Source organism: Myxocyprinus asiaticus, chromosome 10, assembly GCF_019703515.2.
Source record: "Myxocyprinus asiaticus isolate MX2 ecotype Aquarium Trade chromosome 10, UBuf_Myxa_2, whole genome shotgun sequence".
NCBI classification, from domain to species: Eukaryota; Metazoa; Chordata; class Actinopteri; order Cypriniformes; family Catostomidae; genus Myxocyprinus; species Myxocyprinus asiaticus.
Window position 1 is genome coordinate 11,040,834 of NC_059353.1, and position 53,458 is coordinate 11,094,291.

At 36.5% G+C, this 53,458-nt stretch overlaps 2 protein-coding genes across 5 annotated transcripts; one reads left to right on the forward strand and one right to left on the reverse strand.

Annotated features, from left to right (window-relative positions):
* Window positions 1–4,606: 4,606 nt before the first annotated feature.
* LOC127447042 (uncharacterized) lies at window positions 4,607–25,387 on the reverse strand. Of its 3 annotated transcripts, none has more exons than XM_051708523.1 (11): window positions 25,150–25,387; window positions 22,688–22,935; window positions 22,447–22,546; window positions 21,748–21,900; window positions 19,191–19,361; window positions 12,946–13,019; window positions 12,535–12,732; window positions 12,275–12,412; window positions 8,159–8,248; window positions 7,904–8,047; window positions 4,607–7,475 (listed from the first exon to the last, which is right to left on the reverse strand). In XM_051708523.1, exons 2-11 carry the CDS (start codon window positions 22,925–22,927, stop codon window positions 7,347–7,349), a joined length of 1,437 nt encoding a protein of 478 aa, XP_051564483.1. In that variant the 5' UTR covers window positions 22,928–22,935; window positions 25,150–25,387; the 3' UTR covers window positions 4,607–7,346. The 3 variants fall into 3 exon arrangements, with proteins under 3 accessions (XP_051564483.1, XP_051564481.1, XP_051564484.1); XM_051708521.1 differs by having other exon boundaries at window positions 22,432–22,546; XM_051708524.1 differs by lacking the exon at window positions 19,191–19,361 and having other exon boundaries at window positions 22,432–22,546.
* Window positions 25,388–26,610: 1,223 nt separating this feature from the next.
* On the forward strand, window positions 26,611–53,104 carry LOC127447040 (glucose-6-phosphate exchanger SLC37A1-like). Of its 2 annotated transcripts, XM_051708514.1 has the most exons (20): window positions 26,611–26,713; window positions 27,245–27,490; window positions 33,948–34,029; window positions 34,469–34,571; window positions 35,051–35,129; window positions 36,370–36,505; window positions 36,936–37,012; window positions 37,191–37,357; window positions 41,833–41,885; window positions 42,400–42,477; window positions 43,096–43,224; window positions 43,321–43,411; window positions 44,327–44,389; window positions 48,224–48,309; window positions 48,482–48,530; window positions 48,784–48,857; window positions 48,962–49,040; window positions 49,146–49,243; window positions 51,040–51,104; window positions 51,251–53,104. In XM_051708514.1, the coding sequence occupies exons 2-20, from the start codon at window positions 27,435–27,437 to the stop codon at window positions 51,264–51,266; spliced, it is 1,581 nt and encodes a 526-aa protein (XP_051564474.1). In that variant the 5' UTR covers window positions 26,611–26,713; window positions 27,245–27,434; the 3' UTR covers window positions 51,267–53,104. The 2 variants fall into 2 exon arrangements, with proteins under 2 accessions (XP_051564474.1, XP_051564475.1); XM_051708515.1 differs by lacking the exons at window positions 51,040–51,104; window positions 51,251–53,104 and adding an exon at window positions 49,864–51,026.
* Window positions 53,105–53,458: the final 354 nt, after the last annotated feature.

A 53,458-nucleotide genomic window follows, 5' to 3' on the forward strand; every position in this document is an offset into this window, starting at 1 on the left:
ATAGGTGGCACTGTTTGTAAACTGCTCAGTTATCTTCAGAACATAATGTCAATGATGCATACCAAATTTCTTTTAAATCTGACAATGCTTTTAAAAGATATGTTATTTTATAATAAAATTCACTTTGGCTGAGGGACAGTATGGCTGATATGAGAAAATCTGGTATTGTTGAAATCCTCATGATCCACAGAATCCGTAGACACCAACCTCATGATTAGGCCAAACGGTTCAAAAGTTATGGGCAAAAATAGCACTTTTGACCCATAGGTGGCGCTGTCGCCAACCTTTGCATGTACCCCCGGGTCATGGTTGTGATGAAGCATACCAAGTTTCGTTTTAATATGACAAACTGTTGCAGAGATATAGCCTTCAGTGCTTGGCCCCTAATAAAGTCATAATCAGCCGTTATAGTCGTGATTTGTGTGAAAGTGAATTAAACGTACAGTTGTTGTATCACCTCTAGTGTTTCAGCAGGAACCTGCGACGAAACGTAGAATTCAGCACTTAAAAGCCAGTTTGCAAATGTAGTTATAGTAATGTTCATTCTATGAGGCTAGGTTGACCAGAACCGATATCTCTGAGATTGCTCATGCAATGCATGTTGATTCTACATCACTTTTGTATCCTTAGTTAATGTTGAAATCACATTGAAATTTCAACAACAACAAAAAATCAATGTTCAGGCATTGAATCAGTGTTGGAATCTGATGTTGATTCTACATCACTTTTGTTGAATTAACATTTAATTTCAACAAAGATTCAATGTTTATGGAAGTTATTGTATCAGCTTTAGAATTAAGACAATATGCTATCAGTAGTGCCAGCGGGAAAGGTCAACACCTTTGAAAAAAAGTAAAATGAAGAAATATTAATTGCTCTACTATTTCTAGGTGACTTATTAATTTTAAGCAAATTTGTGATATTGACTGTGTTAACTCTTTTGTACATAAGACAGCCAAACATTCAATAACATTACAAGATTCTCTGTCACATTGGATGGGTTTTAGGGCCTCACAATTAATCAAATAAATAATCAAGATACCAACTGCAGCTACTACAGTTACAGCATTCCATCGTTCTACACCTGTTGTGAAAAAAACTGTATTAACATCATTTTTATTATACTGTATACAGTATAATAAAAACTATGTTATTACAGTTTATATATATATATATATATATATATATATATATATATATATATATATATATATATATATATATAATATTAGCAAACTATAGTTTTGGCAAGTCATTTAGGACATCTACTTTGTGCATGACACAAGTAATTTTTCCAACAATTGTTTACAGTCAGATTGTTTCACTTTTAATTGACTATATCACAATTCCAGTGGGTCAGAAGTTTACATACACTACTGTGCCTTTGAGCAGCTTGGAAAATTCCAGAAAATGATGTCAAGCCTTTAGGCAATTAGCCAATTAGCTTCTGATAGCCTAATAGAAGTCAATTGGAGGTGTACCTGTGGATGTATTTTAAGGCCTACCTTCAAACTCAGTACCTCTTTGCTTGACATCATGGGAAAATGAAAAGAAATCAGCCAAGACCTCAGAAAAAAAAATTGTGGACCTCCACAAATCTGGGTCATACTTGGGAGCAATTTCTAAATACCTGAAGGTACCACGTTCATCTGTACAAACAATAGTATGCAAGTATAAACACCATGGGACCACACAGCCATCATACCGTTCAGAAAGGAGACGCATTCTGTCTCCTAAAGATGAATGTAGTTTGGAACGAAAAGTGAAAATCAATCCCAGAACAACAGCAAAAGACCTTTTTAAGATGCTGGAGGAAACAGGTAGACAAGTATCTATATCCACAGTAAAATGAGTCCTATATGGACATAACCTGAAAGGCTGCTCAGCAAGGAAGAAGCCACTGCTCCAAAACCACCATAAAAAAGCCAGACTACAGTTGCAAGTGCACATGGGGACAAAGATCTTACTTTTTGGAGAAATGTCCTCTAGTCTGATGAAAATAAATTGAACTGTTTGGCCATAATGACCATCGTTATGTTTGGAGGAAAAAGGATGAGACTTGCAAGCCGAAGAACACCATCCCAACCGTGAAGAATGGGGGTGGCAGCATCATGTCGTGGGGGTGCTTTGCTGCAGGAGTTACTGGTGCACTTCACAAAAAACTGGCATCATAAGGAAGGAAAATTGTGTAGATATATTGAAGTAACATATCAAGACATCAGCCAGAAAGTTAAAGCTCGGTTGCAAATGGGTCTTCCAAATGGACAATGCCCCCAAGCATACCTCCAAAGTTGTGGCAAAATGGCTTAAGGACAACAAAGTCAAGGTATTGGAGTGGCCATCACAAAGCCCTGACCTCAATCCAACAGAAAATTTGTGGTCAGAACTGAAAAAGCATGTGCGAGAAAGGAGGCCTACAAACCTGACTCAGTTACACCAGTTCTGTCTGGAGGAATGGGCCAAAATCCCAGAAACTTATTGTGAGAAGCTTGTGGAAGGCTATCCAAAACGTTTGACCCAAGTTAAACAATTTAAAGGCAATGCTACCAAATACTAACAAAGTGTATGTAAACTTCTGACCCACTGGGAATAAAAGCTGAAATAAATCATTCTCTCTACTATTATTCTGACATTTCACATTCTTAAAATAAAGTAGTGATCCTAACTGACCTAAGACAGGGAATGTTTTCACAAATTTTTCAGGAATTGTGAAAAACTGAGTTTAAATGTATTTGGCTAAGGTGTATGTAAACTTCTGACTTCAACTATATATATATTTATTTTTTTATCCTCATGCGACCACCCAGCCTCATGTGAGGACTTGCTATTTTGGATTCGCTATACACAACGCATAATTTAAATTAATTTAAACCCATTGCATATTGTTCAGGACACTCTAGGGAGTCATTTAAGGGTTAAACTTCTGATGCATGGAGTCACATGACCAAGCAGCATGGCGTCGATTTCTGTGAACTGCTTCTATGGGTGCAGTGCTAACAAAAGTGCTTCTGGTAAGGAATCTCTTTAAAAAAATTCACTGAAACCTGTTTGTTTGTAAAGAGTAGCATCTCTAGTTTAGTTTGATATGCTGCTTAAAATATTTTGTTCATTTTTTATGCTTTGGCGCACTGATAAACACGAAGTACTTGGATGAATGCTGTAGAGCGGTTTTCTGACAAACGTTCCGAAAACATGTTCGTTATTTTGAATAACTTTTCACAGTAACAAATCTGTGGGCCATTTCGCTTCATTTTAATCTAAATTTAGATTTAATCTTTTATATTTGTGTTTGTTAATACTGTACAATAAGGTGCTATTCATTAACATAAGTAAATGCATTCCTATATATTTACTCTGTATTTTCTCATTGAGAATAAATGTATTCATCCAAAAAGCTGAAAAATATTGCTTTCAGAGGCTTTATATGGAGTTAGGATAAGAATAAGCTGCATTTCAATCTGTTCTGAGACCAGTGCAGACAGGCAGCACACTGGAGGTTAAGTCATTCACTAAATAGGGAGCAAGAGTGCATCCTATATCTCTCCTAAAATCCAATGAAAAGTTAAGTTTCAGGCTGCAGATGATGTTTGGACCACTCAACATGTTTGGCAGGCATGGGACAATGGTAATCAGTACATAGATTCAGAATTTTATTTTTACATGATTGGCAGTGATTTGATGATGTTGGCCATTACTTTGAATCAAAATTATGTATTCATCTTTCTAGAAAATCATATACACATATATACACAGTATATATATTTATTTATTTTTGCAGCAGTAGCAGAGGAGCATTAACCAATCATGTGCATTGCTTGTTTGTTTGTGTGTGTGTGTGTATGTAATTCAAAATTTGAATAACAGATTTGTTTTTCATGCTGCTAAGAGGGCCAATGTGAACTTGAGCATTTAGACACTTTTTTGATTTACTGTTGTATAAAATAACAATAAAGCAATTCAGAAACAGTTCTCAGCTTGTTTTGGATGTGTAGCCTAAAGAATATGACATGCAGATACCCTAGACCCTTAACAGAATTTACATGAATAAATATTTTATTGTAATGTAAAATAATGCAAATTCTATTAATCAAAATGAATCAGAATTACAGTATAAAGGGAAACAATCGACAAGTATGATTTTGGTCATAATCGTGGAGCCCTAATGGTTTTGCACAAACTTGACTTGTGATACTTGTGCCAGCTCAAGTGCATACTGTCATTAAAGCAAAAGAGGGACATACCAAATACTAAGATGCTATGCAATTAAAAGGTTTGTATGAAATTAGAAAAGAATGCAAAATACAAGCAATCTAGTGGCCTTAGTCTTTTGGACCCCTTCATCAAGTGCAGAGTAATATCAGCTGATTACTAGATGTTTGGATCTTAAAAACCCTTATATAATTTAGATATTTATTAGTATTTGAACACACACAAACCAAAAACTTGTGATCCGATTGAGTAAGGTAATGTAAAAACATACAGTGCATATTGAAGCAGCACTGCCTCCCTCTGAATATTATTATATTATAATATATTACACTCACTGTAAGAGATCTGTCATAGTTAATAGACCATTTCAACAAGAATTAGGAGGACACACAATATATCAATTAAATATATACTTTATTTCTTCATATTTTATTATTGCATTACATTATAAAAGACAATGCAATATTGCTTTAGATTTCAGCTATATAAATAAACTCCATGCAATAAAATGAGCCTAGTATTGACATTTGTTAAGGGTAATTGCATTGCATTGATATCCTTCCTGACTGTAAGAGACATGAGGTAACTTTGGGACTTTTTCCAAGGGTGAGATATAATTAAAAACTGTCCCTCAGCTTGCAGATGAAAGATTCAAAGGAAATGATTTCGATGAAGCATTGGGAGGTGTGGTCAAGTGGAGTTTTATGACATTGATCTCATGCAGAGGTGAAAAGGCACTGGCTGAAACAAGAGGTGTTGAACCTCATTTTACTCGTGCATCTCATCCTATAATATCAGCCCTTGCAATACTATGCTATAGTATCACATGAATTACTATTAAATTACTTGCCCATACTGCATCACTGTAAAAATTGACATCTAACAGCATGTGTCTAATAGATACAAAAAACATTTCCAAGCCAGCAAGACAGATGGGGAATTGATTTTCTGAAACTCTCAGTGTGGATCTCATATTCTTCAGAAATATTACGCAAATACTTGTTAACACATGATCAAATCAGGCACTGTATCATGTCATGTGAAACAAGTCTGACAGACAAGAGTTTTATGAGAAACCAGGAATGATTTTTCATCAGCCTGGTACCCTTTGAATAATACACCACATATCATATAATGCATTACAAGAAGTACTCAAAAGTAATGGTACTTGCTGATAACTTCCTGAGCATGAAATGGTCCTGAAACTCCAGTAATTAATTCCTCAAAATCTTCCATCTCCTATGCATTTTTACACAGAAGCATAAAGAAGAAACACAGTATGGGGTGTCCAGACACATTAAACAGTGAACAGCTCTCAAAGTGTGTCGGTGCTGGGGACATAACTCTGGAACACTGGAACAGATTGTGACAGTAATGACTGTAGGATGTTTATGCAGCTGAGTATAACATTCTTTGAAAAGAATACAAATTAAAAAGAAAATGCAAGGATAAACCTGATACCCAAGAAAATGCCTTGTAAATGCAAGTATGGATCTCACAAATCAGACCAAACCATTCCTAGGGCTAGTATAGTATACGTTCTGAATATTACAAAGACTTTAATGGGTTTTTTATTTATGATAATCTAGTTTCCTATGAGTGTATCATTAGAATAATTTTGCAATCCTAACTTGTCTCGGGACTCGTGAGTATGCAAACATTATGACAGATGTTTTCTTTTCTTTAATTTTTTTTATTGTTTTTTTTCTCTCCTCTTTTCTCCCCAATTTGGAATGCCCAATTCCCAATGCGCTCTAAGTCCTCATGGTGGCATAGTGGCTCGCCTCAATCCAGGTGGCGGAGGACGAATCTCAGTTGCCTCCGCGTCTGAGACCGCCAATCCGCGCATCTTATCACATGGCTTGCTCAGCGCGTTACCGCGGAGACATAGCTTGTGTGGAGGCTCACGCTATTCTCCGCGACATCCACACACAACTCACCATGCGCCCCACCGAGAGTGAGAACCACACATTATAGCGACCATGAGGAGGTTACCCCATGTGACTCTACCCTTCCTAGAAACCGGGCCAATTTGGTTGCTTAGGAGACCTGACTGGAGTCACTCAGCACGCCCTGGATTCAAACTCGCGACTCCAGGGGTGGTAGGCAGTGTCAATACTCGCTGAGCTACCCAGGCCCCCATTAAGACAGATGTTTACATATTGTCTCTGATTTGTAGCAAAAACGGCATTTGCATTGGTAAGTTTCAATGAATCAGTTCAAAATTATGCAGCAATTTGTTTGTGTCATCAATCAAAAAGGTTTACATAAGTCTCTGCGTGGAAAGTTTCATATATTAAGATGTTTTGGTAAAATGTAGGTAAATATTGCTGTTGTATTGTTATATTGTGCCTTTAAATGAAAATAATTAAATATCATTGAGCTCATTTAGTGAAAAACCGTGTGCAATTTGGTTGAAATGATGGTTGTTCTGACAAAAAAAAAAAAAAAAAATCACCTTTTAAGCCATTTCAGTGCAAAAACATAAATGTAAGATATATACTGACTATCATCCAAAGGCTTAAATACATACAGTATATATACAGCACATATATATATATATATATATATATATATATATATATATATATATATATATATATATATATTTAGCTATAATGATATAAAGTTTTTCAGCCCTAAACTTTACATAAAAGACATGCTCTTGTGTTTAGGGTAATTAAGCAATATGCACCATAGTTCATCTGTGCAAAATTGTCCCTTTTTTGCTTTTCGTTGTGTTTTAGAAACTCTAAATTAAATACATTTTAAAGATAAATTCACATCGAAGCAGTAAATATAATAATTTAGATAAATTAGTCTATATACATTTATAAAGACATCCTTTGTAGGATAATTTTTAAGACTGTTAGCAGTGCATAATTATCAGTGCAAAACAATTATACAATTTGGGAAATAACAGGTAGAAAATTAAGTTATAATAATTAGGCTACATATTCACAATGCCCTTTGGGAGGTTGCAGAACAAGGAAAGGAGATCTAAATGCATAGTTACAGTAAATTATTTCAGGGAACAATTTTGAATTTCTCTTCCCTGCTGCATGTGTTCAATACAAACACAATGCCCACAATGAGTCGGTGATAGAGTGATAATGTGCATGAGAATATGGTTTAGCTCAGTCTGTGCTGTTTGTAGACCAGTCATATGGCAGATAGCTCACTTTGGTATTTCCTTGCGACATTAGGGCTTGTAGACTCCTCTTCTTTCGTGACGCTCCCATGTGATCAAACACCCAATTCAGCAGCTGCAAAAAAATAAAAAATAAACATTGCTAACTGATCATGTGCAACATTAAAACAAATTCTGACATCATTTACTCACCCACATGTAATTCTTAACCCCTATGACTTTCTCTATTGCATTAAGCACACAAAAAATATCTAAAAGACTGGACAACTTTGATCATCTTTTGATGGTGCTTTTGTATCTATTTTTGGGCCTTCACAACCTCTGCTCCCCATCCACTGTCATTGCATGAAAAAAAGAGAAGCTTGGACATTCTGCCAAATATCTCCTTTTGTGTTCCATGGAAGAAAGAATGTCACACAGGTTTGGAACAGCAGGGTGAGTAAATAACAGAATTCAAGAGCATTTAAACATTGTTAACATAACACAAGAATATCTTCCATGTGCATACATGGAAATTGATATGACTAAATATTTTAGTAATACCTTTTCATCAGTGCCTCCAAAGTCTGCCTTGTACCATTTGAATATCTGGCTGAGTTTCACCTCTCTTCTCCCACTGTCAATCATGCAGCCGTCATCATTCTCCAAGAATGCTTCCGCAGCAGCACACAGCTGACTATCAATGTCCTGATGTGACACATGCATGATGATGTTAGTGTAAAAACATAATTTGCTTCCCATTCTTAGAAAAATGTGTTTGTAGATAGAATTCTAAATGAGAATAATTTTGGCAGTAACCTGTGGTGTGTAAGTCTTGATTGGAGGGCAGCCCTTTGCACCACAGTTCAACGCAAAATGAATGAGAGGCTCAACATCAGGAAGCGCCACCTAATGGATGAGCACACACATAACTGATGTATTTACTAATGGCCTTTACAACTATCCTTTTTCCTGTCTGGAGCAATTTTAAGTTGAAAATAGGTAAAGAACAGAACATCATGTGATATTAAACATGCTAAAAATATAGTAAAGTTGTACCTTTTTTTTTATTTTTATTTTTTATTACAACATTTCTTCCTCCCTGAAGTAAAAACTAAAAAATTATGCACTTGTTTTTTACCTGTAAATTTCACAATTACATCAGTCATTTGCATATGCAAATAAGCACATTTATGTTAACTTCACTTCAGTAAAAACCTACACTTCTATAAGTTGAAACATAAAGAAATTATGAGAATGTGTCATGTATTGAGGGGCAGATTGCTGACGTCTGGTGAAAAGAACATGTCATAACAATAATTGCCAGTAGATGGCTGCAGAGACTGTGTGGTCTGATTACCTGTTATTAACTTCACACTAATCACAAGTTATGCATTTGGATATATATTAAGACAGCATTTTAAACAATTATTTGTCAAAGTTTAGCATTTTTCCTCATTGTTTTGAAATGTGTTTTTTGCAATAATGTGACATTACTGTATGTTTACTGTCAAACCTGACCATGGTGATACAAAGAGAAGACCCAGAGTAAGCATTTTGTTATCAGTTATTTATTTTACATTAAATAACTAAATTAATGTAAATTAGTTTACTTAAGTTTCTTTGTTTCCATAACAGAAAGATGCAGTGTTTTGTCTGGAAGGTGTGGGAGCTTATACAATGGGGTCAGACTCAGCAGAGTCCGAAATTAACTTTTTAGCCCATCAGCCAAGGTGGCTGGTAGATGAAAAAATGTACCAGCCAATCAGATTTTTCACTATCCAATTTTTTAATTTTTTAATTTTTTATTGCATTTTACAAGTGGATTTTACAGACATGAGAGACAAATAAACAATAGTGTAAGCATGTTTAAAAATTAACTTGAAAAAAAACCCGAATTGTATTGTTTTTATTATTTGAGAAATATTTAATAGACAGTCTTATTTTTCAGATTATTCACTTACTACAACGGAAAATCAATTTGTATTTTAAACTACATCACTACTGTCATATGAACGAGTGAGTCTCATTAGCCTTAAGTACACATAACACAGTAAAAGTTCTTGGTTTACTTAGAGTGAGTAAATTTAAATTTAGTTAGCTCCAACTGATTCATATGTCTTTTTGATTCACTAAAAATAATCTGTTCAAAAGAATAATTTGTCATAGCGCTTTATGTCTCATCTCGAGCTGTAGATACAATAGCAATGAGGGTTGCTGCGGTGCTTAATAGTAATACAGGAAACACTAAAAGTATTTTAGTCTGGTTTTCTGCCCGCATTGCCGAAAGAATGAACACTATAGAACCGTTAATGAAACAGAATGTCATGAAAATCAGTCGGTTTGATTCATAATTTGATTCAGAGAACTTGTAATGTGTGGTGGTAGCGGGTAATTAAAACATACTCGCACATCCACTGGAAATCCAAGAATGGTTCCTCCCTTCATCCTGATGGCATGAATGCTCCTACTGCTTTCATCTTGCATCTTGAAATCTACTTAGCCCCGCTCACGATGCCAGAGAGCTGCCGTTGTTGTATCGAATTGTGTTCCCCATCGGAATCTGTTTCCCCCTATCCCTGATAGGGTATGGTGTTATGGTTATGGTTATGGTTAGAGTAGGTAGGGTAGTGTAGAGTTAGGGTAGGTATGGGTACGGTAGGGAAGGGTTAGGCTTTGGTTTGTGCATGGGGGAACGCATTCTGACAGCGGAGAATGTTACCGTCAGATACTGTTCCCCCCATACAGATCTGCTGCGGGGAAACAGATCACAATGGAGAAACAGAGTTCGACACAACACCGTGTATTGTCTATTAGCTTTCAGTACACAAGCAAAGCTATCATCTTAAATATGCATGATTACAGTTGTAAATATGCCAACTTAATTTTCAAATGCCCAAATTATACAAACAGTGTTGATCTTTTAAACTTTTGCTTAAATATAATGATGTGATGAAAGCACTGAATCCACCTTCGTTCATCACGTGCCAGTGGACACACAGCATTGACACTATCGATGAGCAGCGGGACTACTAGCTAATAAGAGCCGTTCTATGTAAACACCTGTGACCTTACAGACTTTAGGCCTGTAGAGCCCCTTGAGGACGAAACTGGAATGTGTAAAATTATTTTACAATCTGATACAGATAGAAAGGTAAAAAGCGCCTGCCAGAGTGGCGTGTGACACTGCGAATTTCACTGGCCGAATAGAAAATTTACCTGCATTTGGCGCTTGGCGGGTCTTAATTTCGGACCTGGAGACTCAGACTTTTTTTTTGTTCTTTGATCTGTTTGACTGCGAACAGCAAAGGTGTTGTTTTTTTGTTTTTTTTAACGACCACTTAAAACTCATCAAATCAAGTCCAATTTTATTTATTTTGTATTAATTTTTTTTATGTTCAGATTGCAAGTCTACGAAAAGTAACAAAGTCTTGTAAAACTCAGATTAAGGAAACCATTTTTATTAAAAAACACATCTGAAATCAGTCAAATATGACCAAAAAGCCCAGGGCTGCGTTTCCGAACGTTCTTAACGGTTAAGAGCGTTTTCTGAGTGATTTTACGAACGTTCGTTATTTTTTACGTGCGTTTCCCAAAACTGCACTTAACGTGAACGTATGAGGACACGCTTTAAGTGTTACTTAAGAAAGTCGCTGTACATGTGACAGTGCTGAAATGTGACTGTATAGTGCTATTCGTCATTGTAACTTCATTATATTTGTGAGTAACTTTACAATAATTTGTAATTTACCTCGCTAAAATTTTTTTACAATTATTTTCTTAAATATTCAACCTAATTAACCACATACATATTTTACAATATTTTTATTTACAATAAATTTGTGTGGAACGATCTTTTTCTTTTACACAATCTGCTTCCATAATCAGGTGTGCATGTGTAATATTTCGTTTTCATAAATTACTCTTGATATAAAAGCTTCCAGGATTAGTGAAGACAGTGGAGGCCTGTTTATGATCCTGCTAATTACAAGCATTCGTTAAATATTACGAGGTACAACATGTTATCATGCAGCGCAAAATAATGAGACGTTTGGAAGATGCAATTAAGGGACATTCATTAATAAAGCGGAGGTCTGCTCTTTACTCCCAAAAGTGATAACGGTGACTAACACTAATTAATCTATTTATCCATTTAGACTATTTATTTTATGCAATTCATTATTATTATTATTATTATTAGACTTGTCTGTTAAAATACAAATAAATAAAACACATATATCATATATCCTGATATTAAAGTCTCAGCATAAAGTGTAGCTATTGGTATATAAATTGTTTGATGTGTAATTTGCGATTATCCTGCAGGTGTCTGCATAAGTCTATGTGCTTACGATGCTCTTAGCGCTGTATGATTACTCTAGAGCACTTGTAAATCTTAAGTTATGATGCTTTTGGGAAACGGTCTGCAAAACTAAGATGAATCGTAAATTGGATTATACGATCGATTAAGGCATATGATGCTTTTGGGAAATGAGGCCCAGAAAGGTTAAGAAATGTACTAAACAAAAACAATACTACTTTTTAGTAACATACTTCTTTTTTATCAAAGTACCATTTAATACAATAAAAAGTTCTCAATGTGTATCTTTAACAACACATTGTCATATGAAATGAAAGTAATAGTTTAGTGGATATGTCAAGAACTACCTCTACCAATTCAGTCAGTGAGTGAGATACTCAAAGCTGTAACTTATGAGTTTGTTTTTTCTTCGTTCAACAAATGCAGGTGTTCAAGAACAATTAACAGAACTGAAGTCATGAAAATCATTCAGTTTTAGTATATTGGAACAGGTTCTTTGTTACCAACCATGAATATAACAACATAAGCCATAAGAATATAAATAAGCATCTATGGTAGAATGAGAATACTGTATATTAAGTGAGAACAAATCACACAGTCTCTGCCTGGAATACCTGCAGTCGAGGGTCGTTCTTTGAAAAGGGCTTCAGGAGTTGTGCCACGCCCTTTCGATTTCCTCTGAGCACTCCATTTTCAATATCCTGCAGTGTGAATACTTCACCACCAATGAGGTAGCTCACATAGTTAAAGAACTGTAAGATCAGAAGCATCAAAAGTATTTGATTTATTTCACTTTCTATTTTTGATCAAAACACCAAAATCAAGTCACAAGAACTTTTTCATCAGTGATCAAGAGCTGGGCGTCTTCTCTTACCCGGTACCTTTGCCATAGGTTTTTGGGAAAGCCCAGGTGCAGGTTGCCGTGGATCACGAGGGAGTTGTAGATGTTGATAAAGAAGGCCAGTTTCTCTTCACGACTCAGGGACAAAAGCTCCACGCGCTGAAGTTTGACGGCTAGCTCACAGTACCGCTCGAAGTACAGGCTCTGAGACATGGCCTTGTAATCAACTGTCTGGTCGAAGGTAAAGACCCAGATGGTCAGGACACGTACCTTTCTTATTTAAAACATAATGTGGTGAAACGCTCCTTGTGTCCTTCACCCACCACAAACATCAATCATTTGATTGCATGTAGCATACTTAATCATGGAAAATTAATTCAACATGGTCTTGCATCTATTTGATATGCAGTAGGTGTGTGAGGAGATGGTGAAATGGTGCATTACCTTGCCATCTTTAGAGAGATGATCAGAGTAGAGTTTCAGGATCTGATTCCTCAGCGCTTCAGAGAGATCACAAGCTGTGTAAGGCAAGTGTCACAAATAATGAGTATAACAAGAACGATTGAAACAACTGAACACAAAGAACCATAGTTGCAGATGGTTCATTGTTAGTCCATTATGTAAGCGAACCAGGTTTACATTTCCTGAAGGAAATTCCAGTGCAACAAAAGAATAGTGTTAAATTTAGTTTAGATTTTAGGATTTGTTATGCGGAAATTGAATGCGGCATCAGAGCCGCTTTGCCATTGACATCTATAGAGCGCAACAGTGCCTGCCCACTTTCTAAGCCATCTGAGATCCAGAAGTATTCTTCCCATTAATTTTTTCCATGAATGAATTGAAGACTGCGTTCCAAATGGGATAAATGAGCCTCTGAAGTGCACTTCTAAGGGAGAACAATCATGATAGTCATGCTGTAAGATCACTTCAAACATAATTTCCATTAAAAATGACTTAAAAGGAGAATTCCAAATAACTTATTTTTGAGCTCCACACCTTTCAGCCCTCCAAAGCTCTCATAGTGGAAAGTTAAGTTCTCAAAGGGAATATGGCATAGGGATGGTCTCTTCTGAATGGATCGCACTCTAAGAACTTACCGTCTTGCATGAGGGCATGAACTACAGTCCCATAAAGCATTGCAAATGATGTAATCAAATTAAAAATGGTGGAAAACTATACATCTATTAATGGATTAATAATACCTATAGAATAAATATATTTTTATTTAATTGCAAATTATCAAGATATTTGTAAAGATACAAGCAGTTTAATGGTGTCATGGATTGTGTCATTCACAGTGCACCATGCATGTGGGTACTTGTTTGGCACACTTTGTTTGCAGTGATTCTCTGATTGGTGGTTAGTTACCCTTTAGGATAATGAATAACGTAGTTCTTTACCAGAAATTCTGCTTTTAAATGTAACTTTTTCTAAATGAAGACAAAATAATGTGGACTAGCTGTTTCAACAGAAGAATATAGCATCGATTAACAACACTGGAGCTCATGGTAGGTCTGTCTTTAATGGTTTGTAAGTTACCACTGAAAATCTATTCCCCTATGGAAAAATTAAGGGGATTTTTACTTCTGAAGGCTGACTGTTGTGCTCTATTGTTTTCAGTCGGCTGTGCACAAGAATCAACACATAATGTGACAGTCTTCATGGTGTTAGGGCATCTATAAATAGTTAAAAAGATGCAAGGAAGACAAGATCCATCACAGTTCTGTATGCAAATATTATGGCCCTTTACTGATGTTGTTCCAAATCTGAATGATCACAGTGCAGTGTGCAGTGATCACAAAAGGAGATGTTAGGCAGAATGTTAGCTTCAGTCACCATTTACTTTCATTGTATGGAAAAAAGATGCAATGGAAGTGAGTGGGGACTGAGGCTAACATTCTGCCTAACATCTCCTTTTGTGTTCCACAGAAAGAAAGTCAAATGAGGTTGGAACAACATGAGCGTGAGTAAATGATGACAGAATTTTTATTTTTAGGTTAACTGTCCTTTAAGTGGTTTGAGCCGAATCAATTGCATAAATTTAGTAATAAGCTTAGAGGTTTAGAACAATCCCTAACCAGAAAGAATACAATGCTGCCTTGCAAACAACAAGCTGTCAATGAAAATGTTTACAATGTCAATTAGATGTTCAAAACATTTCCAGTTACAAGACATAGCTGTATTAATAATTATCCAAATTTACAGTAGATATGATTAAAGAATCAGAAAGCTTCACTCATTAGAGACAGAATGCAGTCGCATGCAGATCACAAACACATGAAGGTCTAGAGGAGCTTAGCTTATATAAGTACAGCAAGGCAACAAAGATAGGGGTTCAAAAGCATTTCAGGGGGAAAATATCTATGGCAGCCCACAGAGCAAATAAGATGCAACCAGATTACACTGTAGACTAGATTACAGACTATAGACCATTTCAAGAATGTAAACAAAAACAAATTAGAACAGTCCAAACGTATCCTTTCAAAGTCTCTTTTTCAAGGTAAGTCATCCACTCGGCGGCCGTTTTTGGAACACTCTTGGACAATTTGGGCAGATATTTTTTATGTAAACAAGTGTCATTACAGTGCTCCTATCTACTTGAATGGGGAAAGACTGAAATTTCCAAAACGGTTGGTCAAGATTACGCTAAAAGAACATTTAAAATAAACAGTAAAATTGTATTGCTCCGAGGCGCATGTGGCGCCAATCTGTTTGAGCGGTCCGGCCGCAACGCCTGCTCCAATCCCCGGCATCGCATCTAACTCGCACCGGGGGTGCGGGTCCAGCGACGCATCTAACTCACACCGGACCCTAACTGCTCCGTTTCTGGACCCGTGAAGACACCAGCTATGAAGGTAAAATAGTGCCTAAATGAACTGCATGCACAGAGTAAGATTTGTAAAAGCGTAAATGAAGTTACAAGCGTGATAGAAAAATTTGCATGCACAGAGTAAGATTTGTGAAAGTGTAAATCAAATTGCAAGCATAAGAAAAAAATATTAGCAATACTTTAATGCAGTGGTTCTTAAAATTTGTTTTGATGAACACCCCCCTACTTCATTCCATTCCCTTACTTACTTGATGATAGATTTGATTACAATGACTGATAAACGCCCCCAATTTGTAACCTAACGCCACCCTCTACAAATTTGCTCTCAGCGCCCCCTGGCATCCTTTGAATGCCCCCTGGGGGTCAGTACTGCTCTCATTGAGAGCTCCTGCTTTAATGTTTTGCATAAGTGTAATTCAGGTGTTGTGAATCTGTAATTGTGTATTAACACAAAGTAAATTTCGTGTGTATTCTTCTGACTTCCTTTTTTTCACACTTAATTTTTGCAAACCTGCAATCAGCGATATGCAAGCAAAGAAAGGGTGTAATGAACAGCAAAACGGATTGACCGCATAGAATCAGTGTAAATGTCTTTTGTTTGTGGCATAAATATTTTACTGAAATAATGTGATATACACTGTTCCGTCTTCCCTTTGTTGCGCTCACACTTTTGGCAAGAATTTCTCACTGAAAAGAGTTTTGCAAACATGCGGGGGGAGGCGGGTCTACCTGCTTCTAGTAACCAATCAAATTAGGTTTTCCTTGACCAGTTTATTCTGACCTGATTGGTTTAATAATATGACAGACCACTTCTTCTTCATATGGCTATGTGTTGTTCCTCTGGGTATCTCCCCTCTCTTAAATATCAAACTGAAATATTAATACATACACGATTTAATTATACAGTTGAAGTCAGAAGTTTACTTACACCTTAGCCAAATACATTTAAACTCAGTTTTTCACAATTCCTGACATTTAATCATAGAAAACATTCCCTGTCTTAGGTCAGTTAGGATCATTACTTTATTTTAAGAATGTGAAATGTCAGAATAATAGTAGAGATAATTATTATTTATTTATTTCATCACATTCCCAGTGGGTCAGAAGTTTACATACACTTTGTTAGTATTTGGTAGCATTGCCTTTAAATTGTTTAACTTGGGTCAAACATTTTGGGTAGACCTTCTACAAGCTTCTCACAATAAGCTGCTGGAATTTTGGCCCATTCCTCCAGACAGAACTGGTGTTACTGAGTCAGGTTTGTAGGCCTCCTTGCTCGCACATGCTTTTTCAGTTCTGCCCACAAATTTTCTATTGGATTGAGGTCAGGGCTTTGTGATGGCCACTCCAATACCTTGACTTTGTTGTCCTTAAGCCATTTTGCCACAATTTTGGAGGTATGCTTGGGGTCATTGTCCATTTGGAAGACCCATTTGCGACCAAGCTTTAACTTCCTGGCTGATGTCTTGAGATTTTGCTTCAACATATCCACATAATTTTTCTTCCTCATTACGCCATCTATTTTGTGAAGTGCACCAGACCCACAACATGATGCTGCCACCCCCATGCTTCACGTTGGGTTGGTGTTCTTTGGCTTGCAAGCCTCACCCTTTTTCCTCCAAACATAATGATGGTCATTATGGCCAAACAGTTCAATTTTTGTTTCATTACACCAGAGGACATTTCTCCAAAAAGTAAGATCTTTGTCCCCATGTGCACTTGCAAACTGTAGTCTGGCTTTTTTATGGCAGTTTTGGTGCAGTGGCTTCTTCCTTGCTGAACAGCCTTTCAGGTTATGTCGATATAGGACTCGTTTTACTGTGGATATAGATACTTGTCTACCTGTTTCCTCCAGCATCTTAAAAAGGTCCTTTGCTGTTGTTCTGGGATTGATTTGCAGAATGCATCTCCTGACAGAATGGTGACAGAATGCATCTCCTTCCTGAGCGGTATGATGGCTGCATGGTGTTTATACTTGCATACTATTGTTTGTACAGATGAACATGGTACTTTCAGGCATTTGAAAATTGCTCCCAAGGGTCTGGGGTCTTGGCTGATTTCTTTTGATTTTCCCATGATGTCAAGCAAAGAGACACTGAGTTTGAAGGTAGGCCTTAAAATACATCCACAGGTGCACCTCCAGCTTCAGTACACCTCCTATCAGAAGCTAACTGGCTAATTGTCTAAAGGCTTGACATCATTTTCTGGAATTTCCCAAGCTGCTTAAAGGCATAGTTACCTTAGTGTATGTAAACTTCTGACCCACTGGAATTGTGATATAGTCAATTAAAAGTGAAACAATCTGTCTGTAAACAATTGTTGGAAAAATTACTCATTTCATGCACAAAGTAGATGTCCTAAATGGCTTGCCAAAACTATTTTTTGCTAATATTAAATATGTGGAGTGGTTATAAAATGAGTTTAATGACTTCAACCAAAGTGTATGTAAACTTCTACTTCAACTGTATTTACTATTAATTATCACTGGCAAGGCATTTTGGTGAATAGATAGAATTAGCTGGTATCACAGAACACATGCTAGAAAACAAATTAATAAAGTAAGCCATATAAAACAAAACTCTGTGAACTGATAGACAGATAGTTTACTTTTATCCTTTTGTTTTTTAGAATAAGTTCAATGATACCAGCAAGTTCCATCCATCCACACATCCATCCATCCATCCACCCATTTTTCATGCCAATGATAATTGGAAGTAATTAATATATTATTAAAATAATGAACAGCAACAAGAAGAAACATATGAACACCAGACTGAGATTTATATCAATAAATGGTGTCAACTCAACTTTACACACACAATAAAATTATGTGTATGTATTAATATTTAAGTTTAATATTTAAGAGAGTAGAGATACCACGAGGAATGGCACTGAGCCAAATGAAGAAGATGCTGTACGTCACGTTATTAAACCAATCAGGTCAGAATAAAATGGTCAGCGAAAACCTCATTTGATTGGGTAGTGGAAGCAGGTAGACCTGCCTCCCCCCTCACACTTGCAAAACTCTTTTCAGTGAGAAATTTGTGCCAAAAGTGTGAGCGCAACAAAGGGAAGACGGAACAGGGTATATTGGATTATTTCTGGAAAATACAAGTCATTTACACGTTTGCAGTAGTTTATTTTACACATACAGACTGATTCTACGCAGTCAATCCATTTTGCTGTTCATTACACCCTTTCTTTTCTTGCATATCACTGATTGCAGGTCTGCAATGTTTTTTGGCCGCGTTTAGGCACAAAAACAGTGCCAAAAGTGTAAGCATGAAAAAAAGTCAGAAGAATACACACCAAATTTACTTTGTGTTAATACGCAATTACAGATTCACAACACATGAATTACAATTATGCAAAGCATTAAAGTATTGCTAATATTTTTTTCTTATGCTTGCAACTTGATTTATACCTTTACAAAATGTTCTGTGCACATGCAGTTTATTTTTACGCTTGCAATTTGATTTACACTTTCACAAATCTTACTCTGTGCATGTAAATCATTTAGGCACTATTTTACCTTCATAGCCAGCAGGTAGAGACCGATCTTCCGAGGAGAGGCTTGCTCTGTGTTTAAAGGCAGCAGTAATGAGGCTGTATTTTTTCCATTTACTGTTGGCTGCCATTGGGCGTTCCAATTTCTTCCATTAATTTTAATAGAAGTGGCCCATCTCTGCTAAATGGTCTCTGTTTTGACAAGCAGAAATGTTCATGGAACAGTGACATCACCAACGAACAGTCCTTGAAATGGTCTATAAGGCCCCATCTGATTATAAATTATAGATTATGAGTCTGTACTTCCTAGCCAAGCTAGAATGGTGGCTAAGGGAATACTGGTTCAACATACCCTTTATGGGGCTGCATGCTGCCGTTTCTCCAGAGTTGAGTGCTGCATTTGGAACATGCTCCAGTAACCTGAATATGGTGCTACCCTCATTACACTGTCTTTGGCCCGTCACAGGGTTCAAATGCTTCCTGACCGTTAAACTCTGGGCAATTTCACCAGCTTCCTTCCTGTCTACATAGTGCAAGTGTCAGAAGGGAGTCAGAATATTCTGGGATAGCAAACACCACCACTCAATACACCATCCTTTAACTGTTCAACTTCACACACAGTGAGGTTACAGTGAGACACTTACAATGGAAGTGAATGGGGCCAATCTGTAAACGTTAAAATACTCACCGTTTCAAACGAATAGTCACAAAATGTAAACAATATGTGTGTTAACATGATTTTAGTGTGATAAAATCACTTACAAAACTTTTCTGTGTAAACTTATATCCAATTTTATAACTTTGTTGCAATGACGATGTTATGTCAACAAACCCTAAAATGTCTGTAAAAATGATGATTTAAACAACTTTACAACTCAAATAATACATGAGTTTTAACAGAAGAAACAGAAAAACTGTGCTTTTATAAAATTATACACTTCACATTTCTCTCTTTAAACCCTCCAAAAAATTGGCCCCATTCACTTCCAGTGTAAGAACCTCACTGTAACCTCCTTTTTTGCTTTTTTTGAAAAAAAAAAAAGGATGGACGATTCAAAATTATTCTTTGTGGTAACCAACATTATGTCACAAATGCGGTCGGCTGACCTTATCTTTTATTGAAATATTCCTTTAATGCCAAGCAAAAATGCTATTTCTAGCCCTTACATGCACCTGTTAACAGGCATCTTTATTTTATAATTAATTAAGAAGATCCACATTATATCCACGTCTAGATTTTTTTCCCCTCTAATGAGACCTTTGATATTAGGGCAAAGATGTACTGTAAAAATCCTACTCTTAACAAAAACAATTATATTATTTTCTTGTAAAAATATCCTTCAAATAAATTTACTTCAGAAGCTACACTGAATAAGATATTTAGACTTTTTCAGAGAATGTATTCTTAATTTCAGCATTTACAGAAATACTCAAACCAGCCCATCTGGCACCAACAATCATACCACGGTCCAAATCAATGAGATCACATTTTTTCCCCATTCTGATGGTTGATGTGAACATTAACTGAACCTCCTGACCCGTATCTGCATGATTTTATACACCGCACTGCTGCCACATGATTGGCTGATTAGATAATTGCATGGATGATTGTTGGTGCCAGATGGGCTGGTTTGAGTATTTCTGTAACTGCTGATCTCCTGGGATTTTCACACACAACAGTCTCTAGAATTTACTTCGAATGGTGCCAAAAACAAAAAACATCCAGTGAGTGGCAGTTCTGTGGATGGAAATGCCTTGTTGATGAGAGAGGTCAACAGAGAATGGCCAGACTGGTTTGAACTGACAAAGTCTACAGTAACTCAGATAACCGCTCTGTACAATTGTGGTGAGATTAATATCATCTCACAATGCTATTCTGAGATGCGGGTTGGTGCTGTTTTGGTGGCACGAGGGGACCTACACAATATTAGGCAGGTGGTTTTAATGTTGTGGCTGATTGTTGTGTATATACTGTATACTGTATATATATATATATATGTTAAATGGAGCTGAGAGTAGTGCACTCCTATTGGTAACTGGTAACTTGAAAGTCTATGAAAGCAAAGAACGGACTTGTGCTCTCGTGAAGTCTGGTCTTGCCAAGCCACCTCAGAAGAATGAACTTAGAAGGACAGGAGGATGTAGAACACATCTATTGCGAGCTTTGAGATGTGCTGTGATCTTCCTGTTGCGCAATTAACCGTCACAGCACATTTGAAGGCAGTGAGAAAACTACTGGCATTATCACATCAGTGACAGCATTATTATCATCACACCAGTGAGGATTTGCAGGACTAGTAACACTTTAAAAGAATAAAGTCTGTAAACACTCATTTCCTTCATGTGTTTATAACTATATTAAAATCATGCCCAACAAAACAACAAAGGTTAACGGAGTATACCGACTCTCACGAGCCGTCAGACTTTCGCAAGCTAACAGCAGCACACTCTTGTGGTAAAACCCTGATATATCAGTGGGTAAATGTCCTTTGTCTGCCACTGTAGTACCAGGTTTTTGCCCACAAGTCACCATCCAATGCATCCTTGATATTCTGCCTTTTCAAGAACACATCCGGGTAATTTTATTCATTCTCGGTACTTGTGTTCTTGAGGATTGGAATTGAACTTCAGCAGTGGATGATGACGTCGAACGAGTCCACGAGAATGTAAGAACAAAAAAGAATGCGCATTGAGAAACAGCAAAGTCTAAACAAGCCAGGTGTGTACATTTATATAAATTACAGCATTCAAACTCTGTGAAAAACTGCTGAGCTTTCTGTGGATTTCTGTGCAGGCCTAGTCATAACAAACCTGTTTGTGGTGCGGTAAAAATAAAGTATTAAATGTGTTTTGGAACATTGTTTTAGCTGCCCTGCTGAAGTTATACACAGAGAGCTGAAGTAACTTACCAACACCCTTCTCTTTGCACAGCCAGTCCACCAGCTCAGTGCCAGTGAAGCTGTTCCTGTACACCCTCAACCCCCTCCTGTGGCTGCCAATCACCCCGCTCCTCTTCAACTCCTCTATCATGTCCGCATAAGCATCCCTCTCACACTTAAACTCTGTAAGAGTAGTACAAAGTATTTGCAGCCAGACTAGCATTGTAGCATACTATATATGTGTAATTAATATTTAATTAATTATTAAAAAACTATCAGCACATATATTTAATTTAATAATTCCAAATCATTTCTCAACCCACTTCTACACAATAAAAGACTCAACTGTGTAGAGATGCACTAAAAGAGGCCCACTGGACAGTAATGCTTTGAGGTACTGGACTGATTCTAAAAAAGGACTATTCAGTCTTCATCTTGCTCTTGGCAACACTATAAACTGATGAGAGTAAAAATAAGGATGCATTTGCATTCATTCTTGGAGAAACAGCTGATGATATTTAAAGAGGGTGGATGGCATGCAGCCAGAAAAAATCCAAGAGAAACCCTTGTCAAGTTCCTTGATAAAAAGATAATAATGACAACACAAACAGCATTCATTCCCTCAACACTCTAGGCAAGCAACAAGTAGAAGGAACAAGGAAAACATGAGAAAATCTTACAGAAAAAAACAAGCACAGTATATGATAGGCTAACCTCCATCAAGCTCACCCTCTGGGTCAGGGCTGTTTTCCTCAGGTACAGGTGGAGCGTCCAGGGGCACCGGGTGCTCTCTTATCAATAAGACGAGGCGTTCCAGATGATCGGGATCCTGAGAACACACATACGAAACATCCTTTACCACTGATCAATCCCATTTCCCAGAGGTAAATATCAAGCCAGAGCTAGTGGATACGTAGTTAATACTATTCAAAGTCAGGTACAGTGTATAAGTGCAGACTGTGGGACTCACCAGGTTCTGGAGGTCCTCGTTGTTTCCAACATAAACATTATTGAAGAATATCTGAGGAACAGTACTGCGGCCTGTAAGCTCCTTCACATGAGTTTGTAGTTCTCTATGCTTGTTTAAATCCACATCACACACAGGCAGACCCAGTTTACTCAGAGTGGTTTTGGCCTGTATGCAGTGTGGACATCCTGGCACCGAGTACACTGTTACACGTCCCTTCATGCTGGTATAGTTATCGAACATCAAAGCACCTGAAAAGTAAAAACGATGCTTAAATACATTTGAAGAACGGTACAAATTAAATCCCTGAACAGAATCAAAGTGGCACTGATATCTGTAAAGATATCTTTCTGACTACCAGTTTAAAACTAATTAGCAATGAACTAACAAAACAAATAATATTCATTTTCCTTTACAAAAATTTACCATGGTGAGCATGATTTCTGCCCAGCAGTTACTGCGGTTATTGTTACTCCTGCAAAACCATAATATGTGAATTTTATATTTGCTTTTATATTATTTAATGTTTTTATTCTATTTAAGTTTATTTAATTATTAATGCATTTGCTAACCATTTCTATTAAGCCCATAATTACAATGCATTTGAAATGTCTCATAATATGCATTATAATATGTAATAACGTCTCATAAATAATTGTAACCACAATTATATTACATTATAATACCTTTTCATATAGTATTATATGTATATATATATATATATATATATATATATATATATATATATATATATATAAAATACTACATGAATTATATATTACCTAATATATATTATATAATATATACACAGATCAACCACAACATTAAAACCACCTGCCTAATATTGTGTAGGTCACCCTCATTCAGAGATGCTATTCTTCTCACCACAGTTATACAGAGTGGTTATCTGAGTTACCGTAGACTTTGTCAGTTCAAACCAGTCTGGCCATTCTCTGTTGAACTCTCTCATCAACAAGGCGTTTCCATCCTCAGAACTGCCGCTCACTGGATGTTTTTAGCACCATTTGGAGTAAACTCTAGAGACTGTTGTGTGTGAAAATCCCAGGAGATCAGCAGTTACAGAAATACTCAAACCAGCCCGTCTGGCACCAACAATCCTCCATGCAATTATCTAATCAGCCAATTGTGTGGTAGCAGTGCGGTGTATAAAATCATCCAGATACGGGTCAGGAGCTTCAGCTAATGTTCACATCAACCATCAGAATGGGGAAAAAATGTGATCTCAGTGATATGGAGCATGGCATGATTGTTGGTGCCAGATGGGCTGGTTTGAACGGACAAAGTCTACAGTAACTCAGATAACCGCTCTGTACAGTTGTGGTGAGAAGAATATCATCTCATAATGCTATTCTGAGATGCGGGTTGGCGCTGTTTTGGCGGCACGAGGGGGACCTACACAATATTAGGCAGGTGGTTTTAATGTTGTGGCTGATCGGTGTATATATATATATATATATATATATATATATATAAAATGTATTAGGTATGCTTTAAGTAAAGTGACAAAACCAATGTCTTATAAATATCCATAAAATATTTGTATGTGGTTATAAGACATTATAAGTCAATCTTGTAAAATGCTTATTATATATTTTCATAAATTTGCAAGCTTTATTAAATATTTTTCATTGGGCCTATGGCCAATGTTCCATGTAAATTACACCATGTTGCATGGGCAAAATGATATGGGAAATTTCTTAATGTCTCAAAATGTACAATGTGAACGTGTGTTCTTTTGAATTCTGTGCATTGTTCCATAAATTCAATTATATAAGGTTGACATGTAATGTATTGTATGTTACAAGTTTATGTTATGGCTGTTCATAAGAAGACATTTCTATTGTAACTTTACTTAAAGCAGGCCAAGACCACTTCTAATGGTATATGATCTTGTCATAAAGCCTTATTACTTTTGACACTATGCCCATTTTCATGACAGCACTTATACAATACCTAATATTTATACATACATGCTACATTACAATTTCTGCGGATAACATTGGATGGTAATAATTGTGGTATTGCATTATAGTCTAAAATACATAACTATGAATAGGTTAAGTATTATAATATAGGCTATTATAACTGTAGTAACAAATATTTGAGGAGGTATGACATATTATAAGGTGCATTATGAAACATTGTGAATGCATAATGATTTACAATTCATTATAAATATGGGCTTCATAAAAATGATATAAAGACTAGTATACAGAATGCCAAGTTAAAAATCATCACAATTTCATTTTTGTAACAGTAACACAAGTGACTACACATTTTGGAGGAGAAATGTGGACGATTTTTGTACTGGACTCTAAAGGACTAGAAATATCACATCTTATGGATAAAGAACTGATGAGGTCAACAATAGTGTTGCAGAAGCCGAATAAAATACAAATATAGCAACCCAGCAGATGTTATGCTTCTGTATATTTTGGACTTACCTTTTCTTTCAAGATGGTTTTAAGTAGATCAGTGTGCTCGGCCACAGACTTTGACTTATGACCGATTACAGGTAAACGGATTTGCTGAGATGGCTGATTTTCACTCGCTATAATTAAAAGATTGAACATTGTTGTATGATGTTTCTGCGCACGACAATGCTATTCATACTGACCCACAGTATGAATCACTCGCAGTCGCATGACTCTCACAGCGGAACAGAGAGAGACTGCGCAGCAGAGCGAGCGTCACTCTCACAGCAATGTGAAGTCAGCAAGCGTAAGGGAAAATAATAGAATATAGATGTACTCTCTATAACTATTGTAGTGTCATTTATTTTATTTCACACATTATTTTTTAACAGTTTAATTGATATAACTTTACACTAAACATACATTATCAGTTAAAAGTTTGGACACAGATACTCATTTTATATTATTACTCTTTTCCATCCTTGAAAGTAATAACAATAAAGTCATCAAAACAATTACATAACAAATGGAAATATGGAAATTATGTTAATAATAATATTTATATATATATATATATATATATATATATATATATATATATATATATATATATATATATATATATATATATGAGTCTTTAAAGTGGCAAGCCTTTGCTTATATTACAGCACTAATGAGGTGCCACCTGAGATGCTTTTTAAGTTCCCATGTATGCTGGGCACTTGTTGGCTGTGTGTCTCTTCTACTGTCCAATTGTCCAATTGCTGTAGCATGGAATTCTGGGCCCACTGACTGTATATTGGTCAGGGCCCCTTCCTTTCATTTAAAATAAATATTTGATGTGGGCCCCTAGAATCATTACCACCTTTCACCATTAGATCAAAAGGTTTTTAAGAAGGAACATTAACTAAGCCATGTGTGTCCAAACCTTTAATTAAATTAATTAAATTAAACAGAAATAACAACTGAAAATGTCTACAGTAAGATTAAAGGCATTTTAATCAACGTTGTGTCATGAGAGTAACTTTATTCAAGCACTCTCTGGCGCAATGTATGGTCTTTTATTTTGAAATATCACACTTCCTGAAGTCGTGCTGTAGTCTCTAGTTGTTTCTGTCTTCATGATGATCTGGGTGGCGTCATCAGAACCCTCCTACTAAATTAGCCTACAAGCTTAGCATAGACAAGAGGCAGTTTCTTGAATAGATGTCTATAGAGGAGATGCTTCAGTGTGGAAACTGCTCATCACTTAATGAACTGACAAATCTTAAACATGTTTTACACTAAAATAATTATTTTGTAATGAACTACGTGTGGAGTTTACTATTATAAAATTGCTGTTTTATAAGAGAAGACATGGACAATTGTGCGACAGGTAGGTATCAGTTTACGGCTCTTCCCATTCATTTGTATGGTAACCGCAAACAGTAACTTATTGTCGTAACACGGTAGATGGCCGTTACGCTCTCGCCTATGGTAGAGCCGCGGAGGTTGTTATACAGTAAATAAAACAATCTCTGGCGTCATCGCATCAGTTTAAATGAGGAAGTGAACAGTCAGTCGCTACTGTCAATGCTGAACTGGGAGTCACTCGGTAAGACCATCAGCTCTGAATAATTATTTTATAAATGAAATAATGTTTAAATGGTTTTATATCTTTGAGAATGCGTATCTTAGCCTGCTGTCGATCGCATTTGATTAATAAACGTGTGTTCTTCCCACGACCTTTAGTGTATGTGAGTCAGTGCCAGTGATTGTTGACATAATATGCAATTATAATGTGTAACATAACATGAATCCTGACTTACGATATTGTTTATAATCTTGGTTTAGTTATATTTGAGCAAAGTGTCTGATTTAGTCTTTTAAGCTGTCCTCTTGTGGACTTGAGGATGTGCTGTCGCCTATAAACCTTGTTTTTTGAAGTTACTCTGGTTGTACAGTTTATTTAACAATCGCGTCATGTTTAATGAGTTTTGCTAGTTCAGACTCTGTCATTGATTAAAAGATGAAATTGACTGAAATTGTGCTGTGTTTATGTAGCTCAGAGGTGTCCAAGGAGGAGCATGTTAATGTTTAATGAAGAGATCATTTCTTAATTAAGTTCATTCTTCATTTTCTTCAGGAAATAAAGCCACTTCACATGGGATGCCCCAGTCTCTTCTTGCCTATTTCTGATCACATGACAGGACCCTCCAGATCAGAGATGGCTCTTTTGACTGTAAATCAACAGTGGACATCCTGCCCAACATCTCTATGAGATTCACTTGGCAACTGTATTAAACACACTGTGTTTCACGCACATTTATACCAAAATGGCACCAGTCCCACCTGGCATCCGCTTCCTGACATCCTTCAATAAGGACCAGTGGTGAGTTTCTTCCTCTGTTTTGCCTTACAATTAACTTTAAGGAATAATTCACCTTAAAATGAAAATTCTGACATCATTTCTCCCCCTCATGCCATTCCAAACCCGTATGACATTCTTCTCTTTGAAATGGCATTTGGGTGAGCAAACGATGACTGACTATTCATTCCATCACTATCTCAGATGCTTGTTTGACCAGCTCATCAAGCTTTTGTCATTGTGTATACTGGCACAATGTCATTACTGTTGTATAATTAAACAAATATGCCCAGTTTATACATTCTTGATGACTAACCAAGCTTTAATGCTGCTCTTCATTGTCTGTGCTGGACTGTATAATAGAAAGGAATGTGCAATCGGTTACTAGTGCTTCAGTATAGCATTACACAGTAAATATTATAAATACTGCATTCTGTACCAAACCAAAATGTTGTTCCCTCTCTCTTGACCATTTGAATCCATGGTCGTTGCCTTGCTAATGAAATTATATATGCTTGAGCTTTATACGAGCGCTACTGCTAACTTGGGTTTCATTGCATGTGTACGACATTAACACATCTATGTGCTAATAACACATTAACACATAGATTAAGGAAAATCCAGTTTGGTGGGTTTCCCATATCAGAGGGTTAAGGACACAAAAACAGGCTAGACGTGTTTAAAGTCTTGTTTTTTCAAGTAGAGAAGAGGGCTGTCACTGATACATTATTAGCAGATGGAATTATAGGGATATCTATTTTCGCTTCAAGTCATGAACTACTGGAAAAGTCATAGATTAATTGGCTAAAGGTTTGTAAACTAGGAACCCTGATTTTTGTTCCCATGATAATGGATGTTTACCTGTTTTTCCCCTTGCGTATTAGTGACAAACACTAATTTATATGTTATTGCAAAGTGTTACCCCACTTTGCAATAACATTCTGTTTGTAAAAATGTGTAAATGCATTAGAGATCATGATGTAACCATGAACAGTTAGTTTTTACAGCATTTATTATTCTCTTGGTTAGTGTCAATTTATAAAAATGCTGCTGTGTATTCAATTATTGTTCATATTAGTCAATAATGCAGTAAAGCTAAAGTATGTTACTTGTTTGTTTTTGTTTTTTTAATACTTTCGGTCAACAAAGTCTGCCAAACAAGTCCAGCAGCTAGCGCCCACTTCCATGACACACTGTGATTGACGCAATCCAGTCGGTCTCCCTACACTGCCCTATATTTGTGTATATATATATATGAATATTTTGCAGTAAACATAAAATATATTGTATTCTGTAATTATAATAAACAACCTGAAATCAATAGATTTTTACTGAATATTTCCATAGAAATTACGTCCTTCAGCTTTAACTAATGTTAACACTACTTTTAATTCAAACGTACAGGTATATGTTGAAATTAAAGCTGCACTACGCAATTTTGTGCACTTTAACAACATCTGTGGTTGAAACTTATAATTGCAAGCAACTTGCGGAAGCACACCGTATGCAAGTTGTTTCAGCTCTGCTGTTCTGGCGAATGAATCTCATGATTTGCGGTTACCTGGACAGCACATGTGATCATGACTCAGAGATATTAACACTGTAAAAAGTGTACGTAATTTTAACTGTAAAAGACTGTAAAAATGCTACAGTAAAAAACGTTAATTGGTTAACTGGTAGTTACCTTAAAATATATGGTAAAAATGTTTAATATATTTAAAAAGACGATACATGTAGTTTTATGGTAAAATTTAGTAAAAATATATTTTTTTTAAATGTAAAAAGTCTAATTTTCCCATATAATTAACAGGAAAAATGTATATTATGTTTAACAAGAGAGTACATGTACTTTTTACAGTAAATTATTGTTAAAATTATGGTAAAAATATTGGCTGTCAAACAATAATTGGGCGTTCCCAGAATTCCCTGCATGACCCAGTTCATTTAATTATATTTTATGGGAATAGTTATGTTTCTTATTTTTTATATCAGTTATGTACATTGGGGTGTTCTGTTTTATATTTGATGTAGTTTAGTTCATGTTTACTGCATTATTTTAATTTCACATGTGTTACCCTGATGATGTTTAGTGTTTGTGAGTGACACTGAGCACTGTCTCTACATGTTTATTGGTCATTGCTTCAGGAAGGCCTCTATTGATGAACTTCATGTCATCATGTGCCCTTTTGTAATTATTATGGTGATTAACAATACATTATAAATTGAAAAGCAGATTTTTACATTTTCAGAAGATTAATATATCAAGTTTATTATTTAATAATATAAACGACAGTAATGCGCCGTAAAATATACAGGCATCGAAATTACATCCCGTAAAGCCTGAAACATGGTTACCCTATTTTTTTACGGTGAACTTCTGGCAACCACTGCTGCCAGTTTATTTACTGTAAATTTAACAGGATTTTATTTGCAGTGCAGAGCTGGAGTCATAACGTGCTATTTTCATGTTGATTTTATGTTATTCAATTAAACATTTAAAACTGAAATATTACTTGCTTTGCTGAAGATAAACAACATTCTTATTCACATATTTTGAATGAATGAATTTGACACTTAGTGTGAAATGTACGCTTTTTTGATACTGCACTCAAAGCGCTTGTACCAGTATATTTTAATATAATTATTCAAGTGTTTTATCTACCATTAATATTTGTATTGTACTACACTTATCAATTTAAGAGGTGAAACTGGTGAGCTGATACGAGTTCAGTGGAAGACTTCATTTTTATATTATATTGTACAGCCTCAGTTGATAATGCAAGTAAACCGCAATACTACAATAATATGTCTGTGCACTGCACACAATGACACCGTAAACTTAAAATATAAAATGAGGATTCAGTAATGATAGGGATGTGAGATACTTAATTAATCCATAAATGGATGGTAATTTTCCCAAATACTCTTACATATTCGGGTCTTTAGAGACCCAGCATTTATATATCAAAAATGTATCTACAAAATACCCAGATAGTGGCAAATTTTCAAAATATTTTCAAGGCAATTAGAAAATGATTTTTTCTGATGTTTTATTTTTCATATATCAAAGAGATAATGCAACAAATTAGGACAAATATAGAACCGGATTCATTATTTACCCACTGAAAGTTTATGAGATGCAACTGGCTGTCAAACACATATTGACTAACACATAATCTACACCTAAATTACTCAGAGTCTAAATAGATGAACAACTTACATAATTTCAGTAGTACACCCAAATGACAATAGTCATATCATACTGTTCATGCGTTGTACTTGCTTTAGTTTACTTCAATGTTGTTTCTGCGTCATTTAGCAATGTCAAATTAATCACAGAAATAACAAGTATAATATGTATGTGTACATGCATATGGGATACTGATAATTCACCATTGTTGATAATTCATTGTTGCACAGAAAATCAACGTGATATAGTGTATATTTGTATGAATATAGTACTCATTTCTCTTGTAATAAACAAGAACAAATTAGGTATCGTGATAGTAAACTTAGAAATGAAATAATCATAAAAAATATCATTTATGGAAGTGCAAAAACCCCCCGATACTCTTACAGTTGATTTCAGAACTTTACATAGACTTAGGCTGAAGTCATTAAAACTCATTTTTTAACCACTCCACAGATTTAATATTAGCAAACTATAGTTTTGGCAAGTCGTTTAGGACATCTACTTTGTGCATGACATGAGTAATTTTTCCAACAATTGTTTACAGACAGATTGTTTCACTTTTAATTGACTATATCACAATTCCAGTGGGTCAGAAATTTACATACATTAAGTTAAGTGTGCCTTTAAGCAGCTTGGAAAATTCCAGAAAATGATGTCAAGCCTTTTGGCAATTAGCCAAATAGCTTCTGTACTGAAGCTGGAGATGTACCTGCAGATGTATCTTAAGGCCTACCTTCAAATTCAGTGCCTCTTTGCTTGACATCATGGGAAAATCAAAAGAAATCAGCCAAGACCTCAGAAAAAAATTGTGGACCTCCACAAGTCTGGTTCATCCTTTGGAGCAATTTCCAAACGCCTGAAGGTACCACGTTCATCTGTACAAACAATAGCACGCAAGTATAAACACCATGGGACCACACAGCCATCATACCGCTCAGGAAGGAGATGCATTCTGTCTCTTAGAGATGAACGTAGTTTGATGCGAAAAGTGCAAATCGATCCCAGATTAACAGCAAAGGACCTTGTGAAGATGCTGGAGGAAACAGGTAGACAAGTATATATATCCACAGTAAAACGAGTCCTATATCGACATAACCTGAAAGGCTGCTCAGCAAGGAAGAAGCCACTGCTCTAAAGCATGGGGGTGGCAGCATCATGTTGTGGGGGTGCTTTGCTGCAGGAGGGACTGGTGCACTTTACAAAATAGATGGCATCATGAGGAAGAAAAATTATGTGGATATACTGAAGCAACATCTCAAGACATCAGCCATGAAGTTAAAGCTCGGTTGCAAATGGGTCTTCCAAATGGACAATTATCCCAAGCATACCTCAAGTTGTGACAAAATGGCTTAAGGACAACAAAGTCAAGGTATTGGAGTGGCCATCACAAAGCCCTGACCTCAATCTGATAGAACATTTGAGGGCAGAACTGAAAAAGTGTGTGCAAGCAAGGAGGCCTACATACCTGACTCAGTTACACCAGTTCTGTCTGGAGGAATGGGCCAAAATTCCAGCAACTTATTGTGAGAAGCTTGTGGAAGGCTACCCAAAACATTTGACCCAAGTTAAACAATTTAAAGGCAATGCTACCAAATACTAGCAAAGTTTATGTTTTCTTCTGACCCACTGGGAATGTGATGAAAGAAATAAAAGCTGAAATAAATAATTCTCTCTACTATTATTCTGACATTTCACATTCTTAAAATAAAGTAATGATCCTAACTGACCTAGGACAGGGAATGTTTTCTATGATTAAATGTCAGGAATTGTGAAAAACTGAGTTTAAATGTATTTGGCTAAGGTTTATGTGAACTTTTGACTTCAACTGTACATACCTCAGGTCTCTAAAGACCCTATATGCTTTTGGTACTTAAACCATTATAAAAAATAATTAAAAAAAAGCAATATTTTTATTCTATTTATTTATTTATTTGGTGTTACACTATTTATAAGAGAGAGATTGAAGAATACTAAAGAAGTTTGGGCACAACTCCAAAAAATGGATGAGGTACAGGGGGTGGAATGAGGTCCCTGGTCTCTAAAGACCTGAGGTATATGTTTAAGGGTTAAACATGAAAATAATATGCAAACATTTGCAATACACCAATTACAATAATACGTTTCCATAATAATTTCTTTAGCAGTAAAGTTATGAAAGAGATGGTTACACGCTAAACAAATTAATATTCTGCTATGAAATCGGTACATTATAGACAACATTATTATACATTTCATGGGAAACTACCTTGTAGTCACTTGTACCTATAGTGGCTTTTAAACAGACTATATGCTTAAAGGACAATGGAAAGTGATAACTTTCGCATTTCTGCGACTGGAGTAAAAGAAATGAGAGAACTGCGGCACACAAACATTTAGGGAACCTCAAAATTACAGCCAAGTTGAAAAATACTCAGAAGTCAGTTATATTAGTACACATTTTACAGTAACTTGAACAGAGAAAAACAAAACTTATAAACACATTGTGATCGGTTAACGCACGAGTAAAGTTCAGTTCATTAAAGCATGACAACCAATGTAAGGTTCAACAAGCCTATCAGAAAATATATCCAAGCATTATAGCAACTAAACATCCATCTAGACTGCTGTCCTGATGCTGCTGTCCTGAACTGTGACTTACTGAACAGCGTAGTTTTCCGAGCCAGAACACGTGACAGCCGCTACATTTTTCTGTGTTTAAGGACATGACGTAAAGTCTGCGTGAATCAGGTAGGGTAAGGACATTGTTTTGAACACAGATTTTTTTATGTACTTACTCAGAGTGGCATTTTGTTAATTTGTAACCAAAAAAACTTCCGTTGTGCAGCTTTAATATTAACCAAGATTAATATGTGCTGTAAAAGTGTTGTTCATTGTTAGTTCGTGTTAACTAATATATATTTTAAATATTATTTTAATAAAATAAAGGAAATCATTGACAAATTCATCTCAAGCCTGATCTGAGCAATTCTTTTAGATTTTAGACTGTAAAATAGCAATGGATAATAGACTTGCTCTGCTCTTCTTAACACCACGTAAGCAGCAGTTGGTCTCATTTAACTACGGATTTGTTTGCGAGCTAAACAGTGCAAATGTGCTTAGCCAGTAGCACAATTTATTGCTTGCTACGTATGTCTAGTATCCGTATTTGGGATAGTTTGGGATTGCAGCCAATATCTTTATCATCTGTGGTGTGACAGTGCATGAGAAGAGGACATTTTACTGTAAAATGTCCTTATTTCCCTGTCTGCCACTTTTCTCTTTGAATCCTGTTGACTCTGCTTTTCACAGGTACAGGGCCTTCACATTTGCTCTCACCTTCCTGCTCTACACTAGCTTCCATCTATCCAGGAAGCCCATCAGCATTATCAAGGTAACACGACTCCTGTCAAACTGAATGATCCTTCAAAAGAACACATGCATGGGGCAACATGCATAGTCACTTATGTCTGCATATAAGAAAAATACATAATCAGAACAGTTTTTTAGGTATTTATTTATTATTATCGCAACCAAAATCAGTAGGCTAGATACTCCGCTATAGCGTGCTCAAAATGTATACAACCTCTTACTGGCAATGTGCCTAAAGGAACTCCAAGGGCTATTTTTGTCCATTTCTGAAACATTCTGATACAAGCAATATATCTGGGCATAATCCAGTAGAACATGGAATGTAGCGTTGAACTTTCTTTGCACTATTGACTCAGCCTTGATATGTAGTCGTGACGTGTCAATTAGTGGTACATTGATAAAAAACAGTGTTCATATTTTGTTGACTGATTTTTGTGAGTGACGGCTGTGTGTTTGTGTAGAGTGAACTGCATAAGAATTGCTCTCATGTCACGGAGCTGTCGACAGATAGCAGTCAGCAGCCTAGACTTCACCCGGATCTAGACTGCAGCTGGAAACCTTTCGGTAAGATTCAAGCTTCGATTCATCTTACTATTCATTTTTTTCTTAAGGCATCCTAACGCAGCACTCGTGACTTCGAGACGCTGAAAAAAGTGTATCATAGTGGTTAAAGACATTCCGTCTAGCACATGTTTAAATAGAAAAACTATTACTATTGCTATTTTATTTTAATTATTGCACAGATGGACAAAGAACATGTGGCCATGCAACTCCTGTGTGGCCTCTTGTTTTCATACTCGCATATGTTCCCACTACAAGTGTCATTCAGACAAATTGCCAAACCCAATAACTACACACATTATTTTGACTTCTTTCTTTAAAAAGTAACTAAATGTGTTAAATCTAGAAACAATTGAGATTAATCACAAATAAGTATTTCAAATCAATTGACAGGCCTTATTCTACTCTATTCATACAAGCAATGTCTATCATTTTGAGCTGTATTTATATTCAATATTTTGCATCTCTGTGTATCCCTATAGATAGAAGTAACTATAAGCAGTTACTCGGGGCAATGGATTACTCTTTCCTGTGTGCTTATGCTATAGGCATGTATCTCAGGTAAGAACGAGTACAAAGCCCTTACCGCCTAAGCTGAAAGTTTACATTAAGGGTGGGCAGTATGACTAAAATCATATATTGGCATGTAAGGAGTAATTTTACATCACAGTATACAGTATATCAGGATAAAGTTACTTTTGCTGGACATTCAATGTGGTAATGCCTATTTTAGATAATGCAATGTATTAAATAATTTTACAAATAATAGGTACTTAATCTCATTTGATTATTTTCTCATCATTTATCTTTTCATGCCATCTCAGATGTGTATGACTTTCTTTCTTCTGCTGAACACAAACGAAGATTTTTAGAAGAATATCTCAGCTCTGTAAGTCCATACAATGCAAATGAATGGTGACCAGACCTTTGAAGCTCAAAGAAATCACATAAAGGAAGTATAAAAGTAACCAATATGACAGTAGTTAAATACATGTCTTCAGAAGTGATATGATAGGTGTGGGTAAGAAACATATCAATATCAGAAAGTGAAAGCGGAGATTTATAGGAAAAAAGGATTGAAATATTGATCTGTTTCTTACCCACACCTATTATATCACTTCTGAAGACATGCACAGTATTTAACCACTGGAGTCAAAAGGATTACATTTATGCTGCCTTTATGTGACGTTTGGAGCTTCATAGTTTTGGTCACCATCCACTTGCATTGTGAGGACCTACAGAGCTGAGATATTCTTCTAAAAATCTAAATTTGTGTTCAGCAGAAGAAAGAAAGTCATACACATCTGGGATTGCATGAGGGTGAGTAAATGATGAGAGAATTTTCATTTTTGGGTGAACTATCCCTTTAATATTATACAACCAATAGTTCCTGCTCTGAATTCTGATTTGATATGTAAAATAGCTGAGATATGCACACCTGTGACCACACATTAGTTAAATTCTGTATCTATGCGGCAAATTGTGACATTGTTTGGCAACTGAATTCCACTTCGCTTTTTGCCTAACAACATTCCTCATCCTGGCTAGTTTGTAATATGTCTTACTCTGTTTTTTTTTTTGTTTTTTTTGTTTGTTTTTTTGCATTGCTTCTGATTCCTTAATGGTTTCATGTGTAAACTGGTCGACACATTTCAACCATTGTAGTGTATATATCATCATACCACCCATCTTTAGTACACACTTGATATACATTTATAGTTTGTTGCTGACATTTGAGATCCATTGTGTGCCTGGCTGGTAATGATGGATCTGAGTCATAAAATTGTTCTGTCTCTCTCAGTGGAATAATTGGAGAGCGTTTGCCCATTCGTCTGTACCTGACTGTGGGCATGTTGACCAGTGGATTTTTCACCTGTCTGTTTGGACTGGGATATGTCTATGACGTCCATAGCCTTGGATTCTATATATTTGTTCAGGTGAGAGTCATAGGAAAAACAATGAAACAGCACACTCTATTGATTTCATTGTTTATGGCCATGAAAAACCTGTAAATATCAAGGATTTGTTTTTATTGTTATTTTTAGGCCTGAAAAAGTCACAGAAATTTAAAAAATGGGAAAAGTCATGGAAAAATCTATGGTTTCCAATACAGTACATTTTGTTAGTTATGCTCAGCTTAAAAAAATAAAAATAAATTATAAATATATATATATATATTGGCTAGAAATTGCTCTTTGTGAGTGCGATATCTCTAAAATTATTTTTTAAAAATCCTTATCCGGTAATCACAAATAATCGTAAAAGTCACAAAAAGCTTAGGAAAGTCATGGAAATTCAATGGTCAAAGGGTGTGGGAACCCTTTGTTTCTGTGTTATTATAGCAAGACATCTCTTTTCTGTCTATAGGTGGCCAATGGCTTAGTTCAGACCACTGGTTGGCCTAGTGTCGTGACTTGCATTGGTAATTGGTTTGGCAAGGGAAGGTAAGAGGCATTGCACTTTCCAACTTCACAATCAATCTTTTCTTATGCTCAAACACTCATAGTGAAGACATGTTTATTCACCTCTTAGCTATTCTTTACCCAAATCTACATTGTAACGGATCTATTAATGCCACTCAAATAGATGTTATATAATTTCTTTGGGTGTGTTTCATTTTAGGAGAGGCCTCATAATGGGTCTGTGGAACTCTCACACATCAGTGGGCAACATTCTGGGCTCTTTGATCGCTGGATATTATGTCTCGTCTAACTGGGGTCTGTCTTTCATTGTCCCTGGTGTTATCATTGCTGCCATGGGGGTCATCTGCTTCCTCTTTCTAATAGAGCGTAAGTGTTTTCAAATATGACATCGCAAGATGTTAGATTGGCCGTTGGCTTTATTTAATAGGAGTGACTGGTGTAAATGGCACTAGCACAACTATTTGCACACCGAATAGTCTGGTAGAGCCAGACAAATGTCTCTGACATGACCTGTAGGGTAGTGCGTGTTCTGACATTTTCATGGTAGCGCTTGTGTGTGGAAGACCCGAGTTCAAATCCGGCTTGTGACATTGTCCAGTACCATCCCCCACTCTTCTCCCCATGGTTTCCTGTCTCCACTGTCACCGTCTCTATAAATATTAGTTGCCCAAAAATGCAAATATTATGTTATAAATATATTTTGGACTGTGAATCGATTAAAATTGTAACTAATTAAATGCTCAGTTTACTGTGATTAATCGCGATTAATCATGGTACATGGTACATTAAAACAAACATTGAAATATAATCATAAATATATTTATTTTAAACTTTGTCTCAAAGAACTTGCAAGAAATTGGTTAGTCATCATTCATTTTATAATGCTTTAAATATCTACATGTTAAAATGTTCATTTTTTTTGCGGATAGAGTTAATTAGAGACATTTCTACAGGTATAAATCTTTGGTACATGTTTACATGCCATAAAATGTAATTAAGAATTGGGCAAAATCTCCTGGCATTTTCCAGTGGATTTTTTAATAATAGGATCAAATGGGCAGATTCTGTTCATATCAAGCTTTACTGGCAACAGAAACTTAAAGGTACATTAACAATGGATTTTAAGACACTATACATATTGATATACTGTAAAACAAATTGAATGCTGAAATTTTATTTGCTGAAGTTTATCTCAGAAATCACGAAACCATTATTTTCTCTGACTGGCTCAGATGACAGTGAGCAGTGTTGGGTAAGTTACTTAAAAATAGTAGTCCACTACAAATTACTAATTATTTCTCTGAAGTTATAACCAGATTACTTTACTAATTACTAATTAATCTGATGACAAGAATTTAAAATATAATGAATGATGAATGATCATTACATTTATATAGCACTTTGCTGACACTACACTCAAAATGCTTTATACAGTGAACAGACTCTCCTCAACCACCACCAGTGTGCAGCATCCACCTGGATGATGCGACAGCAGCCATAGTGCACCAGTACGCTCACCACACACCAGCTATTGGTGGAGAGGAGAGAGTAGAATTATTGAGCCAATTAATGGATGGGGATTATTAGGAAGCCATGATTGATAAGGGTCAGTGGGTGGAATTTGGCTAGGATACCGGGGTTACACCCCTACTCTTTTCGAGAAGTGTCCTGGGATTTTAATGACCACAGAGAGTCAGGACCTCAGTTTACCGTCTCATATGAAGGACGGTGCCTTTTTATAGTATAGTGTCCCCGTAACTATACTGGGGCATTAGGACCCACACAAAGTGCAGGGTGAGCACCACCTGCTGGCCTCAATAACACCTCTTCAAGCAGCAACTTTAGTTTTCCCAGGAGGTCTCCCATTCAGGTACTGACCAGGCTCAACCCTGATTAGCTTCAGTGTGCAACCGGTCTTGAGCTACAGGGTGAAATGGTTGCTGGCATTACACTACTTTTTGACTAAAAAGTAATTGGATTACAGTAACTAATTACTTTGTAATTGGATTGCACCCAACACTGACAGTGACTGAGCATTTTTGGGCAATGCAAAGAGATACAGCATCTTGCCTGTATCTCTCCCACACATGGCTCACCAGTTGCGGGTGAAGTCTTTATTCTCCGTACAGTAAGTCTGCTCCAATGTTTATTATGCCCGGCACATGCGTCGCGCCTAATGAATAAGTGTGCATTGCTCCACACAATCAGTTAGGATGTGCAATAGAGTAAAGTATACAGTGGCAATAAATAGTATGTGAACCCTTTGGAATTACCTGCATTTATGTATAAACGTGTACAAATCTGGTTTGATCTTCATCATAGTTACAGTAATGAACAAACAAAAAAAAGTTTTAACTAATAACACAATTATTGTATTGTTCTTGCACATATTGAATAAATAATTTCAACATTCACAGTGTTGGTTGGAAAAAGTATGTAAACCCTTAGGCTAATGATGTCGGCAAAAGCTAATTTGAGTCAGGAGTTGGCAAACCTAACATCCATTTATTGAAACAAGATTGGAGGTGTGGGTTAGAGCTACTTTGACTAATAAAAATCACTCAAACATTTTGAGTTTTCTATTCACAAGAAGCATCTGCTGATGTGGGCCATGCCTCGCAAAATAATAGATCTCAGAAATTGTCTATAAATGGAGATGATTTAGTACTGTGGCTACTCTCCCTAAAAGTGGCCGTCCAGCCAAGATGACTCAAAGGGCACACCGCAGAATATTCAATGAGGTAAAAAAGAACCTTAGACTGACAGCTAAAGGGATCACTGGAACTGGTTAACATCTCTGTTCATGAGTCTACTATACGGAAAACATTAAACAGGCAGGGTGTCCATGGCAAGACACCATGAAGGAAGCTGCTGCTTTCTGACAAAAACATTGCTGCATGTCTGAAATTTGCCAAAGACCACCTTGACGCTCTACAACGCTACTGTCAAAATGTTTTGTAGACTGATTAAACTAAAGTTGAATTGTTTGGGAATAACACGCAGCATTACGTATGGTAAAAAGGGCATGGCATGTGGAGGGAGGGAGCATCATGATTTGGGGCTGCTTTGCTGCTTCGGGCCTGGACCGCTTGCCGCCATCAAGGGAAAAATGAATTCCCAAGTTTATCAAGATATTCTACAGGTTCTACAGGTGTGCCAGCTGAAGCTCAGTAGAAGTTGGGTGATGCAGCAGGACAATGACCCTAAACATTGAAGTAAATCCACTACAAAATAGCTTCAAAAAAGAAAATCCACCTTTTGGAGTGGCCCAGTCACAGCCCAGACCTCAACCCAATAGAGATGCTGTGGAATGACCTCGAGAGCCGTTCACACAGACATCCTAAGAATATGGCTGAGCTGAAGCAGTTCTGTAAGGAAGAATGGTCCAAAATTCCTTCTGAACGTTGTGCAGGTCTAATCCACAGTTAATGGAAACGCTTGGTTGAGGTTATCGCTGCCAAAGGAGGTTCGATCAGTCATTAAATCCAAGGGTGCACTTACTTTTTCCATAGCACTGTGAATCTTTTATGCAGTGTATTCAATAAAGACATGAAAGATTATAATTGTTTGTGTGTTTTAGCGTAAACACATTGTGTTTTGTCTATACTTGTGACTTTGATGAAGAGGAGATCACATTTTATGACCAATTAATGCAGAAAACCAGCTAATTCCAAAGGGTTCACATACTTTTTCTTGCCACTGTTTATACCAGTTAAGCCACAGGAAGTAGGGAAAAACATTAGTGAAGTGTCAGGAAGAGGGAAAAAAAAGGATAATGCCTTAAGTGTGTTGATTTATCGTGTTAAATAGTCAACTATTAATCGCAGAAATTATATTTCCCAGTCGTAACTGTATTATATTATTTTGCATTGTGCATACTGGAAAAAAAAATTTCTGACTCTTAAGCCATGCTTAAAAATGTGTATTATATAGCAAAATATCAAACCAAGTGATGTCTGCAAACAAATTATGCTAGTAGACATTTTCTCTAAGCTAACTTCACTTTTATTGCAATTACTTTTAACCAACTGCACTATGGTGATTTTTATGGAATGCATGAAGTCAGTTCCCAAATGCTTTTGTCTTAAAGCTGCAGTGTGTAATTTCAGCGCCACCAAATGGAAGTCATAAATAAACAATGTTTTCAAACAGCCTTCCGAAAATGCCCAACATCTGCTGCTGATCGAACAAACAGGTAGTCCTGTCCCCAACTCCCGCCATTGGTTTAGTCAGTGTTGTTGTTGTGTTGAGCTGGAAGGGTCGTTCAAAACAAACAGGAATTTTTATAGCGCCAGAGATTTGACAGTTTTTGAGAATGTCAGCCTACAAATGGCTTACTTGTAGTTGTCTCTGCATATTAAGCTGGGGCAGGTGTTAGTATTTTAACGCTGACAGTTACACACTTTAGCTTTAACTTTGAACAATATATTTTCTGTTTAATAATTTGAAGAAAAAATATATAAACCGTGCTTATGATATCCTAATCATTTAACATAAATGCCACTTGGTATGATATTTGTTATATTGTGCAAAGACAATCATACATTTTTAAGTGTGGCTTAAGTGTCCAAATAGTCTCTTGGTGCCACTGTGTGTTATTTAACTATATATAATACATGATACTATTTACTTTATTATTGTACATGCTATTTTATAACGTTAGGCCACATGTTACTAGATAAAATGTAAATGCAATGTTACTGTTTACATCGGGGCGAAAATAACATCCACATTACTTATGTAAGAAATGTGGGTGCAAATTTGTCACATAGCCAAAGTAAGATGTTTGTTGTTTCTTGATGAGTTCTGATACAACTGCCTCTGTTTTTTGTTTTTTTTAGACCCTAATGATCTGAAGACTGCCAGTGCCCAGAGCTCAGTTCCAAGTAATCAGGTGAGTCACTGTTTGAAGTCCTCATCACCTTATTATATGTTTGTTTATGTGTCTAATAGAAAGTGATTCAAAACAAAGTCTGTCATCTTCACATTAGTAACTGTCGTTCCTTCTGGATCTGAGGTAGAGATGGTTAGATAACATCACTGCCTCTGATGCATTCATGTTCTTCATTTGTCTCTATGACAATGGCCCTGTGGTCTATACACCTGCGAGTCTCAGTAGAGTGAGAGGTGCTCTTTCAACAGGGAGAGTTCAGATTGATTTCGATTTGGGAGGAGTGGCTAATCAGTACTAACAGAGATGTTAGGGATGGAGAAAAAAGGGTGACAGCAGCAGGAAATGTTGATTGATGCTCATTTTGACTGTGGATGTGGAACTAACTAAACTTATGCATGCCCGTTTCTGTTTTGAAGTCAAAAGCTGGGAATAATCCAGTGATTTTAAGTCTCATGTAAACACTGTTTACTTGCGTTGTCAGAATTTTTTAATAAACTGATTTTCTATCTTTCAGAAAGTAAATAAAAGCTGGAGTGGTTTCAATGGACATAAAGACCTCTACTTGCAGTACAAGCAAGGAAATAAAACACAGGTTAGCCTCTCTTTCACATGATTGTATTTTTTCCATTGAGTCTCTCTTAGTGACTCCTTTGCAAATACACTATGTGGCCGAATGTTTGTGGACACCATATGTGTTTGAACATTTAATTTCAAAACTATGGGCATTTATTCCCCCTTTGCTGCAATAACAGCTTCCAATATTCTGGAAATTCTTTCCACTACACTGTATGTTGTAGCATGGCTGCAGGGATGTGCTCCCATTCAGACAGAACAGCATCAGTGAGGTCAAGCACTGATGTTGGGCGATGAGGCTCACAGTTGGTGTTCCAGATCACCCCAAAGGTGTTCACTGGGGTTCAGGTCTGGAATTTGTGTAGGCCAGTCATGTTCTTCCACATCCTACTCTGTAAACCATTTCATTATGGACCTTGCTTTGTGCACAGGAGAATTGTCATGCTGGAATAGAAAAGGGTTCTCCCCAAACTAGAAAGCATACAATTACCCAGAATCGCTCTGTATGGTGTAGCATTACGATTTGTGTTCACTGGAATTAATGGATTAACCAAATGTATTAATTTGAATGGGTTGTCCACATACTTTTGGCCATATAGTGTATCATTCATGATATTGTACTGTTTGTGTTTGTTAGAGCTGGGATACTGAGCTTCTCCTGGGGCAGGAGAGCATTGGCGTGTGTGTTCCTATGCAGCAGGTGGTGGTGGTGAAGAGTGAGACAGAACCATCAGCCATCAGCTTCATGGGAGCTTTACGCATTCCTGTGAGTACTGCCTATCCGTCTGTTTAAAACAAGACTCCATCCATCAGTGTAATGTTGCAGTGTGTCACTGAAGTTTCTGCTGGTATGTCTTTGAAGGGAGTGGTGGAGTTCTCTCTTTGTCTGCTCTTTGCCAAGTTGGTCAGTTATACCTTCCTTTTCTGGCTCCCCCTTTACATCACTAAAGCAGGTGAGAGAAACACTTTTACATGTGTCTTAAACACGTACACATTCTCCAGCACAGGGGTCAGCAACCTTAGGCAGGTGTGTCAGCATTGTCACAGAGCGGTAATCATTGGCAAGTGAACAATATGATCGAGAAAGATTAAAGTGGTCAGAAGCGGTATAATTAAAAGCGGTAGAAGTAAACTGTAGAACTAGTGCTGTGCCATTTAAGAAATGCCCTCCTCACATGTGAAATGAGTAGCAGAGATTTTCCACTCTCCTGCTCAAGCTGCAGGTTTGCTGTCGGGTCTAATGGAGTTTTTAATTGTCACATACTTCAATAACATCCTCTTTGCAAAGCCTGCATTACATTGTGACAGAATCAAAATACAATTCACACCGAAATGTGGCAATTTTTAAGATGGTTACCGGTACATAAAGCTTAGGAACCTTGTTAAAAATAAACTTCAGACACACTTTCCTAACTTTGACTTTCTGGAACAACCGAGTTCTGAAAGTGGCAATGCTGGCCTTTCAGTACTGTATAGACTCTCTCTACCATGATTTCTAAGTCTTTGAAGTATTTCTGCATTTTGAGTACAAACACATTGTTTCTGTGGTTTTTCTTGATGTGGGCTTGAAAGTTCCTCTGGTCTGACGTGGGAAGCTGCACCCATAGATTGTTTCCTGAGATTTTTGTTCTTATGCCAATACATTTAATCCACACAAAGTTTGTTAAAACATCATGCTTGTTACAGCACAGTGACTAACAAGACAAATTAACAGCAAATCTGAGGTTCAGCAGTATTGGAGATGTGGTTGCATGACATTTCATAACCTTTACAAACACCCTCATTTGTTTACCTATTTTTCCTGAAGCTATTAGTAAAAAACAGATCTGGGTGTCTGCCACAACTAACATTTGTTTCTTGTTTCTCAGCTCACCTGGATGCCAAGAAAGCTGGAGAACTTTCAACTCTGTTCGATGTGGGAGGCATTGTTGGTATGTGGAGAAAATGGTGTATATATATATATATATATATATATATATATATATATATATATATATATATATATATATTATATTAGAGCTGTCAGAATTAACATGTTAATGCATGCAATTAATTTTAAAAGTTTGACACGTTAATTTGTCTTCATTGTGGTTAACACATTTACCCAGAGTCATTACACTGACGCACACACACAGCAGTGATTTATCGTCAGTGATAAAATGATGCTATTTGATGTACTAAACAAGCCCAGATGGGACTTGTGATAAAAATCAAGTATGCATGCCAAGTCTCAACTATCACCAGACCGCAGAATGAGACTTTTTTTTTCTGCAAGCACTTTTCATGTGGAGTTCAAAGCGGTGCTTGACGCTGGCGCTGATGCCCTGACGTGAATCATGACCACGGCTTCACAATTGCTGTAGCAAATTGGATAACCACAGTCTACTGGCTGATAAATATTGTGGAGGATGGGAGTTTAAGAGATTTAATGCCCATTGCAATGAAAATGCAACCTATGGGGTTATATACTGTATATACACCGATCAGCCACAACATTAAAACCACCTGCCTAATACTGTGTAGGTCCCCCTCGTGCCACCAAAACAGCGCCATCCCTCATCTCAAAATAGCATTCTGAGATGATATTCTGCTCACTACAATTATACATAGCGGTTATCTGAGTTATCATAAACTTTGTCAGTTCAAACCAGTCTGGCCATTCTCTGTTGACCTCTCTCATCAGCAAGGGATTTCCATCCACAGAACTGCCGCTCACTGGATGTTTTTTTTGTTTGTTTGTTTTTGGCACCATTTGGAGTAAACTCTAGAGACTGTTGTGTGTGAAAATCCCAGGAGATCAGCAGTTACAGAAATACTCAAACCAGCCCATCTGGTACCAACAATCCTCCATGCAATTATCTAATCAGCCAATCGTGTGGTAGCAGTGCAATGCATAAAATCATGCAGATACAGGTCAGGAGCTTCAGTTAATGTTCACATCAACCATCAGAATGGGGAAAAAATTTAATCTCAGTGATTTGGACCGTGGCATGATTGTTGGTGCCAGACAGACTGGTTTGAGTATTTCTGTAACTGCTGACCTCCTGGGATTTTCACTCGCAACAGTCTCTAGAATTTACTCCAAATGGTGCTAAAAACATCCAGTGAGGGGCAGTTCTGTGGATGGAAATGCCTTATTGATGAGAGATTCAACAGAGAATGGCCAGACTGGTTTGAACGGACAAAGTCTACAGTAACTCAGATAACCGCTCTGTACAGTTGTGGTGAGAAGAATATAATCGAAGAATGCTATTCTGAGATGCGGGTTGGCGCTATTTTGGCGGCACGAGGGGGACCTACACAATATTAGGCAGGTGGTTTTAATGTTGTGGCTGATCTGTGTGTGTGTGTGTGTGTGTGTGTATATGTATATGTGTGTGCATGTATATAAATTTGCTAATATGTGTTTTCTGTAACCCAATGAATTAAAGCTGCACTACGTAATTTTGTGCTCTCTAGCGATATCTGTGGTTGAAACTTAAAATTGCAAGCAATTTGGGGAAGAACACATGTCAGTTGTGTTCTGGCACTGCTCTTCTGGCAGATGAATCTCCCAATTTGAGCTTACCTGGACATGACCTGTGTGTGATCATGACTGGAGATATTCAGAACCAGAGTCATAACGTGCTATTTTCATGTTGATATAATGTTATACGATTAAACATTTGAAATGGAAATATTACTTGCTTTGATGAAGATAAACAACATTCTTATTTACATATTTGAATGAATTTTACACTTAAATTGCTTTTCTGACACTACACTTAAAGCATTTTTAAATGGAGAACAGGGGACTCAATCACCTCAGCCACCACCAGTAGACCTTAATATGATTATTCAAGTGTTTTATCTACTATTAATGTTTTAATTACAGTTTTCAATTTAAGAGGTTAAACTCATGAAATGGCTGATACGAGTTCAAAAGAAGACTTTATTTATTTTATACTATATCGTCCAGCCTCAGCTACTTCAATAGCATGTCTATGCAATGCACACAGTAACACGTAAAAAAACATAAAACGAGGATTCAATAATGATGGTTAATGATTAAACGTAAAATACATTTAATCATTAACCATCATTATTGAATCCTTGTTTTATGTTTTTAGTTTACGTGTTATTGTGTGCATTGCATAGACATGCTATTGAAGCAACTGAGGCTGGACAATAAAGTTTAAAATTAATAAAGTGTTAATAAAACACTTTAATTTTATAACTTATAATAGAACTTTTTAATTTTACACTTTTAATAAAATTATTACAATTAATATGCAATATAACAATTACAAGAAGTCAATTTCAGAAGTCATACATATTAAATATGTCACAGTAACTTCACTGAACAATGTAGATACATCACGCTCAGTAAACACACTAGTAATGTTCGATTCATAAAAGCATGACAAGCAATATAAGCTTCAACAACCCTACCAGAAAAAATATCCAAGCATTATAGCAGGTAAACAACTCCGCCAAATATGGATAACAGATAAACATCCATTGAGACTGCAACGATGCTGTCCAGAACTGTGTGAGTGTGACTGAACTGAGCTGAACAGCATTGTTAGTTTCTCCAGCCGGAACGTGAGACAGCCAGTACTTTCCCGTGTGTGCGGATATGACGTAATGACACAAAGATGACCGCCATAAGCCAGCGATTTCGTGCCAAATCCAACCCGACAGCTCAAAATACAAATCAGTTTTATAGGCTTACCGTAGTGAATCGGGGTAAGTTGAGAACATTGATTGTACAGTCCTCGTGGTGGTGTAGTGACTCGCCTCAATCCGGGTGGCGGAGGACAAATCTCAGAGACCATCAACTCGTGCATCTTATCATGTGGCTTGTTGAGTGCGGAGATATAGTGCGTGTGGAGGCTTCACTCCATCCACCCCTGGCATCCATGCACAACTCTGTCTATGTGTGTGCCTCGTGACACCCCCCCCGCAAGATGCCGCCCTGGGCAACTGCAAATGTCGCCCGCTACTGCTTAAGGCTAATTTATACTTGCTGGGTGAACAGGTTTCGCTTAGTTCGCCTACAAATGATGACAAAATACAGGGACGTTTTTGTTCTGCCAAGGTGTTCGTTTGGTGATATTTCTCCTGCTCGCATACAACTAATTGTTGGTGTGGTTTGGACGTAAAGTTTTTTTATTTAAAATTGCGCATGCCATCCGAGGAGTTGTTACCTAGATTACTGTCTTTAAAATGAATAACTTTGAAGACCGTCTCTCAGAGACAGCTTACCTGATGTGTCATCCGCCAGAGAGTTGACAGCCTTCTGTGACGTCACCCTAAACAAACTCATTTTAAAACGACATTGTGAGTTAGGCATGAAGTATAAACACCGGTTTTGTTCGCCTAAGGTGCTAGGTTTGGCTCTTTCCATAGCATAAATCAGGCTTTACAACACCCCTTAATAACAAATTCTTCCTCACCATGACTATTTCAGATGACTTCATGTTTCACTTAAATTTTAATAACCTAAAGCAGTCCTGCCCACTAATACTGAGCAAATGTGGATTATAAAATAGTCTCTCTGTTTTCTCTGAATCTTAGTATAGTTGAGCCCAAGTTTCAGTTATTTGCCTTTGCAGCACAGAATAGCCATGCAAATACATCTACCATAATATAAACAAAATAACAAAACCTCTACCGGTTGACATATTTCTACCATTTCATGGTATATACCGTCAAACTGCCCAGCTCTATTCAACAATTACGTTTTTTAATTTTTTTATGGCACTCTATTTTTGTGTGTGTAGGAGGTGTCCTGGCTGGAGTGATCTCTGATAAGATGGGAAAGAGGGCAACCACTTGTGCTGTGATGCTTCTACTGGCTGCACCCACTGTATGTCATTCTATTGTTCCGTTTATTCAATATGAACCTAATGGATGAGTCACCTTTTCCATGTGAAGATCAAATGCAGTGGATCTAAGCATGTGGATTTATAGGCTCTTCTCTCAGATATTCTCATCATATTTCTCTCACCTTTGACAGTGTTTTTTTTTTTTTTTAACAGCTCTATGGTTTCTCTATGATGAGGCATTTTGGCCTGGGTCCCACAATTGGTAAGACATTATCCCAATGTTGCCTTTTAGAGTTACATAAGAGTGTTTTACCCCGTTGGGCTGCCCTTAATTAGAGAACTAATGAGATGTGCAAATGAGCTGCTTTTGAAAGGCGTTCTGTGAATGATGATGATTATTGTCATTGAGGTCAATTGTGAAAATTCACCTTTTCAAAATGGAAAACTCATAGAATGACACATCGTGTTTCATATGTTGTTTGAGTGGTTAAAATAATATATTATTTTACATAAAGGCATGCTGCTGGTGTGTGGTGGTTTAGTCAATGGACCTTATGCTCTTATCACAACAGCTGTGTCTGCTGATCTGGTGAGTGTGTGTTTGTTTGTACTCTTCTATCAATTGTAATCTGTGTTTGCATAATTTTCTGCTTATGTCTGTTGTTCTTTGATTTATTTTATTTAATTTTATAGGGCACACACAAGAGTCTGAAGGGCAATGCCAGGGCTCTCTCTACAGTAACAGCTATTATAGATGGCACTGGATCAGTTGGTAGGAACATTGTAATTGTTGACTTTCAGATTTTATTCAAGTGAAATTGTGAGACATTGATTTCAGTATGAAATAAGTCACTCTTGTGCCTTCCATCTTGTGCAGGTGCTGCTGTGGGACCTTTGCTGGCAGGGCTGTTGTCAGCACGAGGCTGGAATCAAGTCTTTTACATGCTCATGACCGCAGACTTTTTTGCACTGCTGGTGAGTTTAAGCTCATGCTGACCGCATTTCCAAAGCTTTAAAGGGATAGTTCACCCAGAAATCAAAATTCAGTCATTGTTTACTCAGCCCCGATTCCACACCAATATGCTGTTTTTATTTTTTTCTGTGGAACACAAAAGGAGATTTTTCTCACAACTCTTTGTCCTTACAATTTATAGAACCATACCAGTCAAGCTCTTAAAAGTAGCAAAAAAGCATCATAAAATTTGTCCGTGCAACTATATTCGGAGTCTTCTGAAGGCATACAGTAGCTTTGTGTGATGAACAAACCCAAATTGAAGTCTTTATTTGCTGAAAATCTTCCCCTCTGCTGTAGCTCTCAAATCTTATTCTTCATCTTGCATTTTTAAACTGCCACGTTGTGTTCGTTTACAACACACGAGAACCAATGCTGTTTTGCCATCAAACCAGGTGGTCTGTTTTTCAGTCTGAATGCTGTTGCGAATTAAATTTTATAGCTTTGATGAAGGGGAAGATTATCAGTGAATAGCAACATTAGTCTGTTCCTCAAACAAAGCTATAGAGCGCAATAGTACCTACCCAAGTTTTCAGCCGTCTTTGTTCCGGAAGTATATTTTCCATTCTTTTTTTTTCTGTAGAGATTTCATAAGAGCGAAACCAAATCAACCAGCTCCAAGTTGAATCACAACATAAATTTGACTTGAAGCAAAAAAAGTATTTGAAAATCGGACAACTTTACATCTTTTAATAAGGGAACGAACTACAGTCCCATGAAGTATTGCCAATGATGTAAACAAATCAAAAACTATTGATTTTAAAGTTGCTAAATGTAAGTATAAAATCTGTACATTTAAGGTAAGTTGCAAAATATTCCGATTATATACAAATATACTGTATATAAGTAGTTTGAGATTGTAGGGAGTCCTGTTCTACATCATCGCAAAGGGAAGCATAGCATTCTAATGACACTTAGATTGAGCTTCTAGTCCACTCAGAGGCCGAGATATTTGATGAAATAACGAGGGTGGTGCATGAACTGAAAATTAGACTGAATGTCCATGGATGAGCACATCTGTGAAGGCTAAAATGCATTAGAGTGCCACCTACTTTTCAGATTGGCATTTTGTGAAGAAAGGTGATAGAGAAAGGAAAAATTTGTCCTAGTATTTGCTGCCATCTAGTGGAATAAAATAAGACTTTTTAAAGGGAGACAGAGAGAAACAGAACCAGAATTACACGTTTACAAAGTTAGGACAAAAATATATAATATATAATTTTCTGTTCATCAAAAGATTGTAAATGTATACAATATTGTTTTTTTTTTTGTTGTTGTTTGTTTGTTTGTTTTATAAATAATTGGAGTCCATTTTTAAATTGGGGGGTGTTCTGAAAAAAATAGACCAATTTTTTTGCAGTTATTCCACAGTATGTGTGAATGGTGAGCTCAAAAATTCACCAGAGTATGAGGGTAACAATCTCAGAGCTCAAGGTAGGTTTGTGTTGTAAAGGTTTAAAAGTTATCATTAAAAATGAAAAAATCTAAAAAAAAAAAAACAATGGGATTTTTGCTTCTTAAACCTCACTGTCATGCTCTGTTGTATGACTTGGAATATAGTGCACAAGTAATATAGGCTACTTGTATGGTGTTTGTTTGTGTTTTTAGGTCATTATTTTTACATTTATGGATAATTACATAATGACACAATTTTAATTATGGGTAAACTTTTGCTTTAATACCAATATTTAGTGTTGTGCTGTCCTGCATGGCTGTATGGCACTATAGATTTTTTTTGTCTTGTATGTTTGTTCTTCAGCTTTTGCTGAGACTTGTGATGAAGGAGCTTCGCTCTCATAAGAACCGGCCAGGAGTTGCTGTCGAGTGAGTGATGCTTTTCCCCCTTGTTCTTAATTACTTTATCACTAATTTTATGTATGCAAATCAATGACCAAAGCAGTTTTGTCTGTTCAGTTCAGATTTGACGACACAAATATTTTTGTATGTTTTCTTGTTTTTGTTTTTTTTAGATTGAAGGAACATTGAGTACTTTGCACGAACTGAGAGAGAGAAACAGTTAGGGGCAGCATTCAAGACTACTGAAGTTCATCTCTCACCAGTTCAGTTATCTGACCACTTCCTACCCTGGACCACAACTTGAGTTTGGACCAAAACTTGACTAAAACCTGTGTTTAGTACACAGACTTCTGTTCTAGAATGGACAATACAAAGACACTTTATTTATTTTTTCAGATGAGTAAATATCTATTAAAGCTGACCGCACAACAGCTTTGAAGAAATATTATTTTCTTATCATATTATATTTTTCTCATGAGTCCTGTGGTTGTTGTCTGAACCTGCAAGTTCTACTTGCATTTGTCCTTTGAAGCTTGTACCCAAACAACTGAACATGACTTTGAGATCAAGCCTAAATATATCTCCAGTTGAGGAATGCTCACTTGCACAACCAAAAGTAGCCTCCCCTTTGCTTTTAACAAGGGGAATCTTAAATAAATGCAGTGTAATTTCTACTCCTAGACCTAGAACCCCTGCCAGGCCTATAGTGCCTTATTCATGAAGCAAATTTCTGTGTAAATAATTCATAAATCTATTCTTACGTAAACCGTTTCATTGAATTGAACGCAACAGTTTGCACAAGGATGGTTTTACAAACAGTTTGCATGTAAACTCGTTCTACTGGTGTTTCGTGAATAATGCCCATTGAACATATAGAGTCGGTTTATTCGTTTTGTATATATGCTGAATTTGAAATAGTAATATATTATACTGCCTTTCTATGAACCAAAGCCAATCCTATTTGTTGTTTAAGAGCTTAAATTGATCTTCTGTTTGGACCAGTTCCTGTGTCTTAAAGTGTGGTGATATTAAATGTTTTATCCTGTGTTTGAACATAGGGGATCCATATGGGGAGTCCAAAATGTAATTGTTCACTTTATTTTCTTTTATTTAATTCTATATTTATTTATTTTTGTTATCAGAGTTTTTCTCTGCTGGCCTGTGACTTGAATAATATGAAAGTGTTTTGATTGTTCATGAAGGAAGTTTAGCAATACATTTTATCTTGGCATTCAAGTACACTGTTACTATACTTTCAGCGCTCTGCTGATACACGCTATATATTCACATTCAGAATTCAGACCGTTCTATATTAATAATGGAGGACAAATAACTATCAGTCTGGAACAGTATTAGGAGACTTTTAAAAGCTTTTAGTCTTTCTCAGCTTGGTTGTTAGCTTCAAATCATGTTCACATCAAACTCAATTTGTATGATAGAAGTCTGTGTGAATAAACCAAAAAAGCCTCTTGACCGTAATTTTAGGACACGCACCTGCCTCTGCAGTCATGAATATTTACTGTATATTTGAATGCTCGGATTACTGTAGGACCGTGTTGCTCTGCAGTGCTATTGGCACGTGTAGATGTTTGTTATTAAGCTGGACTTCTTACATAATCATAGGTTTAGCACAGGTGCATTTGTCCTTCTAGGACACTGCACTCTAGATTATTGAATGTATCTTTAATTTATGGGTAGTACCTTGATGTAATGAGATTAAGAAAAAATACTTTGTGCCTTTTTTCTATTTGCTTTCTTGTTTAAGGATATGCCTTTGGAGTGTTCATTCTTAAATTATCATCAGCCTCTTTACAGAATTTTGGGAATTATCTGTATTGTGTTGTTTGTATAAAGAGGACATTTTGAATAAAGCAAACACAAACTGCAACATGTATTTTACGACTGTGCAAGCTGTGAATTGAAAGAAATATTATATATATATACACACACACTACGGTTCAAAATGTAGGGTCGCTTATTCTTTATTTATTTTTACTTTTATTTATTTTTTTCACATTTACAATAATAGTAAAGTCATCAAAACTATGGAATAACATAAATGGAACTATGGGAATTATGTTATGTATGTCCAAAATAAATCAAAACTGTGTTATATTTCTTATAAGCATCTTCAAAGTAGTCACCCTTTGCCTAGAATTTGCAGACATGTACTCTTGACATTTTCTCAACCAACTTCTTGAGATATCACCCTGAGATGCTTTTTAAACAGTATTGAAGGAGTTCCCATCTATGTTGGGCACTTATTGGCTGCTTTTCTATATTATTTGGTCCAAGTCATCAATTTTAACAAATTTTTTTTTTTTAATTACATTTTAGTTTTATAATGAAATAAATTAATATGGTGGCACAATTATATTTTT

What these genes read in the sequence shown, in the direction of transcription:
- LOC127447042 (XM_051708521.1), bottom strand. Translation starts at nt 22,927, where the DNA reads ATGTTCGATAACTATACCAGCATGAAGGGACGTGTAACAGTGTACTCG. An exon ending in ACGAGGACCTCCAGAACCTG is followed by an intron (nt 22,547 to 22,687) that starts GTGAGTCCCACA and finishes GTGTGTTCTCAG; the next exon opens with GATCCCGATCATCTGGAACG. An exon ending in ATCTCTCTAAAGATGGCAAG is followed by an intron (nt 12,733 to 12,945) that starts GTAATGCACCAT and finishes ACCTTCGACCAG; the next exon opens with ACAGTTGATTACAAGGCCAT.
- LOC127447040 (XM_051708514.1), top strand. Translation starts at nt 27,435, where the DNA reads ATGGCACCAGTCCCACCTGGCATCCGCTTCCTGACATCCTTCAATAAG. An exon ending in CCTTTACATCACTAAAGCAG is followed by an intron (nt 43,412 to 44,326) that starts GTGAGAGAAACA and finishes CTTGTTTCTCAG; the next exon opens with CTCACCTGGATGCCAAGAAA. An exon ending in CAGACTTTTTTGCACTGCTG is followed by an intron (nt 49,244 to 51,039) that starts GTGAGTTTAAGC and finishes TTTGTTCTTCAG; the next exon opens with CTTTTGCTGAGACTTGTGAT.